This window comes from Amblyomma americanum, chromosome 3 (assembly GCF_052857255.1).
Source record: "Amblyomma americanum isolate KBUSLIRL-KWMA chromosome 3, ASM5285725v1, whole genome shotgun sequence".
NCBI classification, from domain to species: domain Eukaryota; kingdom Metazoa; phylum Arthropoda; class Arachnida; order Ixodida; family Ixodidae; genus Amblyomma; species Amblyomma americanum.
Window position 1 is genome coordinate 52,781,828 of NC_135499.1, and position 72,089 is coordinate 52,853,916.

The 72,089-nt window shown below is 47.7% G+C and overlaps 1 protein-coding gene across 1 annotated transcript; it reads left to right on the forward strand.

The window, feature by feature from the left end:
* The first annotated feature begins 1,329 nt into the window (after nt 1-1,329).
* On the forward strand, nt 1,330-58,853 carry eIF2Bepsilon (eukaryotic translation initiation factor 2B subunit epsilon). The gene is made up of 15 exons (XM_077657380.1): nt 1,330-1,485; nt 2,602-2,726; nt 7,887-8,072; nt 13,396-13,570; nt 18,057-18,212; nt 20,662-20,747; nt 23,617-23,754; nt 30,896-30,996; nt 33,140-33,285; nt 41,036-41,132; nt 41,413-41,616; nt 43,853-43,943; nt 44,952-45,183; nt 55,765-55,920; nt 58,758-58,853. The coding sequence occupies exons 1-15, from the start codon at nt 1,360-1,362 to the stop codon at nt 58,821-58,823; spliced, it is 2,085 nt and encodes a 694-aa protein (XP_077513506.1). The 5' UTR covers nt 1,330-1,359; the 3' UTR covers nt 58,824-58,853.
* The last annotated feature ends 13,236 nt before the right edge of the window (nt 58,854-72,089 follow it).

Here is a 72,089-nt window from a genome sequence, read left to right on the forward strand (position 1 = left end):
CGTGTACTGTAATGCGAAAGCTCTTACCAGTATAAATTGATCGCCAACGTTTTAAATCTCGCCTGAATTCTCCTTTTACTGCGCATGCAACAATTAATTGGCTGCAGCGCGAACCCCGGATTCACCGATAGCCTCACAGATGTGCAGCTGCTGTAAGTTGAGAACGAGTATGTACTGTATATAGTAGTCAATCGGAAGAGCATTGAAAACACAGAGGTGACACATGGGGTACGTCGAAGCGAGGATATACAGTATTGTGCGTTTTTATCGTGAAGACTTTCAAAAGTTTCCCCGCCTCAACCGCTGGCTCATTTGCGATGAACCTGCACACAGAGCTTGCGTATTATGGTAACTTTTGTATCGTAGGAAGTTTGACAACGGTACTTGCTTAGTTGAGCCGTGCACGATGCGAAAACATAATCGTCTACGTAGAGATCGGCAACCAAAACCCGCAGACGACGCTTTTTCGCTGAAGGGCGGCAGTGGCGCCATCTGTTTGCGGTAGAGCAAAGCGTCACGACAAGGCCATGGAGGAGAGCGTTGCAACGAGCGCGGGCCGTTTGAATATGCCGTTCCTGTCGTTTCGTCTGCTTCTACTAAAGCGCTTACAACATTTTCGACTAATTAAGCGAAAAAATATCAGAACAAATGATTAACGAGGCTTTACCTTTTAAAAAATATTGTTTGCAATGCTCGCCTCGGCGGCCTTGTCGGGACGGTTTCCACTGCCCAAAACAGATGGCGCCACTGCCGCCCTTCAGGGAAAAAGCGTCGTCTGCGGGTTTTGGTTGCCGATCTCTACGTAGACGATTACGTTTTCGCATCATGCACGGCTCAAGTAAGTAAGCACCGTTGTGAAACTTGCTACGATACAAAAGTTACCACAATACGCATGCTCTGTGTGCAGTTTCACGGCAAATGAGCCAGCGGTTGAGGCGGGGAAATTTTTTAACGTGTTCACGATAAAAACGCACAACAACACTATACGTGCACAGAATGGGCGATCAGGGAGTGATATTGGTCGTTGAAGCACTCCCAATGGTACGAAATTCTACAAGGTAATAAAGCATCCAGATTACAGCTGTGAAAAGTGTGCTCTCAGCTGGTACGCACAAACAAATGCGACGTTGGGGCTGGTAAGAAGAATTGAAAAATAAAATGCACGTAGAGGAATTCTTCTAGTTTTTTTTTTGCTCTCTGACCCTGCATGAATGTTTTCACTTCATCAAAACATAACAAAAATGCTGGGCAGCTTACTGCTATTCCAAAAACCGCACCCGAAACAGGAACAGAACTCCTGGTTCCGTCTACCTTAGGTCACCATCGTGTGCTCGATTGTCATTGACACCAATTACTAAAATGGTGGCCGCCACGGGCAAGAAACTTGGCAAGAGTGATTTGAAGCAGGAAGAAATACTTCAGGCAGTAGTAACTGCCGACAATTTCAATGACAGGTTCTCACCTATCACAAAGGACCATCCATGGGTAAAGTGTAACCTTTTTACACTCTGCGTATCCGTTTGGAGTTCTCCTCCAAGTTGCGTGTTATTCGTTCTCTGCCTGGACCTGGCCTTGAGAGACAGCGTTTTCAACCGTATTCTTTAATTTGCGGCAGTGACCACGCCCGAGCTGCCCGGTTCTCACACGTTTCCAGCCTTTTTTTTCTATCTTGTTTATGCTGACACGAATTGTGAGAAGTTCGTTGCCGAGTCGCCCTGCGCTTGCTTGAAAGCGGCAGGGCCATATGCTTTAGGCTGAGCGTGCTGAACACGTTAGGTTTCGCTATTTTGAAGTTCTGGAGAGCCGAATTCAGCATCAAGAGCTGTCTTTTGTGCACTTGTCCAATTTCGCACTTGTCCCCGACACGCTGAGGCGTGCCTCGAGCATAGCCGGCACTGGCGCCTTGGATCGCGGTGTTCCATCAACCATTCGCGGCTCATGTTTTGATCGAGATTTTTCGTATGTCGCAACGGGGAACTGAGCGTAACTAGCGTCAGCACCGTCATTAGAGTTCAGCTGCCGCGCTCGAGCTCGCAGGATGGAATCCTCTCCGCAGCTGTCTCATTTCGATGCAAGCAAAATGGTAAAGCGCCTGTGTACTGTGCGATGTCAGTGCACGTTAAGGAACCCCATGTCGAAATCAATCCCAAGCCCCCCTCCCACTCTACGGCCTCTCTCATGGCCTATGTACAACTTGGCGACGTTAAACCCCGCACACCCACCGTGATCATTCACATGAACCACAGAGAGCACACTAAACTTAACATGAGAGAATTTAAAGAACTTTTTGCTTTTTCGAATTTGGTGCAGATACTGAAATTTAGTTCTTAAATAGCTTACTCCAGCACAGGTTCGTTGTGAACTGGGGTCAACTGATTTCACTGAGTCACCAGTGGCCCATTGCAGTGGCGGTGCGTTAATAGACATCGCCAGAAGATACTAGGTCTGTCTATGGCCTGCATAATTGCGCCCAGCAACTGTAAAGCATTGCTGCATGAATAAGGCTTGGTCTGAAACTCTGTGTCATTTACTGCTCGTCTTTCTTCAGTTTCTCATGTTTTGCACCATTTTACCTCTGCTTATTTTTGATCTTCTTACCAGGTCCTTATGCCTCTGGTCAACCGTCCACTCATTGACTACGCGCTGCAGTACCTGTGTAATGAGGGTGTACAAGAGACCTTCGTTTTCTGTGGCTCACATGCGGACAAAATCAGAGACTACATCAAGTAGGTGCTCCAGTTTTTTCCAAACTCTGGGAAACTTGTTCATTCCTGACTCAAGGCTCATGCAAGCACAGTGCCTGATAAAAATCACACTTGGTGATAAGATTTTGCTGTCAAATACTGTTGTCGATACAGGTTGTCAGTTTGTATGTGAATACTAAGAGAAAATTCCGCATTGAATGCTGGCAATGATGAAAAAATTCAGATGCTCTTTCTGGGTGCGTTTGTTCACTCCTTCCTAAAGTGTGGTGCAAATAAATACGGTCGCATGGCGGCAGTCACACGTGAGTGCTAACAACTGATTTATTGTCTGAAAAAGTGCACACTGTATACCTTATACACTTGATTAAGGACCGCACATTTTTTATGATTTTGATGGAGTTGGGCTTTATTGTAGCATAGCACTACTTTATTGTAGAATAGTCTCATGCTCTTCCTGGTGTCTAGTTTTAGACAGCGTATAGGTTCGTTATAGCTATTGCTCTCATCGACGCTTGAGCCTGGCACCTCATCAGCCTCGTAAATGAAGTTATCTTCAGTTCTATCCATTGCATTCAAAATTCCTGAAACATAAAAGATGTTAGGTACCTCAACCAGCATACTGCACATCGCAATTCAAAATACGCGAGCAGGGGAACTGAATAGTTGCAGATTTTAGCCGTCCTACTGGCCTCGTTCGGTTAACAGCAATTCCAGCGCCCTCATAGTACAAGTGTCTGAATTCTGCTTTAAGTCACACACGGCTTCTTGGCAGTGCATGCTGAAGATGATGATAATGATAGTAGGAGGCAACTGTCATCATCTGGCAACTCCCTGCGGTGTGTGCTGCACGAGGAACCTAATTGCCACGTAAAAAGTAGTTGCGCTTTGTGGATATTTTTTTCTATATTTCTGCCTCCCAAGTAGGGTGGAGCAGCCCATACATGAGCGTGGTCCTTAATCAAGTGTATACGCTTAAATAGCCAAGAATGCATGTGTCATTTGGTTGAAATAACATTTCTGTTAGTGCACCATTAAGCACAGTTTCACTTTCTTTTGAGAAGTTACCCTGGCTAAACTAGTGAGCAGTGACGAACTTCAGTACTCTAAAAGAAGATGGCAGTTTACTCTTGTTGATGCGGTGCAGTTGAGAAATTCTGTAGTGCAAAAAGCAAGGACGCAGGAAGCGAATGAATGCTTTTGTATCTCTTTTCTTTTATGTGTCATTGTCTTTCATTTCACTGCATAACTTCACATTCAGTTTCAATGCCGTAGCGCCAGAGGTATTCTGAAAGGTACTTGTTAGCTGCATTACAGTTCATATTACTACTTGGCGTTTGCATATACCATCAGCTTTGTAAAAGTCAGAAATGTTGCACAGTCTATCGTTCGCTTACCCAGTCAGCTAAAGAAGTCGTTGAGGTTTGTTCGAGGTGTTGTGAACTTTGTAAAGTTGACCTTTCTTTAAATCCTGGCAATTTTACAAGGGTTGTCCGCAAAACAAGGTTCTAGTGATTTTTCACAATGAAGAACATGTTTATTGGCATTGAATAATACATTTTTGGAGACTTTAGACTTTCCCCTATTTTTTTACCTAATCAGTGTTGTGATTAAAGCATTTTTGCATGCGGTGTACCATCTTCTTTATACCTGAATCGTAGAACTCTCTCGTCGTGCCGTGAAGTTAGCTTAAAACCTCTTTTTTCAGCTCCTCTCCGGTTCTGAAATGCGTCCCACCCAGGGGTTGCTTCAATTCAGGGAAGAGATGGTAGTCACTTGGGGCTTTGTCTGGGCCGTAGGGCAGGTGTGTGACAGTATCCCATCTAGATTTGTTCATGAGATCGTTTGTTACACGGGCAACGTGCAGACTAGCGTTGTCCTGATGGACACACATTCTCTTCGTGAGCATGCCTCTCATGTTTTGCATCGCACGTTAAGGGTTCTCCAATGTCTCACAGTAGCGGTCCACATTGATTGTTGTACCGACAGGCATGAATTCGCACAACGATAACCCCTTCCTGTCCCAAAAGACGCTCGCCATCACTTTGCTGGCAGACAGTGCTTGTTTGAACTGCTGCGGCTTCGGTGACTCTGGATGTTTCCATTGACGGGACTGCTGTTTCATTTCCGGCTTAGTTTCGTGTTGTGGGCACAGGTCTCGTCCCCAGTGACAATAGAGTCCAAGAATTCTTCGCTATCAGTTTCATAGGCCTGAAGAAATTCGCGTGCCCCTTCAACACATTTCAGTTTGTCGTCTTCCGCAAGCATTCTCGGGACCCACCTTGCACAAACCTTAGCATGCCCTAAATGGTCTGTCCAAATTGTGGAAAAAGCAGGTCTTGCTGACATCAGGGATCATCTCGCAGAGCTCCCAAACCATCACCCTTCGATCTTTCAGCATTGTTTCTTCCATTTTCGTAATTGTTTCGTCCGAAACCAATGGGCATCCAGGAAGCTGTCCGTCATGGACATCTGTACGTCCGTTTTAGTATTCTCTCCACCATTTGCGCACATGTTGTACGCTTATACACTTTTCTCTGTAGCCTTCACTCAGTTGGGAATGAATGCCCACCGGCGCAGTGTTTTTTTCATTGAAAAAACGAATCACAGAGCGTGGTTTGCACCTGATGGGAGAAGCGAGTGAAAGCGCCATTTCTAACAGCTGCCAAGCCAAGACTGAGCATTGCAGACAGCTCGCCGGGGTGGCGACTGGGAGAGGGAGAACCAAGCTGCATGCCAGTGTTGCCGGATCCTGTGTAATAGCGTTTCTCATGACTACAGCTTCTTGGGAACCTTACACGGACAACCCTCGTGCTTTGGTTTTCTATGTTTTCCCTGTCCTTTCCAGAATATTAGCTTGAAGAACGGCTCCAGGACCATTTTGTCTGCACGATGGTTCATTCCATGTTCATCCAGCCTTACCTCGTTGCTAAGTTGGGCGAGTTTAAGAATAGCGTTACGTTGAAGTATCCACATGAGGTGTTATGTGGATATTTTCTTATTCAAAAGAACTTTGAAACAGTGGTGGCTAAGTGGGCTAAATTTCCTGTCAGGTGCACAGCTTGAGTTTAGAAAATGAGCTCCTCTTTCCACGCACACAAAAATGCAGGCTGCATCCTTCGCGACTTCCTGTTTGCGCACCCTGTACTCATCACTACTTGGAGCTTGCATACAAAGTTAGATATTATTACAAGTTCTGAGTTGCCAGCACTGTCCACTCAAGATATTTCGCAACACTGCAACCACGTAGCGTAATGAAAAAGGCAGTTCAGAAGGGTAACTTCAAGTATGTGTCCAACAGTTCCTCATCGCTCATTTTCTCACTTGTGTTGCGGTGAGAATAGGAGGGCATTTGCTGGATAAAAAATTGTTTTACTCTCTCCAAGTGCTTCAATTGGTTCGAGGCCTTCTTTTTGGTCTTTCACAGAAATCGAACTAGAGCTGCGAGAAATGGGCCAAATGCTAATGATTAGGTAATTCTCGACACGGCGATATCTGAAAGTTTAGCAGTGCTAACAAATTTTGATGTTAGCTTTTGAATATGGGTACATAAGCTAGCATAATGTGGAGGTAATGAATTTTTTATTTCATCCCTTCAGTCGCCGTGATGGCTCATTGGTTATATTGATTAGCTGCTGATCTGAAAGATGTGGGTTTGATCCTGACCTCTGCGGTGGCATTTCAATTGAGGTGAAATGTTAGACCTCTGTGCTGTGTAATGTCGATGCACATTAAGGAACTCCAGGTGGTTGAAATTATCTGGGGCCCTCCCCTACAGCTTCCCTCATAGCTTGAGTTGCTTTGGGTCGTTAAACGCCATTGATAAGTAACATTTAATTTCTTAATAACTTGGACATTAAAGGGTTAACTCTTTCCTTACTGCAGTAAAACGGGCAATTTCAGGTTGGTGTATATAACATTTTTTTTTCATCCGTTAATTTCAAAACTTTTCTTTATTGAAGTACATTGTAGTGTAATGAGTAAAATTCTCTTTTCTGTGATACAAAGAAATAAAACATTATAACAGGTTGCACACGGAAAAAAAAAAAAAAGTCTGCCAAAATTTGAGAGACTTGCACAAACACTTAAAAATACATATAACATACATTTTGTGTATTTATATGCCAAAAATGAGTATTAAAAGTTACAGAACTCTTCATGCTAAATTTTCTGGTCAGAAATAAAGAACAGTTGCTTGTGCACAGCATTTCGGGCTACTCTGCAGTGCAGTGCCAAGGTGGACCCTGGGCCGTCTCGCAGATATCTGTGTCTGCTATATTGCTGGCAGCACAGAATCGTTCAGAACATGCCCGGTACCTTCAAAGAGGCCCCGAATGCAGTGAATCTCCTCGGGAATGGTGGAAACAAAAGTTATAGATGCGTATCTGTTGATAGTCTGGGCTGGGAGGAGCAATCAGCTCTATCCAAACTAAAATAATACGAATGGACGTCAGCTTTTTGCACGAAGCTGTCACTTGCACCTAGAGAGTCAAGAGTCGATGCTGTGAAAGCACAAGAGCACCATGACTGCTGAGCAGGGTCAGTGCAAGAAGAGGACGCCACCTTGTGTGCCATGTTTGCGTGCTCGCTCCGTGTTGACAGGTATCACACGAAGTTTAAAAATATTCCCTCATCTGACTGACGGAAAAGCTTAGTCTGAAACTGAACTACAGTCCTTTTGTATCGTACAGAATGACGTTACTTATCCAAAAATGGCCCGGATAGCTTAGAACAGGGAATCTTGCGCCATCGCTCCGATTGAATGACTTGAGGGGACATGATAAGGAAAGAGTTAGGCAATTGTTGTGTGCGTACGTTGGCTGCTGGGGAAGTCAGCCTTTCATGCCAGTCTCTAGTACTTGAAAAGTAGTCTGGTTGTGTGCGCTAGTGTGTAATGTGTTAGCTACCCACTGTGCAGTTTTTTCACAAATGTTCGCAATCTATTATGACTGCAGCAATTGCTGTGTCATACTGCTGCGTTGTTTCCGGCACTGCTCAGAAGCCATCAACAGTGAGGACAATGGTGCCTACACGGGAGATATTCAGAGTGCAAGGAGTGTTGCAGAAGTTGCCCCTTTAAAAAATGGTGGCCACTGTTGCAGTGTGTGAAATGGCAGCCCACTTACATTTGATAGTAACTGTTTAGCTCATTCCTGCCCTGTTCCACCTTGCTTCTCCCACCAGGGAGTCCAAGTGGTCGGATGCCGAGAGCAAGATGAGCGTGATTGTGCTCTCCTCGGAGGACTACCTGTCGGTGGGCGACATGATCCGTGACCTGGATGCCAAGGCCCTCATCCGTTCGGACTTTGTGCTGCTGGACGGGGCCACAGTAGCCAACATGCCGCTGAGGCCCATCATTGAGGAGCACAGGTGCCTGTCCAGAGCTGAGCCGTGCTCTAAGGCTCAACTGTAGCTCACAGAGTAGCCTAGCTTAGTGGCTTGTTGTTATGCTATCATGGGGGTTTGTTGGCATATTGAGGTTTGCGGGTAACGCTAAGAGAGCATGATGATTGAGCACAAAAATTTGCTGCCTGCAGGTTCTGGGATAGACTACTGGAGAAACGGCTGCATGTTTCCCCTCCTCCACCCTGTTGCATCCCTAAGCCTAAATATCTCCTCCTTCACACAAATATCCCTGTCTCCATGGACTCTGCCAAAATATTTCCTTATTTGGCCACTCCTCAGCCCAAATATCCCGTGTGTCGGACCTATTTTGAAAACAACATTTTGTTTTGGCAACAGGTGAGTGTGGGAGCTTTGGTTACAACACGCTGTGATGACAACACCGTTTACCTTGGCGGAACACCCTTTTTCTGCCAACACTGTGAGATGTGATCCACACAAATGCACAAATGGCTGATCATGTCGACATGTTCAGCACACCCATTTCATCTGTTCAAAACGCATTTGAGAGCACTACAGTACAGCAGCATAAGAATGCAATCTTTTTTTTATATACATATAATATTTCTCAGGCTTTCTTTAAGTGCCAGAGATAAAAGACCAGGCAGGAAGTTCATTTCTACAAAAACACTGAATTGACTGTTTCTCTACTCCTGTCAACAACTTAGCAAAGCACACTTGAGCGTAAAAGGAGCATTACAGAATCTGCATAATTAAACATAGCTGATTTGGCATAAGTTTAAAACATTATCTGAGTCGCACCAAATGACAAATAGTTTGCCTTTTGTTTCACATATCTACGGCATACCAACTCAACCTGTGCTCAGCTTACGCAAAACAGCCTTTATATAGCTGGTATGGCTTACTTGCAAAAATAACATTGTCAACATACCGCAAAGACAGATGCTTTCCTTGGCCTTTCTTCTTCGTCCTGTCTTGCTGCTGTTACTTGTTTTCAATTTGATTGTGTGTATGCGCGCCAGCTGACACAAATGCACTTTGGTATACAATTGAACCCCGCTACAACGAAATTCACATGGTGCGCAAAAAAATTCGTTAAAGCGGAAATTTTGCTGTGGCAAAATCAAACCAAAAATACTGTCAGGTTAGCCAACATGGTCCTAAAACATCATTTATTTCCAAAGAAGTCGGTCAGCTTCTGCTGCTTCTTCTTTTGCCACAAGGCCCGGGGCGTGACTTTCGGTGAGCAGTTGCACCGCGACGTCATCGTGAGCACCAAATAATGTGCGGAGCACGTCAAATGCTTCCATCACTTATAGTGCACATGGTGGTGCTAAATCCTCTGCATCGCTGTCATCATCCGATCATGCATCGCTGTGGCGAACGCCCTCAATTGACCATTTGCGGAGAAGTTTCTGCGCATGCGTGGTGAAGGCGCAGGCAGCGCCCTCTCTGGGCGGTTTGGTTTTTGGTTGGAAAACATGAGCCAGCCGTGCATTCCTGCGCTGTAGTGCGACGACTGATGTGAGCTGTAACTTCCACGTAACTGACATGTAACTGCAACGCGATTTATCTAAGCTAACCAAGTGTTTTGCAACAGCGAGACTTATACGTAATAAAGGCCGCGACGACATACAAGGTGCAAAAGACGAACCCGTTGATGGGGCCAGTAATGCGCACATCCAGCACGTTTCGAAGCGGATGTTGCTGCTTTATTTCGCGCTTACTGCCAAGTATACACTGCTCGGTCGTTCTAGAAGAGTTTTGCCACCGACGCAGGAAAACCGAATGATATATACTAGTATGAACATTCACCATTAATGCTACAATGTGCTTCCTGAACAGCGGGAGCACGGCCGAGCGCAGCCTCGCGTATATCCGCGCATTCTAACGCTCCCGCGGCCCGTTAGCACGCAAAGCAACGCTCTGCCGTATCAGCACGAGCCGGGATTGAGATAGTACAACGGGTCCTTTAATAATCAGCTAAGTGTGCCCTGAGGCAAAAGGTGTTGTGTTAAGTTAGCACATACTCCGGCCCTATCAAGGAAGCGCAAACGTAAACGTCAGTGTGGATTAGGAAAGTGCATCCCATTATACTGTCACACTCGCCCGCGCATAGGCACACATTCACGCACATTTTCACTTGGTCATTCGGCGCTCCGTTGAGGTAGCAGAGTGCAGGTATTGCCACACATGGTCGTTTTTCAGGCTACAACGCGAAAATAATTCGCTACACCCTGTTTCTAAAAACGGAAATGGGGTGTTCTCCTCTTCCATCATACTCTTTCGTTAGCTGGCACACGTTTCCGGCCAATAAACAACACTAAGACAACAAAACAAGCGCACGTGAGCTGCTGAACGCTGCCTTGCACATGCTTGCTCGACAGCCCCTTTCCAACCAAAGGTACCGGCGGAGCTTCTCTGTTTGCACGACAGGTGGTGCTCGCTTTTCCGCAAATGGTCAATTATGGCTTCATCACTCATCTCTTCGGAAGAAAGGAACTTCCGCTTCCTAGACAAAGTTGCCATGCTCGTGTCGATTGCAGCGCACAAGCACGAGCGAAAAAAACTAGGGCAAACGCTCCGCTGCTGTCGCCAGGCTGCTGCATCCTGTGGCGACGGATTGGTTGCGGCTCTGGCTTGGAAGAAAATGAGAGCTTGCACCCGCGCCTTGTCGCAAGGCAGCCAGCCCGATTGTCATCATCACCAAGCAATGGCAGTCTTCATGTGCGTTTTCAATGAGTGGGTCAATTGGTTCCAGCGAAAGTTTAGTAAAACAAAGCAGCGTGGACCTACAGAAGTACACAGATGGGCGGCGATATGCTTGTTTTATCTAAGATAGATTTTTAAACTAAGCTTCGCATAGCAAAAATTTTGTTGAAGCGGAAACACCTCCCAAAAATGGTTCGTTGTGGTGAGAAATTTGTTCCATTACTTTCATTGGCGAGCTGACGGGGAATTGGAAATATTTCATTAAAGCGAAAATTTCGTTGAAGCGATGTTCGTTGTAGCGGGGTTCGACTGTAAACAGAATGCTTTTACAGGTGTAAAATCAGAAAGAAAACACTTTAGACATAAGGGGGCAAAGAAGTGACAAATATAACTGTTTTTCTCTCCACCTGATGAGAGTGCCCTTGAGCGCCTTCAGCCCTTGAGAGTGCCCAGCTTATCAGTTTACCTCCTGGATAACAGTCTCAGTGGCCAGTGAATGAACATGGGAATTAATGCTTGGGACATGCAGCACTGATGTTAAGGCCGTCAACCCCTCAGAGTGTGCTCTATACTTAGGGCCCTTCGTTTTTGGGAGGTCAAAATGCGGTGATATTTCATGAGCTGGAATTAAGGTTCAAATTGGATGCTTTAGCCAAAAAAGTTCTATAATTCAGGTTGTATCGGGCCATATTTTGTAGCAAAAGACAATTTGCTGTAAGTGCTCGTTTTCATGTGTGTCATATATGCTGTATTTTTTGCACATTGCTTTGTACACCATATGAAGATAGCAGGTTGTACTGGAAATCCTGTTTAAAGACGGATATTTTTTTTTTCTCATTTATTGTAGTTATTTTGCCATGCTCATTAGCATTTACTGTGCAGCACTTCTGCATCCATGAAACACCTATCTGCTGTCGTTTGTACACTGCGATAACATTAATTCGACATCAGCGTGACCATTTTTAATGCAGAAGAGTTTTGGATCAGGACGCTGTCAGAGTGGGCAGCACTTGATGCAGTGATACCAATAAAGGCATCTGGTCAGTACCCTCACTTTTGCTTGTCATTTCCGAAATGTACTGTTCAAATTGGGCCTAAAATTAAGCACTGTCATGAATAAAAAGCCTTAAAACTTGCAGGGGTGTGCGAATGTTGAAATTTTTGAATGCGATTGAATACGAATTTGAAGAAAAAATGGCTTTGAATATCATATCAAATATCTGTTCTCTAGAAAAAAATATTTCAGAAAATGATATACAGACAAATGCTGGGGCACTTCTATTTTCCAAAACGGTGCATGTTCTTTGCAACTGAACTAAACAAAACCAGACTGACTTCTCACCATATAAAAACATGGTGTGCACAGAAATGTATGCTACTTGATTAGACATCATAACAGTATCCAACCTGTATGTGGCTATGTAAACTGAAATCCATAAAATGACACATGACTAGCAACTGTAAATAACATGACGGCTAGTAAAACCTTATTAATCCAGAGTTCAAGGGACTAGAAGAAATTCCCGAATTACCTGAATGTCAATTTATATATTGCCCCCCCCCCACTGAAGAAGAAGAATGCCAAAAGTAAGGTGATGCCTTTGAGGAAGTTCCATTGCACTAACACCAAAAAGCTCGTGTTGAACGCTGTCCGAAACCGGCACGGAGCGTCGTTTGGACGATGGGCGAATGCGTGGGCCAACAGCTGCCATCGCTGCGAGCTAGTGGTGAAGCTCAGAGACCGGACCTACGCGGCCAGGCTATTTTTTAGCCTGGCGACAGGGGCCCTGTGATCATTGTCACACTTGCCGTTATGCCCACTTATAGAGGTGTGCAGGTCGTAATGCACTATGCAGTAAGCGGGATTTTTACACGATCGCTTGCCCTATTGTGACACCCGACTCACTACTAGCCTCATGCAGAGTTCCGCAAGTGGGCTTTTTTGCATATCATTACTGACCAAAATAAGATGGCGGAAGTCGCGCTCAGAGTGTATGAAGGCATAGAGGACACGTGTATTTTCCTGGCACTTCAAACTCGATCGCTTAATAATTTACCCAGATATTGCGGTTTTGCCCTGGTGGAATTTATGGAAGTCGACGCGGTATGGGATCTCTGGCATATATTTAAAAATATTCAAATATTCAGGAATTCTTGAATATCAATTTCTCGAATACGACTTTGAACCAAATATCAAACATATTCGGTTCGTATTCGAAATTTTGGAGATTCGCACACCCCTACTTAAAAGAAGCTTAAACTAATCACTTGACTGAAAACACTCCTCTGGATGTCTGCACAAGGTGTCCACTAATTTTCTTGCAGTGTCTTCAGCTTTGTACTTACAGACACGGAAGTTTCCTAGGAGGCTTCTTTTCGGGTAAAGATCGGGTTTAAACCAATTTTTTTTTTATTTTTTTGGGTGCAAAAATCTGGTATAATTGGGTTTTACCTGAAAACAAAGAGCCCAATGTATCCAGCTGTAAGATGACCACATGCACTGACTAAAATCCATTACAAATTTTGGCATCTTTTTTTATGAGTACCTAAGTTAGAGCACATTTAAAAGTAAGTCTTTTCTTAAACAATAAAATGTGCCCTGTTGTCGTCCCTACAGAAAGACTGTGGCGAAGGACAAGGGTGCCCTGATGACACTGGTGTACCGGCGGCTACCCCCGTGGCACCGCCGCCGCTGTCGCGAGGATGACAGCGTGGTGGCCGTCAATCCAGAGACGGGAAAGCTGCTGCATCACATCAAGAGCAGCACCACCAGCAAGTGTGACTTCCCTCTGGTCAGTGTCCACAGGAGGATGGAAAGATGTTGGCTCGGGGTATGGGAATAGCAGGCTGGTTAAGAAGAAAATAGGAATATTCATTTAGTATTGAGCTGCAAACAAGACCTGGAAATAAGGTTGATTGAAAACAGATTTTGGAGAGAAGGATTGCATGTAATGTAAAATTAAATAGTGACTACTTTTCTTTTTTTTTTAAGTCCAAAATGAACATGAAGAAATGCCGTATGTACTTAGATTTAATGCAAGTGCTTTTTTACTGAGAGTAGAAGTGAAAAGTCACTTCATTCATTTTAACCAAGTACTATTCGTGTAATGGTGTAATATTATGTGGTTACTGTCACCTTTTCGTGCACTTTAGCGTGCACTCCCAGACACCCTGAGCAGGAGGGGGGGGGGTTGCGGTCTCGGTCACAAAGGAGATGCCCTCGACTCAGCGTGGCAAGCTCAGCCTGAGACCAGCCACCAAGTGACAAGGAGGGTGGTCGTTTGGTGCACATCTTTCGCCAGTCGCAAGCCAGAGAATGGGTCGGAGCCAAAGGTTCATTAACAAAACAAAGCTTATACAGCGAAGAGACGATACAAAGGATTTCGCATTCACTCATACGAGCACATACAAAGTGATTTACAAAACAATGCAACTCATGCAAAGTAACACTTGAGAGAGATTGCAATACAACAAAAGCTTTGCACCTAGAGTGCTTTAACACAAGAGAGAGACAAACAAAGAAAACACAATTTGTTCACCAGGCACTGCGACAGGCCCGATGACCTGAGGAACACGACGGAGCTATGCCGCAGGTTGGTGCACGCTGCCCCACTGGTCCATGGCTGGGCTAGTGGTGTTGTCCCGGGAGGCGAGCGGGTGCGCTTCTCTGAGGCAATAACGGTGGCTCAGGCTCACAGGCATCGGTCAACACCCTTCATTTACAGGTGCACTCTGCGTCTGTTCATTCTTCGTGCCAAGGCAGGCGCGCACATACACACAGTATCAACTGTACAGTTTCCTTCTCCTTCTCGCACCAGGCGCGCGACTCCATTGGTCAAGCGCAAAACCGGATTCGAAAACTTTCCAGGTCCTTCTCGCGGTACACCATCGTTGACAGGAGAGAAAAGGGGAGAGGGTATCACTTAATGCGGTCAAGGCTGCGCCCTCTCCATCGACAATGGGTCGAATGTACTCCAACCTTCAGGAATAATCAACGGCTGGCACGGCTATGTTCCCTTTGGCGCCGCACTGGCAGCAGAAAGGGCAGCAGCACACACAATAATACGTGCTCTCCGGTGTACCTTCTCTGCTGTTCGTTTTCTCTGCAATGCGTGCGGGCGCGATTGCTTCCGCGCTGCGACTTTTTTTTCGAATACGTGCCGAATTTTGTTACAGTGACAAAGGCACACTACCCTGTATTCACTCGCATATTGGTTGATGCTGCATGCCAGTTGGCCCCCAACTTCAGGAAACAGAAAAAGAAACAAAAAAAATAAAGTGGCTGTTGCTCAACTCAGCTGAGCCAGAATATACAGAGCGAAAGCTTTGTTGATCATGGTTAGACACAGTTTAGCTTTGTTTCAACTTTATTGTTTCAAGACTTCAGTGAGAGCAGATTTGTTCAGCCAGAGCAAATCACGTGATGCATCGCGTGCCACAAGTGCAAGAGCGAGCGCTCTGGAGAGCGGCGGCCGGTGCAGCGGCGGATGTGACTGCCAAGCGCAATAGCGAATCACGTGACACACCACATGCCACAACTGTGGAGGAGGAGCAACCGAGCAGCAGCAAGCGCAGCGGTTGACGTGACTGGCAAGCGTGAAACTGTGGTGACGAAGGTGGAGATGAAGATGAAGATCGAGGCACTTGCCACGTGCAATTTTGCACATGCAGCGCGCCTCCCTTTAGGGGTCAAATCTAAGAGGCAGATGACCTTCAGGCTCAGCATGGGAGGAGTAGAGCTCTTCACTCTAAAGGTATGGGAGGATCAGACATCTGATACGACACTTCTGTGAAAGCAGTTGGATTAGCCCTTGATTATTAATTTGATGCTTGTACCCGAATTTTACTCATTTGCCGTGCTACATGGTTGTCGCCATCCAAAGGAACCGAAGCCTTGCAGTGGCCCTCGCCTCGCAGGCTTCGTTTGCTTTGCTGCCAAAGGCATTACAGAGACCAACTGCATGTTAATTTTAATGAGCGATTATTCTATTTATGGTGGACTGGTAACAGGAGTAGACATTTTGTAAAAGATAGCCGCTGGTTCTAAAGATCCGTCCGCTGCAGCTTTGATGTGAAGCAGGTTAAGCTTATCAACCACCTGGCCACCAGTTCACTACCAGCAGAGCACTGGCAGATGGCATGTCAAGTCAAGAAGTGCATCACTAACATGGGCGAAATGTATTCTTGCTTTTAGGATGAAGATAAGATTACCTTTTGTTATTTTTTATATATCTAACTACTTCGCTATCACCTTTGAGTTCAGTATATCTGGGTTCGACTTATTCTTCCCTGCGAAATAGTATTTACTGAAAGAAAACTAAGATTGCATTCTGAAGTAAACACCAATTACCATTTATGCTCATGTAAGGGCCACACTTTTTTCCTAAATTTTGACTGGGTGCGGCTCTTACACGAGTCAGGCCTATATCTATCAGCAGAAATGTCACACTGTTGCTGTGAGTGTTCTAAATAATAAAGTAAACACTGCTAAATGACCGCACATCTTTAATTCAAGGAAATTCCTCATCGCTTTTGCTCTGGCAGCTACTTGAAGAGCTCATCTCATGGGCGCCTTCCCAGTGGTGGTTGTCTTTGGTGCCGTCCATCTCGTTCGATATTCCAGTCACCTCGAAGCTTTTCACAATGGTGTCGCACGGCACCGAACGCCATGCACTTAAAATCCACTAACAAACTTGCTGCAACGAATCTCTTTTCAACCGTCCAGCAGGAGTCTTCTCGTGAACGTCAGCTGCCATGCACTAGAAGTAACAACACCGGAACTCAGCTTTAAATGGCCAATTGATTGAAACATCCAGCAGCTGCAGGATGCTTGTCATTCGTCCAGGAATGACAGCTAAATTCGTTCGAGTTTCGGCGAGCCGGACCTTGACACGGTCTGTGAGATGGCCTCAAAAACTGTTAAGGACGAGCAAAGCCCTCCGTTGCAACAGGCTGCCCGGTCAGTTCGCCCACATCGTTTTTACCCAGTCCAAAGCAGGTTCATCATGCATCCAACTTTTTTTTTTGGACACGAACGATAATGCCATCTGGAAACTTTTCTTTTGGCAGCGAAACCACATATGGTGGCAGCTTTCTGCCATCGGCGGTGACGGGCAGCATCACCGTGCACCGTTCCCATTGTTGTATGCACAGAGGTGCTTTTTGCACTTTTAAAATCAACTGTGCTATTTTCTGGTCTATCGAACCAGACGGACGTCTGATCCGTGTTCCCCATCTGAGACAGGTCATAGCCGTGCTCCCTTCGAAGGCTGTTAACGAAACAGTGGAACTTCAGCTGTTGGTCCTCGTACTCATTGGGCAGCTTTTGGCACAATGTCATTCAGCATCGAATGGAGAGCGCATTCCGGTTCATAAAGCGTTGAAGCCATCCCCTACTTGCTTTAATATTCGCAAGTGGAATGCCCGTGTGATGAGCGATGGCAACAGCTTTCATGCGGATCATCTCCGTCAACACTGCATAGCCGTTTTTTTCTTGTCGTCGTGACGTACTCCACAAGTTCCTTTTCAAGGTCTGGAAACTTGCACTGCTTCCTGCGGAATTCTTTCCGGTTGTGGTTCATACTAGTGAGCTGTTCTTTGTGGTTGCACCACCGATGAACTCATTTCTCGTTGACGTCGAACTTGCATCCAGCCGCCCGCTTGCTGTATTCTTTGGTGTAAGTAACAACTTTAAGCTTGAAGGCCACAATGTATGAAATCAAATCTCTCCCCATCGTCACCTAGTGGTAAAATAGACCGCGATCCTCTGAACAACACTGCACACAGCAGCCATAACCACACCAACACACTGCCCCAGACTGCAGCACCACACAAAGAAAAAATGGCTCGCAGATCGATATGGTTGCAAAAACAAGATCGTGTCCCCACGTGACCTCAAAGCACTGATGATGACAGGGAGGTTGAAAGCAGCTAGCGCCATCTAGTAGCGACTTGTGAAACTTAACTTTTGCTGGTGCACGAATTTTAGCATTTCGCTACGAAAATATGTATATATATATATATATATATATATATATATATATATATATATATATTTCAAAATTTCAACTTTGAAGTTAGGGGTGCGGCCCTTACACGGGGGCTACCCTTACACGAATATATATGGTAAAGTCCACTAAATCTCTAAACAGTGAAAACTGCAAAGGTCACCCCTAGAAAGAGGTATACACTAGCACTCTTTTCTTGTACTGTTTGAAGAGGTGAAGCTCCAGCCCTCTGCTTCACCTTTCTTTCTTCCATTTTACGCTTTTTGTGCAGAGCATCTTCCAAGGTCAGTCACGTGTCTCCCTGCACCATGACCTCCAGGACTGCCGCATTGCTGTCTGCTCACCACACGTGCCACCCATCTTTGCTGACAACTTTGACTACCAGACGCGTCTAGACTTTGTGCGCGGCATCCTAGAACACGAAGAGGTCAGTGGCAGGGCCCTAACAGTGTTTCTTATAGCTGTGCATGAAATGCCTCGACTAGTCTGCACTGAGAGTGGTAAGGTAGCTTGGGCATGTTGAAGAAAACACCAGAAAGATCCCTTACAGGCTGTGCCATCCTTAGGAACTTTCGCTGAAATGCATTGAAGGACCAGAGATTTGGGTGCAGTACTTAACGTGTGCAGTTTCCCTTGACTTAAATTCTCTGTTCCAATTGATTTGTTTTGCATACCTTTGAAGTGATGCCCTTTTTTTCAAGGTGGAATACCTACTATATTTACACGATTGTAAGTAGACCTTTTTTTATTTGAAAATCCAAAGTTGGGAGAGTCGATTTACAACCAAACCAAAGAATGGCACCATCGATAAAGCTGAGACAAATGAGACATCAGGGATGCTACGGCGTTTTTGCAATTTTATATTTCCTGTGCAGCTGTACCCAGTAGCATTCGGCTATTCTGCGTGCTTGTTTGGAAGAATTTTCAATTTTTTTGTTTACATTTACCTGCGTACTTGGCGCTCAAGGGTGTGTCGATAGTTGATGGAAGGGCCGCTGTTCCAATCGTTGCAGCACTGCCACTCGGAATGGCAACGCACACGGGAAGTGTCGGTAGCTGATGGAAGAGCCTCATGCTCATGCAGTTTCTCTTTGGCTCTGTTTGGCACATCTGACTTGTCTGCCGGTCATGTATTACGAATTTTAACTGTTGTGCTTCGTCATTAGTGCTCCAGGTCCAATAAGCATTCGACGCTCGTTCATGGCTACTATCAAGATGGCTGTCATTCTTTTGCGCTGAAGAAACGAACTGCGCGCCGGGCTGTAAGTTCAATGTTTCAGGACGGGTGATGCAAATGTAGTGGCTGCAGCAAGTCCAAATTTTGACCTCTTTCATGCGATGTCATGGTGCGGTTGTCTACGAAGTGCGCGATTTCGCGGGACAACGATGTACTATGTTTGTTAGCGAAGTGCGAGATTTCACTGGACGATGACATTAAAACGATGAGCTGTGGGACCACAGCAGCGGTGACAACGGCAGCACTAATGAGGATGATGGCACAGGTGTGAACGAGTAGTCCAGTGACTAATACAGTTTTGTTGCAAAATGAGCCCACGCACCCCCCCCCCCCCCTCCCCCCCCCCTTTTTTTTTTCTGTAATGCGATGTCAGGGGTCGACTTACGTTCAAGTCGACTTACAATCGTGTAAATACATACTATTGCATTGGGATTACTGGTCCTGGCACTGTGCATCTGTCTGCTTAGCATGCATGTTTGTCTTGCCTCCACATTATCTTGAGAAGAGTTCAGAGGTGCCGGAAGTGGCCTCTGACTTTCAGCTGGTAGTGATAATAGTGTTTTCAGTGTGCGCACTCGTGTGCATTATGCAACAATTATCTTTCCAGTATGTACCACCCTGTAACAGGAAGCCAGTTCAAGGTTAGGAGATAGCTACAAATTTTTTTAGTTAAGAATACTGTATAAATGCCTGTAAGGACTGCACCCTGTTTTCTTAAAGGAAATATTTTAAAAAATGATCCGTGTAAGGGCCGCATCCTTCGAAATGCGCATGCACAGGAGCTTCCAGGTGCCGCCCACAAATGGTGCTCTAGGCCATGGGTTGTCATCATCATCACCACCATCGTCAACTTTTTCCTCCGCCGCGAGCTCCCGCTATCCACATGAGCATCTATATCACCAGCTCCAGCCACTTCAGCATTTTGTGGTTGCCAGAGTTGTAGTAGCATGATAGTTGACTGTAGTTGTGGCTGTCGTGTGCTGCCGCCGAGTGTTGCAATTTTAGCACGATGGGCAAGCACCTTAATAGCTACACAGCTGGGAGTTTGCTCTCGAACACTGCAAGCGTGCCGCGGGCAGGGAATTCAGCGTGGACACTAAGTGCATCCGACGATAGTGCAACCAAAAGGATGCAATGAGGATCACAAGCTGCAGAAATCGCACTTTCCAGGCAAGCCGTGCAAGTTTTCTGAACTGGAAGAAGAGTTGCTCTGCTATGCAATGGAAGTGCCGAACAATGGCGACGCATTGAAAACAGACGTGCTTGCACTACTTCTGGTGGTATGAGCATGCACCAGAGCACAGCACCAGCTCGGAGTCGGAAGACTCTGCGAGGAATAATGGAATGTAGAATAAGTACCTCTCATTCTCTAATTGATGTGTGTTTACTTTGAAAAAAAAAAAAAATTTGTTCGCACCTTACGTATATGGGCTGCACCCCGAAAATTGGCCCTCGAATCTGGAAAATAAAGTGCAGTCCTTTATACGGTAATCACATAGCAGCTGCAGGAAGAGTTGAGTGGCTCACATGCTACTCTTTCTCAAGAAACACTTCCTCCACCCACTTACTAATTTGGGCTTTTATGCTGTGGCTTATATCCTTACTCTCTCATTCCCTTCCCCACCCCATGCTGCTCCAGATTATGGGCAACTCAATGTACATGCACATCAGCGACAGCCACTACGCAGCTTCGGCGTGCAACCTGGTCATGTATGACGCTGTGAGGTGAGCCGCTGTGCCATCAGCACGCATTGGCTGGCCTTGCTTGCTGCAACTTGCAGTAGGAAACTTCAAAAATTTGTGGATTTTATTAAAGCCAAGGTTTCTGTTCAGCACTATCAGTGACTGCACATAGCGTGAAAACCTTTCCAGAATATGGTGTTTTGTCATCAATCATTTGAGATCGAAATCGCAAAAGAAAGGATTGTGTGACCAAGAGCACAATTGGCACATTCTGTGTTATGTGCTTTGTACGCAATAGTGTGTAGGAACATTTTGTAAAGAGTGAAGTCGAGATATTGGCTTCACCGTCCAGGAAGCCATTCTACAAAGGCTGACAGATTGTTATCAGCACTGACTAGCTTATACTCAATTTTGGTTGGCCTTCGGTTGGTTATAGAAACATGCTCATAGAAAGGCTGTAAGCAGGACTCGCAAATGTTTTATTTCTTCAGTGCACTTGAATAAATTCAGCCCCCTGTTAGGGTTTCAGATGCATTTAACATGGAGAGCTGGTTTTGCTGCTAAGAAACTCGTATTTAGACAAACTAGTGAATCTTTTGGAGCAGAGCTGTAGAACTTGCAATGCCAGAATACTGCATGCTATTATTTCTTGCCTGCTTTTGTTGGCACCTCTGTAGCCATTTCTTTTTTGTCATTTAGATGTGTTCTGGGGTTTACAATCCAGTTCACACTGGAGTCTAAAAAAGCTGCTTCTGACCATGAAGTATCCTGTGTCGTGCTGTGAACATTGCAGTTCTGTAGGAACAGTTTAGAATCCCTGGCATTCACAGTGATAGGAATGCTGTCCCAGTTGCTCCAACCTGTTTACATGCTGATACAATTTGATCGTTTTTAATGAAACTGTGCCATTGCTGCGCCAAAATGCTGTTTCAACAACCGATAGCTGCAATAGTACTGAATTTTAGGCCTGTGAGATTTAACGGGCATTTGTGCGGCACAAGCACGCTTCCCATATGGTCATTATAAACCGGAAATAAGGTTTCAGAGGTGTTACAGCTGAATACTTGATTTCACGGACCTCAATTGCGCACGGCGTGAATATTCGAGCTTTTGGTTTGTTTGCACAGTAGAACCACGTAAATTCGCACTTTCAGGTTGGAAATTTGGTTGTCGTAAATAGGAGTTCTAATTTTAGACACTTCCAATGATGGGGTGGCATTCTCCATGGATTGCCGTACGGTGAACTCTTTCTGCACACGTGATATCGAGCTTGTGTCATTGGTGGATGTCTTCAGCTGCATGAGCTTGAATTATAGTTAAGTGCAGGGAAATCGTCTGAACCAAGTCTCTTGTGATTTTGAAATCACACAGCTGCACCTCTCGCGATGAAGCGTTTTGTCACCTTGCTTCCTATTCTGAACCAAGACACTTGGTTCAGAAGAGGAAGCAAGGAAAGCGTGACATGCACACTGGAACTCCGATACCATGAGCGGAGGAAAATGATGATGCTCCTTGAGGCAAAGACCACACATGGTGACAAAACGCTTCACCGCAAGAGGCGCAGCTGTGTCGGATTGTAACAAAGTTGTGTTATGCCATGAAACAGGGATGCCATGGTTGTGCTCCTGCTCGACATCATAATTATAACAAAGCAGAGTGTCCACACTCATCCTGGAGCGATCGCTGTTCCTAGTGGCCTCTATAGTTAACGGCTTTCAGTAACTAAGTTCCTTCAATCTGAGTGCGTTTGACGGTGCAGACATCGTGATGCTAGAGCACATATTGTATTTACTTACGTAGTGAGCCCACTTTTTTTTTCGAGGGTTCATGATGCAGAGAAAAAAGTTTCAGCAGTCTTTTTTGTGAGTTGAAATTTCACATCATATGTGCCCGCCCACCGGCTCGTCCGACTCGTCTATCCGTCCATATTAACAAAAGCACATGGTCAGCTGCGTTCGCGTCTTGTGTTTAGCATCGTTCGCTTCAAAAAGCGTTTGGTGCATCACATCTTGATCTGACAATTTTGTGATAGTCGAAGGCGCCGGCCAACCACGGCGAGATAAAACGAACATGCTGAGCACCAGCCCTGAAAGTCAGGTGTGCAAAGTTAAAAAAACATGAATGTTTAAGTGTTACCTGCATTGCTCAGGCATTTTCGCTCCCCATCTTGAGCTCGCCAAATCGCTTGGGGGCCTGAAGGTTCGGCTTCCTCCATAGCATTCAGTGTAGAGGATGTTGTGTAGTGTTCTGGTTCAAACTGCTATGCTTCTCTCCAATGCTCAAGCGCTGGCAGAATTTCAAAGCATGCAGTGGCACAGCTGGGTGCACAGCAGTGTGCCGAGCAAACCACTGTCGCCACCAGTCCTGTTGAGGACGAACAGCGTCTTGGTGCCTTGCCAAGTTCCAAGCACAGCACCCCTCCCACAGAAGTTTTAATCAAAAAACAAGCACACCGTGACATTACAGACACGCTGCCAAGGTTTGCACTGCGGACGGGGAAAAATTCAGGAATGACAAAGGACAAAAATGGGGGTTGAGCTCATTATACGAGCGTGTTCATTACATGGGCAAATGCGCTACTTACTTGACATTTTCTAAATCTTGCGAACTTTCTTTTTAGGCCTAAAAATGAAACCAACACCAAAGTCACATTGAAGAAAACAACTGAAATGGGCATTTCTCAATATTCTCTGCAACTTTGCCATAGAGCATTGTACATTAAAGTTTATATTTTTACCTTATTTCTGTGTGGGGAAGCTGCTCCAAGTTGAATTTTCACCTGCTACAAAGCCTGCTCCAAAATGCTCAACAGACTGCATTAACCCTCTGTATTGGTGTTTATGTAGTCTGTTAGAATGTGTCTGTGCAATGGTGATGAAAGTGTGCATTGTTTCCTCTGCGTGCGCCACAGCCAGGATGTGCTGCAGAGGTGGACCCACCCGCTGGTGCCCGACCTGTTTGTGAAAGAGGAGGAGGGAGAGGGCAGCCCTGTGTGTGTTTACCACCGGCACAACATCTACAAGCCCGTGTCGGGACTGCAGCTGTCACGGTAATGTCGCTGCACGTTATGCAAAGTCGCGGCATGTGGGCGCTCGAAGTTTTAGTTACTATCAAAAGCAGTTGCAGCCAGAGACCCGTGTGTTCACCTGCTGGGCATAGAAAATGCTATATGCGGGGTTTGGGGCTGTCGTTGGCCGTGTGGACGTGCGGGTGTTCCACTCTGGAGAATGTACCACTTGGGGTCATATTGCCAGCTAATGCTGCAAACTCCAACGTCTGTCATATTCATTTTGCCCAAGGCAGAGAAGTGAACATCCGGTTCTTGTGCTCGTGCTGTCCTTTTTGTGCTGTGACTGCTGTTACCATGAACAACCAGCTTGCCTAAGCTTCTACCTTTGGACAATGAAAGGTATTTTTTTTTATTACAGAACAGCCCTTTTATAGTAAACTCGCATGTAGCAAGAACACGTGTGTAATAGAGTGAAACTTTGTTCCCATTTCGCCTTCCATAGACTATATTTTAACGCGACAGCGTTAAGGGCCCCGTGTTGCAGAAAAGCCAGTGTCATCGGCGGCGTTGGCCGTGAGCGAAAAATCTCTCCTCGTCCTCGCAAGTACTCCACTGCCACAACAGATAGCGCGTGACGGCAGTGCCTTCCACTCTTCTCGTTCGGGCGCAGTGGGGCCATGCGGGCGGTCAGCGGCGAACAACGCAGTGCACATTCAAAGCACATTCACCATGAAGCTTGCGGCTTGCTACCCGTTCATTCGGCGCGGAAGCTGTGCTGGCGTTCATGGCATCGGGTTTGTCGAGAACGATGTGCCGACGAACTACGACAGCAACCTGGGTCCTGCGCGTTTCGGCAAGGCGCCTGGCAGCGCTTCTACGTGGTTTGCCGCTCCGTGCGTCCGTTTCACCGTGCGTAGCAGAGCGATTTGTCTAACAGGCAAGACGTCGCATCGAACGGGCGATGGCGTTCCGTGAACTTCCTGGAAGTGCTGCAACACGCTTTCGCGTTCCACTCTTAAAGGCGAAGCTTAAGGGTCCTCCAATTTTTTTTGTTTATAGTACAGACATCGTTAATAAAGAAGCAGTTATAGTAAAGAGCATTTGGCCATGGCAAAGTGCTTCCCGCAGAATGATTGCATCACGGCACACGTGCGGTTTAAGACATCTCAGAGGCGCACACCGAAATGGTGTAATAGCAAGGCAGACGGGTATTAAAGGCATTAAAATGGTGCTCTTTGAGATGGCTCAGCCTCTTGACTAGGGAGCGGCGAAGGGAAGCCACCTTTCTGAAGTGAGGCAAAGCGTGCGCTGTGCGTGGACAAACAGAAAGAAAAGCTATGAAAGTGGAAAGAAGGTGCGAGAGGGAAGGCAGTAAAAGAGTTGTGAGGAGTAGAGGGAAAAAGGCGTACAGTCACAGCACTGAGCAGCGCAAAGCATGAAGCGGCGACTGCAACAATCGAAAACGCGGCGGTACTGCATGAGGGAAAGTTTCACATCACTTGATTGTGTCACGCACGCTTTTTAACCATTGTCTTTTAAATAACACTGAGGGCACAGAAGACAATGCCGTGTTCATGAAATGCTTTCGTTCTCACGTGGACTCATTATAATTGTGGCCACATTATACTTTTCCTACTAAGGTATTTTCACAAGACTTGGACAAAATCGAAAACGTGATAACATAAAATGTGGTAACTGAAAATAAATTAGTAGGACATAATAGGATGATTAGAGGAGCATTCAAGTTATTTGTAAACAAAATATGTTTACAAAGTAGCCAAATTACCAGATAGCATCCTCAGAGCATCATCAACAACTGATATGCTAGTAATGACACTGATATACCGTATAAACGCACTTTATTTTCCAGATTCGAGGGCCACTTTTCGTGGTGCAGCCCATACACGTGATGTGCGAAAAAAAATTCTAAGTAGGTAAAACAGACCAATCAGGGAATGAGCGACATTTATTCTACGTTCAATCGAAACTCGCAAAGTCTTCCGACTCTGAGCTGATGCTGTACTCTGGTGCATGCTCATCCCTCAAGAAGCCGCTCAGCACGTCCGTTGTCAACACACAGCTGTTGTTCCGCACTTCCATCACATAGCAAAGCAGCTCTTCTTCCAGTTTGGGAAACTTCCGCGGCTTGCCTCGGAAAGCATGCTTTTTTGAGCTTCTGTTCCTTGGTGCATCCTTTTTGGCTGCGCCATCGTCGGGCGCACTTCTCGGCCACGTCAAATTTCCTGTCCGCCGCTCGCTTGCCGTGTTCGAGAGCAGACACCCAGCCTTGTAGCTGTTAAGGTGCTTGCCCATCTTGCTAAAATCGCAACGCTCGGTGGCAGCACACGAAAAGCCACAACTACAGTGAACTATCATGCTATCACAACTCCCATGTCTTTGACAGCCACAAAAGGCTGGAGCTGGTGATACTAATGCGAATATAGATAGCAGGAGCTCGAGGAGTAGGAAAAAATTGACGGTGTTGATGATGACCTGCGGCTTCGGGCGCCATCCGTGGGTGGCACCTGGAAGCTCCTGTGCACGTGCATTTCAAAGCTATTCCTGCATGGGTCATTGAAAGTTTGCATGCAGCCCTTACACATACTTTTTTTTTACTATTTCTTCTGGGAAAACAGGGTGCAGCCCTTATACGTGTTTATACGGCATTCATGTTGGCTATATCTGCACCAGAAAGGTACCGTATTTATACGCATAATTTGCGCCCTCGCATAATTTGCGCACCCTTAACTTATCACCCGGGTTTACAAAATTTTTTTACTCACATATTTTACGCACCGCACTGCGCTAGACCACCACCATGCACACGGGCTCTACCCTATGGCTCTACCCAGTAGCATTCGGCTATTCCGCGTGTTTGTTCGGAAGGCTTTTTGAATCTTTTGTGCACTGGACGTTCATGGTGGTGTCAGGGGCCCCTGTTACAATCGCGGCGGCACCAGCAGCATCGCCACTCGGAACAGCCAGCAGCGCTTCCGGGGAGGATCGGCAGCTGATAGAAGAGCCAACACCGATGTTTGTTTGGCTGATGCACGTGACTCGACTGCCGACTATGCTTCTCTTGGTGGCTCTGACGGCTTGTGTTCGGTTGTTCGGTCGTGTCTTGAGATGGGATGGATATCACAACTATAATACGGCAAGTTTCAAAGTGCTTGTCAGCGCCTTATCACGGCGCGGAGCAGCAAAGCCAGCGAGAATAACTGCATGCGCACAAGTTTGTCCATAGACGACAATCGTTGTGTCGGCAAAATTGTGCACACGTGGCTATTCTTGCCGGCTTCTCAGCTCCGCGCCGTGATAAGGCGCCGACAAGCAGTTTGGTCGACGCTCGAGCGGTACTGTTAAAGAATTGTGTGGTGTGATAATTGATTTCTTGATTCGCGGTTGCTTTTCCGGACGAAGCTGCGAAAGCAAAGTTACAGAATCCGGAACTACCGAACAATTGGCTGGGCCGGAAGCGATGACGCTGTTTTAGTGTCTTATTCAGCTCCGTGTATGCACCTTCATGCCATCCCGCAAGGAGGGGGGGGGGGGTGCACGGCCTTTCATTTAGAGTGAACTTTTTTTTAGGGGGCTGCCAGCGTGGGGTGCAGGTCCGGGTGCTGACGTATACGCAGCAACATACACTATACCTATATTGCGCATTATGACCTTTGTGGAGTTTTTTAAGTCGCGCTCGCGAAATCCCCGCGTAATTTGCACACCCTCTTCTTGGAGCCCTAAATCCCTAATAAAAAGTGCACAAATTATGCGCGTAAACACGGTAGTTCGCCATACATCCAAACTAGGGACAAGTCTCTTATGTTGTGACAGAGCTCAAGTGTCATGACTGGCAACATCCTGTGCTTTTTTTTTACGTAAACCCTTACTGTGATTTCATTCCTTATCAAGACCTCTAGAAGTAAGAGTGACGTGTGACAGAATGATAGATGGTTGTCATGCCTATTTTGCTCTGGTTCCATTCGTGCCAAAAAAGGTGTCTTAAGTGAACGCTAAGATCAGCGGGTTCAAGGTTCAAATAACTTAAGACATCACTGTCGTGACAGCGATTAGCACCGCGTAGCACGTCTTTTTATACTGCTCCATGTTTTCGTCCAAAATCTTACCTAGGCTTTAGGACGTTCGAGTGACGTGGTGAAGTGCTTTTGTGGGCATGCTACTTGAACAGCTTCCACAGAGTTACACACTAAGTGTAAAATGCAGCCCATACTAGTGCATCCATTGTCTCCAGAACAGAACTTTAAACTGGTCAGGACTGGAGTTTTCTCCGGCAACATGTAGTGTCATTAACCTGAAATTATGCTTTTTTCGCTGCATGGGTTTGTCAATGTTGAGTTGCTTTTAGGCTTTGGTTACATTTCCCCACTACAGTGGCCTGAGGAGCCATGCAGAATGTGAGATAAAAGATTAAATTAGCATACAAGCACCGGTGATAATGGCATGTTGCTTATTATGCATCCTTTATATATATTTCTCACATGAAGTATAGCTCAAAGGCAGGGAAGAACGACATCTGGTGCTTATTGTCACAACCAACATCTGTGTTAGTTCTACCTAAGTACAACTTACATGAAGTTTGGTAAATGTGTTCAAAGTTTCCGATTGTCTTAAGAAGACTCTCTCTATGGTGCACACATGCTGTAGTTATGGTGTACAGCATTACGCTCTAAGAGCAATGTTGCACGATTGTTATTCTCTGCGAAGCCCAGTCTATGTTGTATCCATGCGTGGAAAGTCACTTTGGGGAGTGTAGCTCATTAATTAGTTGATCATTAATCGGTTTTTCAATGAATAAAAGAAACTAAATTAAAGTGAGAGGGAGCCTATATTAATGGGGCTTTACTGGTGGCCTTAAAGGGAAGTTGAAATTCTTTTTTGAAAATTTGACCAAAATCAAGCATTAAAATGTATAAAGCCTGTAGGTAAAGTATGATAAGTAGTTTTGTGCTAGTATTTAAAATGGCAACATAATCGCCAACTTAAATTGTGGCAATGTGCAGGCTTTTTCTTATTGCAAGAAAGTGCGGTGGAGCTGCATGGTGGAGTGAATTTATGTGTAAATTTAAAGGAAAATGTGAATTTATTTGTACCTTAGTACTAGTGCATCTTGCAGGGGAGTTCATTCATGCTGCTAAGCAACAAAAGGCACAGACATAAAAGACATGCACAGAAGAAGAGGTTGGTGGGAGGAGAGCAGGTTTCCTACATTGTGCCTGTCCTGTCTACCTGGTTGCCCATGTTTAAGGTTAATTTTTAGGGGGAAAGGAACTGGCACAGTATCTGTCTCACATATCACCTGAACTGGGCAGTAAGGGAAGGGATAAAGGAGGGACTGAGAGGAGAAAGGAAGAAACAGGTGCGATAGTGGAGGGCTCAGGAATAACTTTGACCACCTGGGGTCTTTAGCCTACACTGACATTCGAACCTGGGTACTCTGAATCAGTAGCTGAGCGCCCTAACCACTGAACCACCACAGCAGCTTCGTTGCCTGTGTGTGTCTTATGTTTGCACATTTCATTGTTAATGTACAACCTTTGTCCATAAAGTTCGGAGACTGAGTCCATTAAAAAAAATGCGTTTAACATTGAAATCATTTGTGCAGCACAACTTCGAAATAGTCTCTTTTGCAGTCTATACACAGCTTCCAACACTTCTTGAGGTCTTGGAAACGGTTGAAAAACGCTTCTTTTGCCAGGGCTGTCAGCTTCTTTGTCATGGCGTCTTGAATGGCCTCCACGCTCTGCATCCAGGTAGCTTTTAGGGCTCTCTTCACATGAGGAAACAGGAAAAAATCGCATGGGGAGAGGTCATGCGAGTATGGCAGATGGGGAAGTACAGTAATGTGGTGCTTGGCGACAAATTTTGTCACACTGAGAGCAGTGTGCGGCCTTGGGTTATCGTAGAGAAGGCTCCATTGTCCAGATGCCCATAAGTCAGGGCAACGGCGTCATTGTCCATCACGCATGTTTTGGAGCACGCGGTTATAAAACTCCTGATTCACCACCTGCCCTTGTGGGACGAGCTCGTGGTATAGGATACCTCTGGCATCGAAAAAAGCTATCAGCATCGTCTTTGTTTTAGTCTTCTGTCGCCGCACCTTTCTCGACGCCGGAGAGCTTGTGGACCGCCATTCAGTGCTGTGCCTCTTTGTTTGAGGAACATAATGAAAACATCCTGTTTTGTCTTCAGCAATGATGCTGTCGACGAATGCAGCAGCCTTCTCTGCCTCGGAGAGCAAATCGGTGCTCACTGATGCCCTCGTGTCCTTCTGGTCCTGTGTGAGGGAGGGCGGCACAAGTGTGGCATTCAGCTTTCGTTTCCCCAAGTTCTGACGCAAAATTTGGTGGCATATTGTCTTACTAATGTCGAGAGCATCCAATAGCATGCGGACTGTAATGGTGCGGTCTTGCTGTACGATTTCCCTGATCCGAGCCACGTTGTTTTCATTCCGTGAGGTTGAAGGGCGGCCATCCCTTTTGTCGTCTTCCACCGACGTTCTCCCCGAAACGAACCTCTTGTGCCACTCGAAAACTCGCGCCCGCGATAATGTCTCGTTGCCGTAAGCATCATGAAGGAGGTCATACGTCTGTGTGGCTGTCTTGCAAAGCTTCACACAGAATTTTATGCTTACACGCTGTTCAAGGTGGACGTCCATCTCTTCACATTCACTCACAGTAGAATGTGCAGGCGACTAGTGACGTATTTTTCTACGTGTAGTGCCATCTAGTGGCTGCGACAGCAATTGACTTAAATAGCTCAGGTTAGCCCAAAAAGAGGGCGCTACACATACGCACCAACGTTTGTTTTGGGGAATCGTTTCTAGAGAAGAAAATAAATCGGTCTCGAAACTTTACGGACAAAGGTTGTAGAAAGGACTTGGATGTTACGGAAAGTCGATTTTGTGAGGACCTGCCGCTGGTATTCTCTGTGTGTGTTTTATGTTTGCGCATTTCATTGTTAGTATAGAAAGGACTTGGGTGTTACTTAAAGTCAATTTTGTCAGGCCCTGCCCCTGGTATTTTTTTTATGTGTGCGTGGGTACATGCCTTCTTGTGTGCAAAGCAGTGAAAGCACTGGATCGAGTCGCATTCGGTACAAACTGTGAATTTCCAAGGGATCATGTAGAGAGTAACACTGTTGCCCTTGAAACCTGCATTCACAGGAGCTGCATACTGGAGCCCAGCACGTTTGTCGGCTCCGGCACCAAAATTGGGGACAACACTGTCGTGGCAAACTCGGTGATTGGCAAGAACTGCACCATAGGTGAGTCAGATGGTGCCACTTATGTTAATTAGCGAGCCATACAGATCTGAGTGATTTTTTCTCATGTGCTGCTAATCGCTAAACGTGTTATGCAACCAGAATCTGAATGTAGCTCTGTGGGACATCTTTGTTGCCCGCAATTCTGAGCTTGAGAAACGCCAAATCATGTGAACAGAAAAAAAGACGAACTGCGCAACAAGAACACGGACGAAAGGGAGGCAGACACACACTAACGCGTTAGTGTGTGTCTGCCTCCCTTTCGTCCGTGTTCTTGTTGCGCAGTTTGTCTTTTTTGCATTATGATCAACCAACTAGCCCGACAAGTCCTGTTGAATCATGTGAACAGGGAATGCACCATTAAGGTTCTACTGTAATTGCATATGAAGAATTGGTTTTTGCCCCGACTTAGTGGACCATTAAATTGCTTTGAGACAGAGCAGCAGTTCAGGGCCTTTCCCTGGCATAACATTGAATTCCCTGCAGAATCTTTCATCAGTAGAGCCACTCATCGGTACAGGTAATCAGTAAATTTCATCTTCTCGAAGGTGCTAGCACGGTGTAACCTGGTTAATTCGAACTAAACATCTGGATCAAGTGCATTAAGAGTCTCTCCATGATGCGGAGTCTGCATAACTTCAACAAACTTTTGCTCCCCTCTCTTTTGAGCTTGAATAATCGAGAGTTGACTGTAACAACATTAAACTAATTAATGTTTATTGGGTGGTTTATTTTTTGCTTTTTGAGTAATGGGCCCCTTTTTACGTTATCCTGTTGGAAGTGATTGATACGCGTCCATTCCCCACGTTTTCCTTGGCTGCTATGTATTACATTCACACTTGATGTTGCAGTTTGATTGTGGAGACCATATGGAACATTGATGCTGTTCCAATAGCAGGCAGAAAAATAATGCAGGTTGCATAGTCTGGTGCTGTGGCATACTTCACTGCTGGTGTGAGTGCATAGAAGCTTCGGATGTAATAAGAGAACAGGGCATTTTGCATCATCATCAACACCATCAAGTTTGTTATTTTCGTCTTTGCTTTTACATCTTGTAAATGACTTTTTTGGTCAGTGATAACCTACCGCGATTTTTAAGTTATTTGTATAAAAGCCGCCTTTTGTGGAATGCCCCTTTACAGGGTACAGTTAAGGTATTAAACTGCAGTGCTCTGTTTTCATGGGGATTGCGGTGGCCCAAAGTGACATGGCTGTTCTTTGTCCCACAGCACTTTGCGCTTCAAATACTAAGTGACTGTGCTTAGACACGCTGTATGCGCTTTCATTTCAACGGCCACAGTTATTAGTGTTCCGAGGACATGGAACCAAGGGGCCATGATATACAACCCATAAACAGCCAAGGATGCTTGTTCAAGGCTTGGCGAGTCATTTGTCTGTTTGGCAGTGCACTTCTGATGACAGAGCCAAGAAGAAAGAGGAAAAGCCAGTAATGGACAGTGGCATGAGAGCTCTAGTGTTTGGTATGTGTAGTGTCTAATGCACATTGCTGCGCTAGATGATCGAAAGAAGAGCTGAAGCTAACTTTTTTGTGATTTGAAGGCACTGCGGATGACTATTCTTTGAGAAATCCAAAGTATGGCTGCTGTCAGCTGTAATGTATTTAATGTTCAGTACTTTGCTTTGTTGCTTCCTTGCGTGTGTGTTTGCTTGGCTTGTATGTTTCTGTTTTCCATAGTGTGATAAAAAATCATGTCATTGTACTTCTTTTTTAGATTATTAATGCACATATATAACAAACTACTTTGATCCAGTGACTGTTAGGATTACGCATCACTTGTGTTGCATTTAAGTCACATAAAAAGTGCATTGTGAATATTTCCACCCTTTTATTTTTTATCGTGTTCTAGCAGGAAAAATGGAATGGAATTGAATGGTTGTAGAATGGAATTTCATTTGGAGGTAAGTGAGGCGCAGAAAAAAATAAGCTGTAGAAGAAGTACAGTGCAGCAATAATTTTTGTTACAAAGATAATGCCTTCTGTATGATATGCAGTGCATCGTAGTCACACCTGGCACAGTTTCCTTTTTTTTTTCTGCAACTTAAGGTTACTCTTAAGTACAGTGTCCTTTGTTGTGGCTGCTGTGCACCTGTCACATGTCGGTGTGTTGTGGTATGTGGTGATCAGGGCAGAACGTGGAGCTCCGCAATGCCTACCTGTGGGACAACGTGGTCGTTGAGGACGGCTGCCGCCTGCAGCGGTGCTTGTTGGCCAGCGGAGTGTTGGTGAAGAAGAATGTCACCGTTTCACCTGGATGCGTGCTGTCATTTGGGGTGGGTTCCGCTGCTACATTTTTTTATTTTCATGGGGGACGCGGCTTTCAACTCGCGGAAAATGGTCAAAAAAGCGATTTTTTTAAATATTTATTTTCTGCTTTTACAAGTCATATTTTCTGTGATTACAAATTTTCATCGTCGAAAACCATCAAGAAGTGCGCCAAATCATTGTTTTGATAATCAAGGGTGGCGGAAAATTTCTTCCAAGTAGCGAAAAAACGCCGCTTTTCAAGCCCCGATCTCTCGGCAACCGCCCAACGTAGCGCGGCCATCTTGGTCTCTATGGAAAGCGCGTTCCTCCGACTTCAAATTTCCTGCTTCAGCGGTCTCCTCAGAGAAACAAACGCATAAAAAGCAAAAGTTTCACGGTCGCGCGGTGATTTCCGATTGGCTCCGCACGTCACGTGACAGCAGCGCGCTGCGCAATTGGTCTCCTTGGCGGGTGCATCGTCTGCTACGCGTGCCTCTCGACTCTGCGGCTCCGCTGCTCATCGTGTATGATGGGGTTTAGTCATTTGAGCAGAGAACCTCGGCTCGCCGTGACTGTCTCTTGCGCAGAGCTTAGTTTCGAATACGGATTACGCGGCCGCCATGTTCGTCAGTACGCGCGGAGCATAGTTTCGGAAGCGGCTTTCACTGGCGGTCATGGGTCGGCGACCTCTGAAGTACAAGACGGCGCGTGCCTATGGCACCCGTAAGCGAAAATCGCCGATGGTGAAGAAGAAGAAGTCGTCTGCTTCAATTACTTCTGATGTGCAGCGCACTGACGAAGTTACGGGCTCGCAGGCGAGTACTTCGTGCGCGGCTACGACTGTTGGTGGCGCCGCTCCAAAGCTGCTGCCGAGCACTTCACACGCGGACGATACATCGTGTGCGAGCACGGGGGACTCTTCTGAACTTTCTACTTCGCGCTCTGCATCGCCGGAAGCATCAAGCGATGAAGGCACCGCGCGTGTCGCGGGTTCTCTTGGCACTTCACGCGACGACGCCACGCCGTCCACGAGCACCAGGCGCACCATTCAGGCGCACCTGGAGCCGCTTTTTGTGTCGGAAACATCAAGTGATGAAGGCACCGCGCATGTCGCGGGTCCTCTTGGCACTTCACGCGACGACGCCACGCCGTCCACGAGCTCCGGGCGCACCATTCAGGCGCACCTGGAGCCGCATTTTGTGTTGGAAACATCAAGTGATGAAGGCACCGCGCATGTCGCGGGTCCTCTTGGCACTTCACGCGACGACGCCACGCCGTCCACGAGCACCAGGCGCACCATTCAGGCGCACCTGGAGCCGCTTTTTGTGTCGGAAACATCAAGTGATGAAGGCACCGCGCATGTCGCGGGTCCTCTTGGCACTTCACGCGACAACGCCACGCCGTCCACGAGCACCAGGCGCACCATTCAGGCGCACCTGGAGCCGCTTTTTGTGTCGGAAACATCAAGTGATGAAGGCACCGCGCATGTCGCGGGTCCTCTTGGCACTTCACGCGACGACGCCACGCCGTCCACGAGCACCAGGCGCACCATTCAGGCGCACCTGGAGCCGCTTTTTGTGTCGGAAACATCAAGTGATGAAGGCACCGCGCATGTCGCGGGTCCTCTTGGCACTTCACGCGACGACGCCACGCCGTCCACGAGCACCAGGCGCACCATTCAGGCGCACCTGGAGCCGCTTTTTGTGTCGGAAACATCAAGTGATGAAGGCACCGCGCATGTCGCGGGTCCTCTTGGCACTTCACGCGACGACGCCACGCCGTCCACGAGCTCCGGGCGCACCATTCAGGCGCACCAGGAGCCGCGTTTTGTGTTGGAAACATCAAGTGATGAAGGCACCGCGCATGTCGCGGGTCCTCTTGGCACTTCACGCGACGACGCCACGCCGTCCACGAGCACCAGGCGCACCATTCAGGCGCACCTGGAGCCGCTTTTTGTGTCGGAAACATCAAGTGATGAAGGCACCGCGCATGTCGCGGGTCCTCTTGGCACTTCACGCGACGATGCCACGCCGTCCACGAGCTCCGGGCGCACCATTCAGGCGCACCTGGAGCCGCGTTTTGTGTTGGAAACATCAAGTGATGAAGGCACCGCGCATGTCGCGGGTCCTCTTGGCACTTTACGGGACGACGCCACGCCGTCCACGAGCACCGGGCGCACCATTCAGGCGCACCTGGAGCCGCGTTTTGTGTCGGAAACATCAAGTGATGAAGGCACCGCACATGTCGCGGGTCCTCTTGGCACTTCACGCGACGACGCCACGCCGTCCACGAGCACCAGGCGCACCATTCAGGCGCACCTGGAGCCGCTTTTTGTGTCGGAAACATCAAGTGATGAAGGCACCGCGCTTGTCGCGGGTCCTCTTGGCACTTCACGCGACGACGCCACGCCGTCCACGAGCACCAGGCGCACCATTCAGGCGCACCTGGAGCCGCGTTTTGTGTCGGAAACATCAAGTGATGAAGGCACCGCGCATGTCGCGGGTCCTCTTGGCACTTTACGGGACGACGCCACGCCGTCCACGAGCACCGGGCGCACCATTCAGGCGCACCAGGAGCCGCGTTTTGTGTCGGAAACATCAAGTGATGAAGGCACCGCGCATGTCGCGGGTCCTCTTGGCACTTCACGCGACGACGCCACGCCGTCCACGAGCACCAGGCGCACCATTCAGGCGCACCTGGAGCCGCTTTTTGTGTCGGAAACATCAAGTGATGAAGGCACCGCGCTCTCGCGGGTCCTCTTGGCACTTCACGCGACGACGCCACGCCGTCCACGAGCTACGGGCGCACCATTCAGGCGCACCTGGAGCCGCGTTTTGTGTTGGAAACATCAAGTGATGAAGGCACCGCGCATGTCGCGGGTCCTCTTGGCACTTCACGCGACGACGCCACGCCGTCCACGAGCACCGGGCGCACCATTCAGGCGCACCTGGAGCCGCGTTTTGTGTTGGAAACATCAAGTGATGAAGGCACCGCGCATGTCGCGGGTCCTCTTGGCACTTTACGCTACGACGCCACGCCGTCCACGAGCACCAGGCGCACCTGGAGCCACGTTTTGTGTCGGAAACATCAAGTGATGAAGGCACCGCGCATGTCGCGGGTCCTCTTGGCACTTTACGCTACGACGCCACGCCGTCCACGAGCACCAGGCGCACCTGGAGCCACGTTTTGTGTCGGAAACATCAAGTGATGAAGGCACCGCGCATGTCGCGGGTCCTCTTGGCACTTTACGCTACGACGCCACGCCGTCCACGAGCACCAGGCGCACCTGGAGCCGCGTTTTGTGTCGGAAACATCAAGTGATGAAGGCACCGCACATGTCGCGGGTCCTCTTGGCACTTCACGCGACAACGCCACGCCGTCCACGAGCACCAGGCGCACCTGGAGCCACGTTTTGTGTCGGAAACATCAAGTGATGAAGGCACCGCGCATGTCGCGGGTCCTCTTGGCACTTTACGCTACGACGCCACGCCGTCCACGAGCACCAGGCGCACCTGGAGCCGCGTTTTGTGTCGGAAACATCAAGTGATGAAGGCACCGCGCATGTCGCGGGTCCTCTTGGCACTTTACGCTACGACGCCACGCCGTCCACGAGCACCAGGCGCACCTGGAGCCACGTTTTGTGTCGGAAACATCAAGTGATGAAGGCACCGCACATGTCGCGGGTCCTCTTGGCACTTTACGCTACGACGCCACGCCGTCCACGAGCACCAGGCGCACCTGGAGCCACGTTTTGTGTCGGAAACATCAAGTGATGAAGGCACCGCGCATGTCGCGGGTCCTCTTGGCACTTTACGCTACGACGCCACGCCGTCCACGAGCACCAGGCGCACCTGGAGCCGCGTTTTGTGTCGGAAACATCAAGTGATGAAGGCACCGCACATGTCGCGGGTCCTCTTGGCACTTCACGCGACAACGCCACGCCGTTCACGAGCACCAGGCGCACCTGGAGCCACGTTTTGTGTCGCCAGAAGCATCGCAGGAAGCTGCCACAAAAGTGCAAGCAAAGCTGAGTGCCGTGCCCGCGACCGCGCGGAAAATGAAACTGACGGGTGACGGCGAGGCGCTTGCTACTACAGAAAAAATGGATGAGTTTGTTGTTGTGCAAGTCACGGCCCTAAACGCGCTTCTCGAGAATGCCAAGTGCCAGCAGTGCTCTCAGACAGAACTTTCGGTTCAGCTCATCAGCCGTTGTCTGGGGAAAAAAAACCAGAATGCGGCTGAAAGCCTTCATTCAGTAATTTTGTCGCTGCTGCCAAAAGATAAAAACACATCTTTGACTGCAACAGAGACAGCTCTCAAGAAAGCGGTTTGCAAGTTCAATGCAGGGACCCGCCGTGCTTACACAGAGTACTGTTCGACACTTGGGCTGCAAACTGGCCAACATGCTCTTCGCAGAGCAGCGGAAAAAGACGCCTTGCGGAAAAGAAAGGCAGCGAAAGCACTTCAATCTCGAGGCAAGGCATCCAAGAAGCCCCGTGTTAAAAAGGACACAAACGACTACAACCCCGGTGCCTTTTGATGAGTGAAATACAAGGTGCAACTTCGGAAGCCGTTTTCTCAAAACTGTTTTTTTTTTTTGTCATTTGCTCTGATTGTTCCGCTGATTTTGATACGGTTTTTTTCGCTGCATTCCTTGAGAAATGTTTCAGGTTGTGACATTCTTGGTTTTTTGGCATCCCGTTTGCTGACTTACTGATTCGACTAGTTGTTCACTGTTTAGGTGCCCATTGTAATGTCTGCTCATAAAATATTCAAACTAAAAACTTTTACATTGTAAATAAAAAAATCTAAGAATGTCACGACCTCATCCATTCATTTTGGAATGCAACACACTTTGAAAAAGTCTTCTATCTTATTTTGTAAGTCGCTCAAGCCTGGTACAAGATGAAAAGGAGGAAAATTTTTTAAATAAAAAAGTTGTTGAGATATCAGTTTGAAATTTTTATGGTGATATCACAGAAACATTACCAGTAACCCTGCCAATTTTTATCAGAATCCATAAAGAAATAGGAAAGTTGATCCCGAATGCCACGTCCCCCCTTAAAAACTATGAGAGATAGGTTGCTGTGATCTGTGCAGATGGATTATAGAGCAAAACGGACATTATGTATCTGATAGGGCTTAATGATTAGGTGATTAATCAACTAAAATTACTAATCAACCTTGAAAACCGTCAGCGCCGAAGGCGAGCTTTCTTTCTAAATTTTCCTAACCAACAATGTGGCTAGAAATGTCGAGCATTAAAGATACACATTGCAAAGCTCGTTAAGTTGTTTTTCTCGCATCGCATATGTATAAAAAAGCGTTGCTCGCATTTTTTTATGGCAGGTGTGATCAGCAGGATTGGTATCAGGACTCCCAGGGATTTATAAATATAAAGTAGAGAATGGCCAATTCGGCACATATGGGCATTTAACCATTAACAATACCGTGTCATAATCTTAGGGGGGAGTTTATTTCTTATTTTTAGGAATTGTGAGGTGCAAGTGTAAATGCCGTAACAATACTCACTGCATGTCACTTGATAAACAGTTTCAGTGCATATAATACCGTATTTACGCGCATAATTTGCGCACTTTTTATTCAGAAATTAGGGCCCCGAAGATGAGGATGCGCAAATTACGCAAGGATTTCGCGAGTGCGACTTAAAAAACTCCACAAAAGTCACAACGCGCAATATAGGTATAGTGTATGTTGCTGCGTATACGTCAGCAACCGGACCCGCACCCCACCCTGGCCGCCCCCCGAAAATAAGTTCGCTCTAAATGAAAAGCTGAGCACCCCCACCCCTTGCGGGATGGCATGAAGGTGCGTGCATGAAGCTGAATAAGACGTTAAAACAGCGTCATCGCTTGCGGCCCAGCAAATTGTTTGGTAGTTCCGGATTCCGTAAGTTTGCTTTCGCAACTTCGTCCGAGATAGCAAGCACGAATCAATAAATCAATTATTACACCCCACAATTCTTTAACAGTACCGCGCGAGCGTCGACCAAACTGCTTGTCGGCGCCTTATCACGCCATGGAGCTGCGAAGCCAGCGAGAATAGCCACGTGCGCATAAGTTTTCTGACACAACGATTGTCGTCTATGGGTAAACTTAAGCGCACGTGGTTATTCTCGCCGGCTTCGCCGCTCCGCGCCGTGATAAGGCACTGACAAGCAGTTTGAAACTTGCCATAGAGTTGGGATATCCCATCGCAAGACACGACCAAACAACCAAACACAAGCCGTCAGAGCCACCATGAAATGCGTAACCGGCAGTCGAGTCACATGCATCAGCCAAACAAACAGCGGTGTTGGCTCTTCTATCAGCTGCCGATCCTCCCTGGAAGCGCTGCTGGCCGTTCCGAGTGGCGATGTCGTTGGTGCCGCCGCGATTGTAACAACGGCCTCTGACACCACCATGAACGCCCAGTGCACAAAAGATTCAAAAAGCCTTCCGAACAAACACGTGGAATAGCCGAATGCTACTGGGTAGAGCCATAGGGTAGAGCCCGTGTGCATGGTGGTGGTCTAGCGCAGTGCGGTGCGTAAAATATGCGAGTAAAAAATATTTTTTGTAAACCCGGGTGATAAGTTAAGGGTGCGCAAATTATGCGCGTAAATACTAGTAATCAATTGGTTATGAGGGGAGGGATGAAGAAGGGAGTGAAAGGAGGAAGAGAGAAAAAGGCCACATAGTTGAGGACTCTGGAAAAATTTAGACCGCCAAGGTTCTCTAACGTGCACTCGCATAGCACAGTGCACGAGCAAGTGCACCATCAAAACCCAACCTCTGTGGCTGGAATCCGAACCCTTGTCGTTGAGCTCGACAGCCGGATGCCATAATCACGGAGTCACTGTAGCAGGCTGTTAGTATTCAGTGAAGCTTCAAAGTTGTGCAGAATTGTGATGTTGATATCCGAGTAAATTTTATTTCTGTATGTCACCAACTTACTGCAGTAGGCTAGTGTATGGTGGAGGTAGACAAAAATGAGGTCATCAGCATATAAATTCTCATGCTAATGGATTGGAACACATACTGACATAGCAGAGCAAGCTATAATACTGCCCATTATGGAAACCTATGCACCATTTCATACCAAAGCAGAAGACAGCTATCAATTGGTACACATACAGTAGCATGAAAACTAGCCATGGAACAAATTTTGATGGCACATCAACTAGTAGTGAGAGTGAAATGATTAGATACCTAAACAGCGGCATCAAACAAATTTTCGAAGTTATCTACCTATACAAAGAACTCCATTAAGTTTTGAAATGTAGTCCTTGGTAGTGTCATTAAAAATGAAATTTCTGGGTTGGCTTTGCATTGGTTGGCATGCGCTTTATGCTGTCCTTTGATGCTTTCTTTGCTCTTACATGATGCATGCATGGTTTCACCGACTGTTGTGTGATTATGGTGTACTTGATGCAGGAAGTTTTCCCGGATCATGGCTTTCTCAGAGCTCAAACAAAAAAAAAGTGAGGGGAAATGGGAAACAGGAAAGCAAGTGTGGTTGTGCATTTACTCACAACTCACCCAGAAGTCAAATTTTTCTATAATTATTCACAGCAGCTATGTGTCAGAATTTGTTGATGTTGATCAGAAAGCAAAGAACTGTAATACATAAGTAAGTAACAAAGTTGCAGTGTGAATGCTGTTCACCAAGAGGGGCGTGAGCGTTTGAACAAGTGTCCACAGCTTATCTGTTTCCTGCTTATCCTTAGTATCTGTGCATTGTCTCCGCTCATTTCTTCCGCTGTGTGCTCTGCAGGTGGTGGTGGGGCCCGACATCCACCTCAAGGAAGGCACCCTGCTCCAGCCGGCACCTGACACGGATGGCTTTGAAGATGAGCCTGGAAATGCCGAAGGCAAGTCTGTATTTTTTAAAGGTGCAGGTGGCACCAGTGATGATCTTGTACACTGCTGTCTTTGGTTAGATGGGCTGTCTGTTGTCTCCATATGTACAGTTTACGATGCAAGTAGTATAGTCGATTTAATACAGAATGAACCAAATCGCCCAGATGAAAGTACTTATCGAATAATTAATACTAATTGTTAATTTTTCTTACAAAAAGAGGCCTTTGGCCTGCTGCGGAGTTGGCTCTGGAGTTGGTGCTTATGATGGCAATGGTGACGGCGTCTCTGTAGAGTGTGACACATCTCTGGTGGGCAAGGAAGGACGTGGCTTCCTGTGCCGCCTGGACCAGGGTGATGATGATGAGGACGACGAAGAAGTCGTGATCGAGGACCTCTGGGGACGGCCACCTCCCCCCTCGGAGGACGAGGACAGTGCACCGGAGGAGGACGACCTCTCCTCTGATGGCACAGCATCACCTGTCGATGACACAAAGCGTTAGTGTCTTTTTTTTTTTCTTTCTGGCCTGGCTTATTGAACACGGGAGCGCAGTGGAGAGCTAGCTTACTGACCAGCGTACACTGATATGTCAGACACGAATGTAAAGAATTCTTGGCTCTATTGAACTCCTCCATAGTAATATTTTTGATGAACACATGCAATTTTTACTTATACCAAACAAAGTTGAACATAAAACCGATACGTCGAGCTCTTCAATGCCAAACAGTGCGCACGCTGATAGCGGGTGGTAGGCTTCACTGCACTACGCAGTAGCTGGTACAGCAAGCGTTTGCGCCTTTACCTCTCGTGCACCAACAGCACCAGGTAAGACATAGTGGTGTGGGGGGTTGGTAACTAGGCGGTTGGCAAGTGTTCGTGCCTCTCGGTCCCGATGACAACGCCTGGGTGGCTACTGGAAGGCTGCAACTCTCCACGCCGTAGCTTCCCAGGCATTGTCATCTGGACCGAGAGGCACGAACACTTGCCAACCGCCTAGTTACCAAGCTACGGAAGTTACGGAAAGCTACAGCGTGGACAGTTGCAGCCATCCAGTGCTGGTGTGGCCATAAAACTCAAGGCGGCGTCACGGAGGTAGTAAACACTGCTGTAGCTTTCATTTCTGGTGTACTCCTTTCCATGCAACACCACTGTAGTGTGGAGAAGCCACACTAGCTATCGTCTGGTCTGTCGCTGCTGCGTGCTGGAGGTGCTGTGCAGGGAAGCGCGTTTGACTTCTGTTTTTCGCGGCTTCCAGAATTGCTGTGAGCGCCTTCGAAACGGCGCTGAAACTTCAGAAATGGTTTTTAACTGCTCTCCAGTGGGATGAGGGTCGCCTGACTTACCGTCTCCTCGGTGACTAAATTTCGCCACTCTTTCTTGCATTTTTGATGAAATGTTGCATTACGAATTTCGGCTATATCAAACTATTTTACGACTTCTGGCTGTTTCTCTATAATGAGGTGTGACTGTATTCAGTCTTGTAATTACTGCTTTGAAAGTACTGCAAAAAAAAAAATCATAGGACGATCAGACATCTGAAGAGGAATTTAAACGAAAGCAGTTGGATTTACCCTCGATGGTTACTCTGATGCTTTTACTCTGAACCGAGGCTTCAGACACGACAGAATTTTTCTGGAGGGTGACTGTGAGCGTGGTAGGTCGAGGGTGGTGCTTCTTGGGGGGTGTAACTAGCTCACTGCTCTGCGCTCAATTTCTGCCTGGAAAGGTGGAGCTGGAAGATGGATCTCAATTTTTCTTAAGCTATGTCTGCCCCCTAACACGTGCCTATTTAGTCCAAAAATGAATGATATGCTTTGCTGCCTGTTGTTATTCTGGACTAGATGTGTGGCTTAACAAGCAGAAGGCCACCTGTGCAGAATACCCGTTGCTTTCGTCTAGTGGGCAGGGCACCATCCTTTTCTGAAAATGGGACCACTGCCCTTTGCTTTGAATAGCGTTGCACCTGTTAAAGTTGGCATTTTGTGCAGAAGAGAACGGCAGTGATATGCCACATGAAGCTAGACCCACCATGGAATGCCGCCAAGGTGTCAAATTAGAGTGAAGCAACCCTCCTGTGAGCAAGGCCTACCACCATCCACCTTTAGTCTGCAGTGTTTCCAGCACCCAGCAGAGTGATGTTGCAGGCATGCTGAAGATCGTGCAAAGCTGGTTGCTTGTACTAGAGGTGTGGGTGCTTAACTGCTGCTTTCTGGTTCACCTGATTTCAACCTATTTACCGTATTTATTCGCATACTGGATTCACTTGCATAGTGAACGCTCCTCCTACTTTTTATGTCAAAAAGTAGAATTTTTCTGAGTATTTTATCCCCACATGACGAACCCGCTGCCAAATTTTCAGAGATTTTTGGGAAGAAAAATGCGTTCATTATGTGAGTAAATATAATATTGAATTGAATAGAGTATGAGCTCTAAAATGCATGGAGTGTTTTTGGAAGAGGCAGTCTGCTCCTCTTACCTGACCTCTTACAGTTTTCTAAAGAAGGGTGTGGCAAGAGCACGGACAGGGTAACAGGCAAAGTAACACTGAAAATACAGAAGCAATAGAAGTAAAAATCAGTGGACAAAAAAAAAATGAAATTCAAGAGGCGAATTCAAGTGCTGCAAGTAGAGCGGGCAATGTGACCACAAAGTGGATTACCATTTGAAGTGAAAAGTTTAATGAAGAAGGCCATGCTGTGAGCTGAATGTCAAATCTCCTGGTTTCCTGTGCAGTTTTCTACAACGAGGTGGTGGAGAGCCTGCAGCGTGGGGTCGAGGAGAACGTCAAATGCGACAATCTCATCCTCGAAATCAACTCTTCAAGGCAAGTGCACTCACATGTATTCATTTATTTGTACATACTGCAAACCATAGCTTTGGCTTAACAGAAAGAGCTTTGTAATTAAATGAGAGAAAGGAATTAAACAGGCCAGTGGAGCTACCATATTTACTCGCAATAGGTCGAAATAATATCTTTTTTGCATTGCACAGCACAAAGTTTAAAGTGAACCAAAGTGTGAATCATGGTGCAATAAAAGCAAAGACCTGGCTTCAGATGCTAAAACGGTAAGAGAGAATGATGCCAGCAGCCTTGCTTGCAAGGTTTCTCAGTACATATATGGCAGTTTATACAAGCTTTACTGCATAGTGTCATTGTGTGCTGCCCCCTCCTCAAGAGATCTGCGCAAAATATTTTGAGATGAGGCCATTGCGGAGGTAAGAACAGAGCCCCACAGAGCCAGCCGCATGTTTGGTACTTTAAACTCAGTTGTCGATCCTTCTAACTCTAACTTAACTTCAACGGGCTGATGTCATAATGCATGAACATTGAAAACTTTGCCAGAATTGGCTGCAAGACCAGCCGAATTGTGCTTCTGTCTGGGGTCCAAAAAATCTAAACTGTAAATAATACATGTCGGAAGAGTCCTTGGCTAATGGTGTATTGTGTTCAACAAGAAAAAAAAAAGGTCTCTAGTTGAGCTTGCTCAAAAGAGCTCCGCTGGCGCTACCCACCGTGTAACCGGAACAGCCGATCTGTTATGCGAATTTGGACTATGCCAATAGCAAGAAGAAAGGGTTAATGTTTCTAGGCAGCCTTTGGTCTGCAAAACCTGCCAGCCTACCAGCAGTCCTCAAACATAGCACTGGCGCAGGGATTGTGTATGCCAACAAGAGACCCAAGGACTGCATCATTGTCAATGGAAACTAGAAACTGCTGCTACACTTGGCCTCACTTCAGGTCAAATGGCTTTGAAGCCTTGCCGTGAAGTGGCTTGGCTTGAATGTGTCATCCCAGGCCTAAATTTAGTGTTAAGCGTCATGGGCTCTGCAGGTATGCATACAACATTGCCATGCATGGAGTGATAGCGGTGGTGACTCGGGTGGTGCTCGAGATGCCACTGCTGCTGGGCACCAACAGCGGGGGCAGTGGTGAGGCAGCGGCGCAGCCCAGTGCCGCAGAGTACAGCACCAAATTGCGCAAGTGCCTTGCCCAGTTCCGTGCGCTGCTGCGCAACTACGTTCGAGACACCGAATCCATGGCCGACTGCCTCCTGGGGATCGAGGTGAGCTCACTGTTTTTCTGTTGACACCACGTCACAATTGGCACACCTTTGACAAATGTTAAGCGTGCGTGCCAGCATGCCTGCTTCTGATACACAGACCAGTTCATTTTGTCGGCCTCAAGGAAAATCCCTAAGGTAGTAGAGATTTGATGGAGAACAGTTAATATGTACTGTAATTAACTGGACAGTCGACTCCTGTTAATACGAAGTTCACGGGAAACTTCGAATTAAACAAACTTCCAATTAAGCACAAAACACAAAAACAGCACTTTATTAGTAAGTAGCGAAATCGAGTATTTTCTCTAAGAAAAATAGTCAGTCATCTTCTTCTGCTTCTTCTTGCCGAATCGCGATGCTGAAAGCAGGTTCTGCAGGCTGTAGATGTGGCGGAACGCTTCTTCCGCGTCGCCTTCAGCGGCAAAGAAGCGCTCCACGAGAGCAAGGCCCGCAGCTGCATCAGCAGCCTTAGGTTGTGGCTCGTCTTCAACGTCATCGTCACTTTCCTGGGTCGCTTCCTGGGGCCGAATAATCTCCGCAATCTCGTTATCCGTCAGTGCACCGCACGTTTCGACCACCTTCTCTACGTAATCTTCAAAATTGACGTCCCCGAGAGCATCACCAAAATCAGTGCCGTCAAGCTCGCTTGTTGATGCTTCCTCCGATGAAATTGCAGAGGCATCGTCCGAAGAAGCCGCCACAAAACCGCAAGCCCTGAAGCAGTTTGCGATTGTTTCTTGCTTAACATGATCCCATGCTCGCGCTAACATGTGCACGGCACTGAGCAGGCTCACCTTGTATTTTGTGGAGTTATACATACACAAAATCATGCACTCGAGGAGGTGCCGCCTGTACAGGACCTTAACCTTTTTGGTGATGCCATGGTCCATTGGCTGCAAAACAGATGTTGTGTTTGCAGGCAAAAATGCGAGGCTTATTGCACTCAAGGCTGGCACATCCACGTGAGCACTGCAGTGATCCACAAGGAACAACACCTTGCGGTTCGAAGAAGCAAACTTGCGGTCCAATTTGGTTATCCAGCTCTTGAAAATTTCGGCCGTCATCCACGCTTTCTTGTTCGACTCATAGTCTACAGGCAGCGTCTTTACGCCTTTAAAACATCTCGGCTTGGTGGCTTTCCCGATCACTAGTAAGCGACATCGTTCAATGCCAGTCATGTTAGCTGCGATCAGCATCGACACCCTCTCCTTGCTGCGTTTGCCCCCCAGCACAGTCGTCGTCCTTGAATGTCAGGGTCTTCTCTAGTAGAAGCCGATAGGAGAGTGCAGTCTCATCTGCATTGTGATGTCTTCTGGCTTGTATTCGCTGAGATATTCACGCAGCTTTTTGTCCTTCGACATGGCGCATGTTTCTTGGTTAACGGACGCTTCTTCACCACACATGCTCTTAAATTTAAAACGAGGTCATGGCGATGTTTGAAGCGCGTCAGCAATCTGACGAAACGAAGTCATCAATTCCCAACATTGCTGCAAGCGTTCGGGCTTTCATCGCAACAATCTCTCCACTGAGAGGAACTTTGTTGCTCCGGGCCTCCCTAATCCAAACCAGCAGAGCCCTCTCCAACTCTGGGTAAGCGCCGGCGCGCATTCACTTGTGAGACGTCTTGAACTTGTTGTTCTCAAATGCATCCATTATTGTGCGCTTGAAGTTTGAGTGTGTGTTCAGCTTGATTGCGTTCTTCCACGCAATGTCTTGTTTGGCAGCACGTCCCTTCTCAACTTCCTTCAAAACCTCGACTTTTGTTGCCAGGTCGAGCGTGCGATAAGAACCGCGGTTAGCATGGCTATCAACGGTGCGACTAGTACAGTCAATTCCGAAGCGTAGGATCACCCGAGGAACAACCTAGCCAACGAGCTGCCCGCACAATGCAACAGAGGCGCTTTACCGTATTTACACGATTGTAAGTCGATCCTTTTTTTGAAATTTAAAATTCCAAAGTGGAGGGGTCGACTTACAATTGAAACGAAACCTTGAACTGCCAATAAAAGCAAGAAAAACAATCTATCAGGGACGCTACTGCGATGTTAGAAGTTTTTGTTTGCTCTACGGCTCCAAGCGTAGCATTCAGGTTTTCCGCGGGCTTTTTGGCCAGGATTTTTTATTTTTTATTTTTACTGCGCACACCGTTACCCACCGCGATGGTTCAGTGCTACTGAACAGGATACCCGGGTTAGAACCCAACTGCGGCGGCAGCGTTTCGATGGAAGCGAAACGCAAAGGCGCCCGTGTGCTGTGTGATGTCAGTACACCAGGTTAAAGATCCCCAGGTGGTCGAAATTATTCGGGAGTCCTTCACTATGGCACCTCGTTCTTCCTTTCTTCTTTCACTCCCTCCTTTATCTCTTCCCTTACAACTGGGTTTCCACCAATATTTGAGACAAATACACTTCCTTTCCCCCAAAACCAATTTCATTTCATTTCACTCGTGGGAAGGGCCGCTGTCCAGCTGTTCCAATCGCTGAGTCTGCGCCAGCGCCCGGGAGTGTCGCTAGCTGATGGAAGAGCCGCTATTTCAGTTGGTTGCGCAATACGTAACAGCGGCGCTTCTGGGGAATGCCGATGTTTGCTGGAAGAGCCGACGCCCCGACACCGATCACTCTTTGTTTGGTGGTGCTTGGAGTTGATGCTTTTGACTCGACTGCTGGCTGTGTGCTTCGCCATGAGCTCTCCAGGTTAGAAAAGCATTCGGCGCTCATTCACTGCAGCGTTCAAGAGGGAGGCCATCATCTACGCCAAAGAAACCAACAACTGCGCGGCGGGCCGCAAGTTCGACGTTTCTGAACAGTTAGTGCGGGAGTGGCGGAAGCAGCGAGACAAAATTTTCGATTGCGACTCCAAGCGAAGAGGTTTCCGCGGGCCGAAGTCGGGACGCTTTCTGGAGCTGGAGGTCAAGCTTGCAGTGTATGTCACCGAAATACGTGATCGGTCCCTTCCAGTGACATGCGAAATGATCACGCTACAAGGCCGGGTCTTTGCTGCGGAAGCTGGAATACTCCGAACAGACCTCAAAGCCAGCAGGGCTTGGGCTTCGAAATTTATGAAGAGGGCTAGCTTCTCTCTTCGTCAGCGTACTAGTGTATGCCAGAAGCTGCCTGCTGCTTACGAGGAGAAAGTTCTCGCCTTCCATAGGCACTACCTCAAGCTCCGCGACTCGCGGCGATACCTGCTCGGCCAAATCGGCAATGCGAACCAGACTCCCGTCTACTTCGACGTGATGAGAAACACAACAGTGAGCATGAGGGGAGCTCGCGAGGTTAAGCTTCTCACGACAGGAAACGAGAAACTTCGGTTCACTGTTATGCTATCATGCTTGGCAGATGGCACAAAGCTCCAACCGTACATTGTCTTCAAAAGAAAAACCATGCCAAAGGAAATGTTCCCGAAAGGTGTGATTTTGCGAGTGAACGAAAAAGGCTTTATGACAGACGACTTAATTATTGATTGGTACCGTTGGGTGTGGCTTTTGAGGCCAGGGGCATCCCTCAAAAATCGCAATCCGAACCTCCTCGTGCTGGACTCATTTCGCGGCCACCTTATTGCGAAAGTGGAGGCAGAGCTCCGAAAAGAACATACTGGTACAGATATGCTGGTGATTCCCGGTGGTCTGACGGGGCAGCTGCAGCCGCTAGACGTTGGCATTAACAAGCCATTCAAGGACTTGCGGCGTGAGTACAACGAGTGGCTGGCGGCAGAAGGGCGGGAACTTATGCCAACGGGGCGCGTGAAGAGAGCCTCCCTGGCGGCTGTGTGCGGGTGGGTGATTTCCGCTTGAGCGGCCGTTCCACGCGATGTCATGGTGTGGTCATTTAGGAAGTGCGGGCTTTCCATGGAGGACGATGTGCTGTGGGATCGCAGCGGCGACGACGACGACAACAGCAGTACCACTGAAGATGACTCAAGTGAGGATGAATAGCCCATCTATGCCCATCGTTTTTGAAGCGCTCCACCGGTGTTTTTTTTTTTTTCGGACATGCGATTGGGGGGGTCGACTTACATTCGAGTCGACTTACAATCGTGTAAATACGGTACGCTGCGCACGCTGCAAGACTAATCTCGCACAGTCTCGCCACTGCCAGTATTCAGTGCTGCGTGCGCCTATGACATCAGCGTGCCCTCCGCGGTCAGCTGCGGCCACGCGCGGCATCCGCTTCGCCTCCCGCCGGAGCTGATCACGGAGACCGCGGCAGCCGTAGCAATGAATAATCGCGCCACTCAAAGAATGGCTGCGCTGCGGACAGCTGCGATGGCAATGACACCAAAGCGGAGGATGGAGCTATTGTAGCACTTGAAAAATTGCACACTGTACCAAAGTATGACGGTCATCTCGAGGATCCCGGCTGAAAATTAACTTCCAATTAAACAATATTACTGATGAGGACTTCGAATTGTCAAGCGATTGCTTCCATAGGATTACATGCAAAACTGACGGGACCAGCTCTTCACTTCTAATTAACCGCAAATTCCAATTAAGCTGCTTCGAATTATCGGGAGTCAACTGCATACAGTTGATCCCGGACATATTGAACTCGAAGCAGACACGAAATAGTTCGATATATCGATAATTCGATATATAAACATGTCAACAGATGAGCCCACTTTTAACCCAGAAGCGTGAATTTGGTGCACCCACATTAGCGGTCAGCGTACTGCAGCGACGTGCTGCCCGCTGGCATACCGGCCGCACACTGCTCTTCGCGGGTGCGGGAACCCGCGAGGCACACGGACGCGCGCACTTGCATGCATGTGTTTAAGGAAATAAAAATGAAATGAGTGTTACTTCCTGTCAGAAGGTGTCGAATAGGAAAGCACACTAGGCGCATATTCATGTTCTGCTCCATGGGTATGAGCATGCACGCTCACCAGATATGCAACTGGGACAGACCGGAGCGTCGTCGAAGTTCTGCATTTCGCACAGCGCGGCACAAACATCATTGCAGTTGGGGCTCATTTCAGAGCTGCAGTGGGTGGTGCTTTGAGAGAAGCCATCGCAGATCATAAGAGGTTTAATTCTGGCCCTGGTGCCTATAAGCTCAGTAATAACTTCATTAAAATTACGGCACAGTTGATTTCCGCGTTGCCTTCAGCAGCGAAACAGGTCAAGCGAGAGCCGCCTCAAGCATTCAGTGAGCTAGGCTGGCTTCATTGTACGACATCTAGTGCACCGAACGCTGGGCTGTCTCCATGACAGCAGTGTTGTGATAGAAAAAAAAGCACGCCATGCCGAAGGCCACTTTCAAGCAGATATTCATCTCCTGATGCGTTTTTGCACCGTTAGTGTAGCCAGCAGGTCCTAGGGGCCGCATAGCTGACATGACTCCATGTTCAAAAAGTGATTGTGGGGGCGCCATTAGGAGAAGCGCCATTGCAGGGTCACGGCGCACAGTTCAATATATCGAATATCTGCTGAACAGGATTTCAATAAAAGCAAATGCTTCCTTTAATTTTGCATGGGATTTTTAAGGGGATATTCTGAGAGTTCAATATAAGCAATAATTCAATGTATCCGGGATTGACTGTATGCCGTATTTACTCTCGTAATGAACCCACCCTCCACTTTTGTCATAAATTAGTGTGCGTAGTTAAAAAAAAATAATAATAATGCCCAGTCTGCACCGGCTTTTGTCATTGAGAATTAACCTTTCTTTTTTTTATATCGGGTAAAAAACGTGCACCTGGCCACAAGGACCCTTGTTCAGCATGTTTGCTTTCTCTCTTCATTTTTGGCTGCCAGCAATGACTTTCGCAAAATTAAAGGATCGTGCCGTGATGCAGCAAACACCCTTTGAAGCAAACGATGCTAATAAACACTGGCCACACATGAACGCGAGTTACCCAGAGACCCAACTTGTCGACCTTGCACTCTTGTTGATGCTAGATAAGCGGGCGGGTGGGTGAACAGAAGGGCAGGCAAGTGGGTGGAAGGGCGGATGGTATGGTATGAAATGAAATTTGGACTCTTATAAAAAAATCTTTCCCTTGTAATGAACCCTCCGTCTCAAATTTATGTCAGCTTTTATGAAAAAATTCGGGGGGGCACTTTGTTCACTTAAAGTGCGGTGATGCGAAAGCCTTTAGCTCGATGTTGCAGCTTGTGTCGCTGATGTGTGGTGAAGATGCAGATTAAAGACTACACAATTGTTTGCTTCACGAAACTTTCGCTGTCGTTCATTGGCGCGCGCAGGCTTGGTTGCTGGAGACACAGGAGATCGTTTAGGCGGCATCCTTCCAGATCAACGTTCAGGAGGCGTGTGGCAAGATTGCCTGGGGAGCGCTCCTCTAGAACGTGGCACCATTCAATGCACAGTAGGCTGAAGCACAGGTGCATTGTCTGCTGGCGCCTTGCGCATGCGCAGCGCATTATCGTACCTGTACTGAGTTCCCAGTTACGACATACTACACCAACCACTAGTATTACTAATTAACCAGTTACCAATTAACTAATTGCTATTTAACTGTGAGGACACTTGTCTGCTTACATGAGGAATGCAAAAGCATGCGTTTTGAGGAAAGGACGCAGTATCTCTCAGATCTGGAAACCTCGATGGACACTTCAACCACAACAGCTATAATGACTTTTCTGGGAACATTCTGCTGGCCAGTCATGAGCCTATAGAGGCTTTCGCCTTAAAAAAGTAGGGTCATTACATAAGTAAATACGGTATATACTGTAATTTTGTAGACAGTAGTTCGGACCCGGTGTAAAAACTGCAGAGCTCAATCCCAGAAAGAAAAAAATTACAGATTGCTCGTACAGGGGCTAGGTGCACACAGCCTGCGCATCAAAAATCATGTACAGGCACTTATTACCGAAGATGCTGCGTTAACACAAAAAAAAAAAATCATGTCACTATCACTCATTGTAATTTGCCATTTGCAAAAATAGGTAGTTATCACAGTCTGAGCACTTGCCATGATCAGTGTCATCTGTACTGTTGGAACAAAAAAGGCATACTGTGAGTAAAGCTTAGATTTGGGAGAGTTGGTAAGCATTCGTGGTGGGTGAACGTTACTATATATTACCATTTTTCGTTCTTCAATAAACTCACTTGCTAGTCAGCGCTTGTCTTGCCTTTGTCCCGCCTTTGTTGCGCTGTTCACCCACCATGAAGGCATACTGCGTCTTAATCAGGAAAAGCCTTTCATTCATTGCCTTCTCACTGGCTTCACTATCTCGCTGTTTGCAGGGAAAAACATATAGCAGAACATTGCAGTACCCACTTGTCGTTTTAGCAGGGCTACACATACCAGTTATGTTGTGTAAAGTAAGGTGCCACTGATCAGACACGTGCTGGTCAAATTTCGCTAGTAATGTTCTTCAAAGTAGAGATAAGAGCTAGTGCTGCTAGGCACATGTACTGCCAGTACTCGCACAGTGACAACAGAAGCACAGCATAACCGTCATTAAAAAAATTTGTTGCAATGGAAATTGCTCTATGCGTTGCGTGTGCAGTTTTCAAAACAAAAATGCTGTGTAGTCTACACCTACATTCAGTATAGCTTATGCACAGCTGTGAACATTTGTACATGTATACTGTATTTACACGGATGCAATGTGACCACGATTGTAATGCAAGGGTCAACTTTGTGGGCACATAAAAGAAAAACATGGAAGAACACTAGGAACGCTGTCGCAGTATATACAGAAAGATGAGTAGAAGCTTACGAACAAAAGTACCTTAAGAAATGGCTTTCACATGCCCTTTTTGTTTCAAGAGCAGCAGCAAACATTATCAGATAAGGCCGATATAAGTACGAAGTCCCAGCACACTGTCAGCACGTCGACCGTGCCCTTTAGATGCCTCGTCATAAAAACGAAACTTCTTCCAGTTGGTAAACCGAGCGGCAGGTCATGCCTCCCAAACGTCGGTGGCCGTTCTTGGCAACATTTACACGAGTCGTTACCTTGTGCAAAGCCACTGAAAAATTACACAAGTTCGATATTGTTGAAAAGTGTCTCAGATAGTGATAAAGAGAAATTTTGTGCACCCGAAGCCGATCACTGCCAATAGCATGTGGCATCGGCGGCACTGCGAATTTTGAGGGAGTCTGCCGAACTTTCAGAGAATGAAACGAAGTCATTTATGATGCCTTCAAGTCGTGTGTATTCCATCACATTTCCTTGAGACGATGCATCGACTCTGCGCATGGTACGGAAATGCGCCGTCCCCCAGCAAGGAGTATCTGACTGCTCGGCTGCTGCTTTGATAAGTGTTGAGCGGTATTTGTCGCTCAGAGCCTCCATTGGTTAACCAATGTGGTATTCTAATTTTGCTTTTTTGTTTTTTCCGTTTCTCAATCAATCAATCAGTAATCAAAGTCAGGCACGTGTCCAAGGGGCATTCTTGTTAGGCACAAGCCCAGCCCCCCTCCAAGAAAAAATTTCTGGCTACGTGCCTGATCAGAGTAATCTGCAAAGACGGGAAGAGAACAGAACGGGTCAGGGAACAGATGCAATTTAACTTCTTACTGTGCTATAGGCCATCGGTCATATAGTTGAGCCTCGTTATGACGAACTTGAAGCGGCCCGATGATTACTTCATTATAGCCATGGCTTCGTTATAGCCCGTCTTGGCCAAACTTTCAAGGGAAATTGTCATTCTTTCGTTATATATAATATTTCGTTTAAAAAGTTGCATTATAGCAAGGTTCGACTGTATATGACCGTTGTGTTGAACTTGCCACCAAAAATTATTCAAGTTGGCGCTTCTGGACAAGCTACACCATTTAGTTTGCTTCTATAGCACAAACTCTTTGGTTTCAGTTTAGTTTTTCCATTTTCTAACACGAGGAGATGACGTGAAAATGAAACTTTGCGTTGTCCGGTGGCTAGCGATCCTGGCATCCGTTTCGCCATGCACTCCTCAAAAGCGAAAGGCTATACCGAGCACTTTAGTTAGTTTGGATGCAGTCTTTCTTTTTTTATGAGTAGCAGTGGCGAGTTAAACAACGATGTGGATTGCTTGGGTTTTAGTTCCGATAGCACATGTTTCGGTTTACCGTTCAAGTTGTATTTTATGTAATGCTTTTGAGTGATTTTATTTGATGCTGTGCAACGTGCTATAACGAAATGAGGCCACACCCCATTTTCATCCATAGAATCAATTCACTGCTAACTGAAATAACAAATGGAGAGAAGGAGGAACTGCAAGCTCTGCTGTAAAAAACCAAGAACAGAACTCAGAACAAGTGCAGTGTGCAGCATGCTCCAAATCTATCTCCACTTCACATCTTCACGTGACTGCTTTCTCTAGTGGCACAGCAATCATATTCCCCCAACTTGATGCAAGGCCACGGAAAGTGTTGTGCATTATGTATGCAGCTGACAATGACAAGTATGGTAGCTAAGAATATGTGCAACTTTTTGTATATTTAATTTTTTTGTGATCATCTTCTGGCTTAGCGCAGCATCTTATTTTTGTTTTGCTTGTATTGTTTTTGTTACCAGCGTATTTAACCTACAATTCGTTGAAAAGTTTTTTACACAACTGTGCCGGTTTTTTTCGTTCGGAAGTAGTATAACCAGTAAGCTATAGTGTGATGCCTTGCACTGCGCAGTGCATTTTTCGCTTGAAGAAGTAGGTTAGAATTTAGAGCACCCAAAATTGGTCATTTTTTGGGGGGTAAAAAAAACAGTTAAAGTGATATTTTAGTCAAAATCAAGAAGATGAAATGGCATGAGCAGGTCATGTACTACAAAGTCAAGATAACCGATGGTCCAGTGGGCAGCCGAGTCCGGTGCGCAGCTGGCGTAAAACAGGGTTAACTGGAGATGAACGGGAGAGGCCTGCAATAGCCATAAAGTCACACACAATTTGAAGGTTACAGCATCTGTTTCAGCCAAAACAGACCAGTAAAGTTTTCCCCACGCGAAGGTTGCCGAGTTTGCAAAAAAAAATGAGCGTGGAGGACAGAGGAGTACTTCGGCTAGCTAATCTCATGCATTTCTTTCTGCTTTCTTATGAAAATAAACCGAATCATAGTAGGTTGAGCCTGAAATGATCCACGTTCAAATCGTATCAGACCGTAGTATACTAGTTAGGCTGATATTGATGATTGTTGTTATTATGCTTTCTTCAGGGCACGGACTAGGAAAAACTTTTCTGTAACTATTAGGATTAGAAAATTGTGTGTAGCTTCCCTTTGAAGCTGTATAACTAGCTCAAATAGACCTGGTGGCAAATATTACCTCTTCAAAGGGCAGTTGAGTTAGTCTCCATACTTGCACCCCCCTTCCTTAGCGCACAAAAGAGCCACGTATCAGGCAAAGCAAGTTAATTTGCGGCATGATGCCCACTTGTTACTGCTTTTGGAGGTACAGTATTACTTGTTACAATTGAGCATGCTGCACCCAGAGACCTTTTGCCATGCTCCAGTATTTGTCATTCACGCACTGTGCACTTCAGGATACCAGCAGATTCCAGACAGTGCTCAAGTACTAATTGGTGGGACACTGTTCAGTGCCCAGTTCCATTTCTTTGTTGACATAACTGGGGACTTGCTATGTGAAGAGTCCTTTCTGTTTGCTTTTTATTTATTTTCTCATTGACTGCACGTCCACTTCAGGAGTTCGTGGCCCTGCATGAGCAGTACTCTGCTGCTGTGGGGAGCATTCTCAATTGGATGTACGACCAAGAACTGCTGTCCGAAGAGGCCATCACTGCATGGTTCCACGAGCATGACCCCAGCACGCCAGGACCAGCGGGGCTGGCTCGGAAGGCGGTAGGCACCTCTTTCATCCACACTTCATGGCTTTTTGGGAACCTTCATGCGGCACAGGGTCAGGAGCATTTGTGTTGCATAGCAAGAACCTTTACCTGAGTGTGTAGCTCTTTTCTAAGGAAACCGTGACGAGCAAAACCAATTTTTTTATTTTATTTGTTTTTTCCCTTGTGCTTTTTATTACTGATGTGTACCGAGTAGCCTTTCATGTGGTGTCCCAAGCTTCCTTTTTTTTCGTCATGCATGCACTGTGCATTTCTTGAAGGTTGTTCTTTGAAGAAAAAAAAATAACTCAAACTCAATTGCACTTGCTTGGGCAACACAACTGAAATGTGCAGGCTGTCACCATTACAAACCATGCTCATTGACCATGCACCACTTTCTTTTTAATTTGTTATTTTTCATTCTTGGCGTCTTCATTCTCATCATCTTCTCTTTACGCCACAACATCGGTCATTCTCAACTTTAGGTGCATAGATCCCTGGGAGTCCCCACTCCCCATACCACTCCTGGTGCTATTGTGCAACAGTTCAGCAATGTGCCACTGCCCTGCGACGGCAGGTGCTCCCAGCGATGGGGCTTGTGCAACCCGAGTTGCTCTTCCCAAGCAACCGCTCGAGACCAATCATTAATTTAACTGCCACGTGCCATGGCGGGCAGTTTGCTCACTATCCGGTCGGCAGGGCTTCACTCCGAGGGCTTCACCTTGGGATTCACCTCGGGCTTCACTTTCTTCGAGACATATCCCCTCCAATGCTCATACATTTAAAAAAAAAATCGAGGCAGGTGCAGTTTTACAATGCAAAATTTCTTGGATTTCGGTTGGCGGTTGCATTCCAAAAGTTTGTGTTAATTCTGGCACTTGTGGGAAAGGAAACGGAAGTCCTTGGATTGTTCAGCTTATCTGAGGTGGCTTGTTTGAGTTTGTCTCGCAGCAAGTTCTTTGTAGTATTTTCAAACGAGGAAAATGTGGCATGGCACATCTTGCAATCCTCAACTTTATCAGGGACACATGCTGCTGCTTGCAGTTTTCAGCGTGTGTACATAGTAGTTAGCAAACTTTTTGCGCTTCTCATTTGTTTCATTTCCTTATTAGATCCTTTCATTGCTAACAAGATTTCCAGCAGGATCTTGAGGTGCACCCCCGCCTGCTGTAAATTTCTTGTAATAAACTCTCTGACAGCTTTTATTTACATTGAACAATACAGCAAAATCTCTATAAATTGGAAACTTAGATGATTCGGACTGCTGGCATTGTTCCAGTGAACTTCTATTTGTGTTCATGGTGCTGTGTGCTCGTTAATTCTGATGCTGACAGTCTCGGACTGCTTGATTCAGACGAACTCTTGAAGGATGCTCATCACGGGGTACATTCAGCATGGCAAGCGATCATACAAATATCTCTCCTCCAGCCTGAATAGCGTGATGCACCGTCATTGCACACTAACGTGCACACAGCGGCAGGCCTCATCCTGAATCCATCCCGCTCTTCCTGGGTGGATGCTCTGCACGCCATTCACTCGATGAACTAGCAAAGACTGGTCACCTGAGCAGTGCGTGAAGCAGAGGCCGAGGGCTCCTGGATTTCTAAGAGCCCTGCCAAGGCACAAGAGCTACTCTTTTTTTTTCTTTCAGTAAATACAGTTTATTCCTTCACATCCTCCTCCGTGACAACTTTTCTTGACAGTGGAGCAAAAGCTACAGAGGTGAAACACACCTTCTTCCTATGCAGCATAATAAAGTCCCCAGTTGCAGGCAATACGTAGTCGTCGCTTAAAATATCGTATAACAAAACTGCCAACTTTCAACGCTGGAGAGTCAAGGCAAAAAAAGTTTCTTCGAATACGACGAATTTGCTAAACATGTCTTGGTACATGAAGCTTCCATAGATGGCGCCAGCTACACAAGCGATGGAGCAAAGCAACTGCTCAAAGAACAACGCACCAGGTGGCCAGGTGCAACGTCATTTGTCCGAACAGTTGGGGGAGTGGCACAGTTTCACATGCTCCACCCCTCTAGCCTTCCCTCAGCTACATGCTTCTTGAGGAGAGGCCCCCTTTACTGCATCACAGCATAAAAAAGGCTGTGAAAGCTTGTAGCATTTGGAACACTTCTGCTTTGTCATTCGTGACACTGTGCAAGCGGTAGAGCATAGCATTTGACACAGCTGCAAAAAATCGCTGTTGCCACGCTTTTCACCAGATAAATTTACTACGATTTCAATGGGTTTTCAAAACTTTTGGGGCTCTTCGAATAATTCTTCAAGTCCGAATTGATGAGGTTTTGATGTCAGTTGCACTGACTCAGCAGGAAAAGTCACAAAAGGCAGTGTCATTGTTCTACCTTCAACCACATAAACATTTGCTTTGTGTCAGTTTTTTTTAACGTGATAACGTTAAGACTTCTGTTTTGCTGAAAATCTGGATTTTTTTTTTTTTTGAGCAAAAAAGCAGTTGGCTTATCCTAGGTCACGTGTCCTTGCAGTGCCATCACAACCTGCCCACCATATTGTGAGCAAACTGCCCACCATGATAGGTGGCAGTTAAATTAACAAATGGTCACAAGAGGTTACTCAGAAAGAGCACCCTGGGTCTCACAAGCCCCACCGGTGGCTGTATTTGAAACAGCCACCGGCCAGTGCAGTGGTGCATTGCTCAACCGCTGCACCACTGCACCAGTAGGGGCATAAGGACTCTCGGGGATCTATGAAGGTAAAGTAGAGAATGACCAATTCTGCATATTATGGGCATTTACCCATTAACTCTATTGCATCATACCCTTAGGGCAGAGCTGAAGTGTCCCCTTGTTTTTTTTTTGCCCTTTCTATTGCTGTGCAGGCTGCCAAGTTTGTGCACTGGCTTGAGGAAGCCGAAGAAGAGAGTGAAGAAGAAGACAGCGACTAATGCAGAGAAATAAATTAATTAAACCACAAATTTGCTGTGCCTTGTATTTTATACCTGGAGCTCACTGCTTTGGACCAAAAGAATCACTCACGCGAGTTTTGCATGCCATACAAGGCTGAAAGCGCTGGATATTAAACAGACACCAAGGACAACCCTGTAAATTCTGCGTCTCTTTCTGTATACCATGATGTTTGTCTGGCAGGAAAAGTCACATTTGTGACCGTGAAAATTTGATTTGAAGATTCCCCCATGACTCAATTCAGCTCGAGAAAGGAAAACAGTAGCGCCGAAAAAAACACACACAGCAGAAGAATGGCGTAGGACAAGCGCTTGTCCTATGTCGTTCTTCTGCTGTGTGCGTGTTTTTTGGCGCTACTGTTTTCCTTTTTCTAGCAATATGAACCATCTAGACCAAATAGAAGTTCTTCTAAAATACACTCAATTCAAACTCCTGATATCGAGGCCTATAAGGTTTCTTAGATTCCCATTTCAACGTGAATGGCGGTGCAGTGTCTGGGATCAGCGTCAAAAATGTGTCGACACACCCCGGTTTACTTGCAAAATGAGCCAGTGATGACAAGAGCTGCATTTTTTTGTGTGTTTTGCTGGCCTACGAAGGCTCCATTTTTTTATGAGTGGTCTCTTTGTGATTAAAACATGGTAATCTATTGATAAAGGCCAACATCAATTTGTCCTCAATGTCAGTTTAATTGGAATTATTAAAACCATCGTCAATTCCATTTAATTACAATGATTAAGTCCGGCATGTACAGTCATGGACGAAAGATTGCAGATTCGTGGAAAAAAAATTTACTGCAGCATGGTTGGGCACAGCAGGTCAGTGAAATGCAATGAAGTGCGAGGAGACATAGTGCTCCATCTGCTAGAAGATTACCATCTGACTGGCTAGCAAGGCAACGTAAAAGTAAATTTTATCTGCCAATCCGCACCCCACAAACTTTTGTCCAAGACTGTACTAGGTTTACAGCTGCTTCTGTGCCATAAAAATACAAAACAACTATTCACAAGCTATGAACGAAAAAGGTGCCACGTATCAAGGAACATGCACTGCAGCAGGGGAACAGTGCCATGAACACTCCTTGTGAAACCAATTTTATTGCTGTCAGCCACACAACAGTTTTCCTTGGTAGCTCGCGCTGTGGGCCACAAGTGAAGAACAGTGGTTGAGTACCATACATAAATGGTGAGACACTAAAAGGTGTATCAGTAGTGGAGAGGAAGTCTAATCTCGGGCCACTGTGACTGCCAATCCCGACAGTCTATGACAGTGTCGCAGATGCCAATGTAACTGTCCTCAAGGCCAGTCATGCTCTCGCTCAAGGTCACTTCATTGCTCTGTAAAGAATTACAAAATTGTAAAAATGAACTACATTTCCGAAAATGGGGAATACAATCGAGATCTGCACGATTTTTATTTACATTCCTCTAATCTTACTGCTGAGGCAGCGAACACAGGCAAGAAGAAAAATGTTCTCTGCAGAAGCAAGTAATCTGTCACAGATGTTTTTTCTTCAATGTTAATGTAAAATTTGTTTTGAAAAACATCGAGGAAATAAAAACCTGTGGCCTTGAAACTCTCCATGACAGTGTGTATTTTTCATTTTATACGCTGTTTTTAATTATGTTAACTCTGTTTTAGAGGTTACTGCATATCTTGAACATAAATATGCTGTAATATATATATTGTAGCGGATGAAATGGCTTTAATACAGGTGAAAGCTCGGTGGATGAAAGCTGGTCGCCGACGGCCCAGATCAGACTGTCCGCGTCTCTCTCCTCTTCTTCCTCGAACTCCGCGGCGTAACAGTTTCCCCGGGTGCAGATGATTCTCGTCCCCGAGAAAGTTAGGTAGATCGGCGATGGCAGCGCTTCAAGCGAGCCACATGAACAACTTGTGTCTTGCGGGAACGGCGTTTATCCGTCGTCACTTTGGCGACGACGTAATTCACGTCAGTCAGTTGGTCCAACACGACGAAGGGGCCATCGTACTTGTACAGGAACTTCTCACACAATTCTCTTTTGCGGATTGGCATCTACAGCCAGACAAAGTCTCCTGGAGAGTAAGTCACGGCACGATGACGCAGGTCGTAATGTTCTTTCGAACGGCGTTGCGAGGCCAGGGTACGTAAACGGGCTATACGACGGGCTTCTTCGGCACGGCATAGTATCTGGCCAACCGACTCATTTTCGTTGGGGGAAAACGGGAAGATCGTGTCGAGAAAAACGCGGGGAATTCTGGCATAAAGCAAATAGAAGGGAGAATTTCCGGTGACCTCATCATTGGCAGTGTTGTAAGCGTACGTCACATATGGCAGCACTGCGTCCCAGTTTCGATGATCAGACGAGACCGAGACGTACATGGGCAACATTGTCGTCAGAGTGCGGTTGGTGCGTTCGGTAAGACCGTTGGTCTGCGGGTTACGGTAGGGTGTGGACTGTCTGTAGTCCGATCCCCAAAGCCGGAGCATTTCTTCCACATCAGCAGTAAATTGCTTTCCACGATCACTTATTATAACACGGGGTGCGCCATGGCGAAGAATAACAGTGTGTAGGAGAAACGTAGAAACAGCATCAGCATTTGCGGTAACGAGAGCAGCGGTTTCCACGTATCTGGTGAGATAGTCTACACACACAATCACCCAGCGGCGTCCCTCAAAAGACTTTGGGAAAGGACCTAGAAGGTCAATTCCAACTTTTTCAAAAGGGGAAGTGGGTGGTTTGACGGGCTGCAAAGGTCCGGCCGGCGGGATGGTTCGTGGCTTAAATCGTTGGCATTCTTCAGATGTTGCAACGTACTGCTTGGTGCTCTTATAAACTTGCAGCCAATAAAAACGCTGGCGAAGTCGGTGCAGAGTGCGAGAGAAACCTAGATGTCCAGATGTGATGTCATCGTGCATAGCGTGCAAAACTTGCCGACGGAGACTTTTCGGAACGACCAAAAGCAGGGCAGCACCATCAGCGGAGTAGTTCTTCTTGAACAAAATGCCATCTTTGACAGTAAAGGGCGTTGAATCTACTCCTTCTGCCGCTGCTATAAAGGGCTGCAGTGAGTGGTCGCGACGCTGCTCGCGCCGAAAGGTCGCCTCACTGGGGAAGGTCGGCGCGAGCGAGGCTAAACACCCGTCGAAACAGTCTTCATCGGCGACTGAAGTCGGCAATGGGTGACGGGACAAGCAGTCTGCATCAGCGTGACGGCGGCCACTTTTGTACGAGACAGCAAAGTTATATTCTTGCAAGCGCAGTGCCCAGCGCGCCAGACGACCAGATGGATCACGAAGTCCGATGAGCCAGCATAGAGAATGACGGTCTGTGACAATAGTGAAGTGGCGTCCATATAAGTAGGGTCGGAACTTGTGCACAGCGAACACAACTGCGAGACACTCCAATTCGGTGACAGTGTAGTTACGCTCACATTTTGTTAGCGTGCGGCTGGCGTAGGCAACACCACTATGCTGCTCGACAAGTACTGCCTGTTACGTCTCGCCTACGACGCGCGGTATAGCCGGCGCGGATGCAACGGATGCCGCGGCTTCGTTCATCGCTGCCGCAACGCCTCCCGCCAAGCGCGTCCAGGCAGGTTTCAGTGCCACGTGTCGTCGTGCGTGCGTGTGTGTGTGTGTGTGCATGCTGGTGCCCACGCTTGTCAAAGCGCGGCAGCCGGGGAGAGGAGCTCCCCAACTGGGAGGCGAGGAGGTCTGACCGGCGCCGGCCTGGCGGACGCGCCCGTCACGTCTGGACATGTTGAAGCGACGCCGTATCGGGCGCCTCTTCCCAAGCCGTTCCCTCTTGCCCTCGACTCCGAGGGTATAAAAAAGACAGCTGCGCCGGACGCGAGAGAGAGACTTCGATTTCTTCCTGCGAGTAACGTGGTCGCCCTGACCGGCTGCTCTTTTGCGATGCCAGAATAAACAAGTTGTTCTGTTGCCAGTCGACTCATCCTTTGCCGGGACCTTCGGATGTTTCCAGCTTTGCCCCAGGCCGCCAGGCCAACGCTACCCTTGGGGCTTGCAACCCTTTTGCAACAACTGGTTGCCAGCGGTGAGATCGCGACAACGGAGGCCAGCAGCGAAGATATGCGGTCAACTGTATGCTGAGCAGCACAACGACCATCCGGGAGCAGTGCAACGAGCCCTGTGTGATGACTGGTTGCCTGCAGCGGAACGACTGCGCTGAATTCTTGGCTGCGAGGTTTGGTGAGTGCGGGACTTTCTTCTTCTGAGTTTTGCCAGGCTTTTGTTAGTGTCAGAAACAGAGCTGGTAATTGTGGTTGTCGTTGCTGCCGGGTTAGTTTGCGGCAAGACAATAGTAGGCAGTAGCGAAAGCAGCATTCGGAGCAGCCATGGATTTGAAGTCGTTGCGCAAACCGAAATTGCTGGAGCTTGCAAGAGAGTTGGGTCTGGATGTCTCAGACAAACTCAGAAAACCAGAACTGCTAAGGGCTATTCTTGAGTTGGAGGCTGAGGATGACGAGCTGTCGGAATGCCTTGAGACCATTGAGGAGAGGGAGCAAAAAGAGAAAGACGAGCGCGAACGTAAAGAACAAAAAGAGAAAGACGAGCGCGAACGTAAAGAACAAAAAGAGAAAGACGAGCGCGAACGTAAAGAACAAAAAGAAAAAGAGGAGCGCGAACGTAAAGAGCAAAAAGAGAAAGAAGAGCGCGACCACGCTTTAGAAATGAAGCGTCTCGAGGTAGAGATGGAACGCGCTCGTAATGGAAGTCCGGCACACGGTGCAGGAGAACGGGTATCGTTCAAAATGACTGACCTGATGCGGCCGTTTAAGCTTGGAGAGGACATTGGTTTGTTCCTGGTTAACTTTGAGCGAACGTGCGAGAAGCAGGGGTTCTCTCGGGAAACGTGGCCACAGCGCTTGCTCACTTTGTTACCCGGCGAGGCGGCCGACGTAGTCGCTCGCTTGAAGAGAGAGGAGGCAGAGGATTTCGACCAAGTGAAATCGAGTCTGCTAAAAAAGTACAGGCTGTCAGCGGAGGCGTTCCGTCGGAAGTTTCGGGAAAATGAAAAAGGCAGAAGTGAGTCATATACAGAGTTTGCCTACAGGCTTATGTCAAACATGCAGGAGTGGCTCAAAGAAGAGAAAGCGTTTGGTGACCACGAGAAAATTCTGCAGTGTTTCGGGCTGGAACAGTTTTATAGTCGGTTACCTGAGAACGTGCGGTACTGGGTCTTGGATAGGCCAGACGTTAGTACAGTGGCTAAAGCCGCCGAGCTAGCCGAGGAGTTTGTGACGCGTCGGGCTCGCGGAGCTAAGGACGGTCAAAAGGGTGAATTTGGCTCCAAGTCTGAGAGGAAGAAAGACACCCATGAGAGCAAGGGGGGACACGCGTAGTGCGGATGCGAGTGAAAGCAGTCCGACCGAACGTAAGGAGACGGCGGCAGCCGAAGCCGAACGCAGAAAGCGGTTCGAGAGGAGGCAAGCGCGCGTGTGTTATACGTGCCAGAAGCCGGGTCACTTTTCGGCGCAGTGTCCAGAAACAAAAAGAGAAGTCGTGTGTTTGTCATTATGTAGCACTGACGAGAACATGAAGCTTCTCGAGCCTTACATGCGAGACTTCCTCGTGATTGGGAAAGAGTGCAGAGTGCTTCGTGATTCCGCAGCTACAATGGATGTAGTTCACCCCTCTTACGTAGAACCCGATATGTTCACGGGCGAGTGCGCATGGATCAAGCAAGCCGTGGAAGCTCACAGCGTGTGTCTGCCCGTAGCAAAAGTGCTTATTGAAGGACCTTTCGGAGCACTTGAGACGGAGGCCGTAGTGTCATCTAGGCTGCCCCCCCCAGTACCCGTACCTATTTTCGAACAGGTCCGATCACCTCCTGCGCGAGAAGGGGCTTTTGTTTGGTGAGGCTAGCGTTCAGGCCTTAACCAGATCGAGAGTTCGGGAGCTCGCTGCAAAGGCGGTAGTTGCGGGGCCGACGTTGTCGAACAATGAAAAAGGGTCAGAGGCGCAGCAAGCTGATATTCCGAGCACGTCCGAACTGGATAAAATTGAGCCTGTAGCGTTGAAGGCACCAGGTACTGGAGAGGAAATGCCCGACACGGGAAAGTTAGAAGAGCTTCCGGTCGAGCTTCCGGGACTAAGCTCAGTGACGAACAGGGAAGACACTGATCAGGTCATTAGTGACTTACTCAGTAAAGCACCGCTGTCGCCTGAGCAGAAAACAGAACTACACCAACTCTTACAAGAGTTTCAAGGTCAGTTCTCTGAGAGGCCTGGTAGGACTTCTGTCCTTACGCATGATATAGAACTTACCTCCCCAGAGCCAGTACGATCCAAGGCGTACCGGGTGTCACCCCGCCAGCGCGATATTATGGAGGCTGAGGTAAAGAAAATGCTACAGCTCGGTGTTATTGAGGCGGGTGAGAGTGATTATACCTCCCCCTTGATTTTAGTTGAGGTACCGGGCAAGGAACCTCGTCCTTGCGTCGACTACCGCAGGCTTAATTCCATCACTAAGGATCAAATTTATCCGATCCCTAACATCGAGGAGCGCCTTGAGAAAGTTAGTAGCGCTCAGTTTATTTCCACCCTAGATCTTGTCAGGGGTTATTGGCAGGTTCCACTTACAGAAGAGGCTAGTAGGTATGCGGCGTTCATTTCACCAATGGGAACATTCCGTCCTAAAGTTTTGAGTTTTGGTTTGAAGAACGCGCCATACTGCTTTTCAAGCCTCATGGACAAAGTGTTGCGGGGACAGGAAGAATTCGCTTTACCGTATTTAGACGACGTAGCGATATTCTCCGCATCCTGGTCTGAGCATATGGCACACTTGCGGGCAGTGCTAACCCGCCTGCGCGAAGCGGGCTTGACAATCAAGGCTCCCAAGTGCCAATTAGCACAGGCCGAGGTTGCCTACCTCGGTCACGTGATTGGGCAGGGTCGTCGCCGGCCCTCTGAAATAAAGGTGGCCGCTGTGCGAGACTTCCCGCAACCGCGTACGAAGACCGATATTCGGTCGTTCTTAGGTGTCGCCGGCTACTATCAGAGGTACATCCCCAGGTACTCCGATATCGCGGCTCCCCTGACGGATGCTCTAAGAAAAACAGAGCCCCAAACAGTCGTCTGGAGCGAGACCAAGGAAAGAGCTTTCAGCGCCCTAAAGAGCGCCCTAACAGGCCAGCCTGTGCTACGATCGCCAGACTACACAAAAGGGTTCGTTGTTCAGTGCGATGCTAGTGAGCGAGGCATGGGCGTTGTACTGTGCCAAAGGGACAATGGAGAAGTGGAACACCCCGTCCTGTATGCTAGTCGTAAGCTGACCTGTCGTGAGCAGGCGTACAGCGCCACTGAGAAAGAGTGTGCGTGTCTCGTGTGGGCCGTTCAGAAATTGTCATGCTACCTAGACGGCTCGAGGTTTATCATTGAGACGGATCACTGCCCTCTCCAATGGCTGCAGACCATATCTCCCAAAAATGGCCGCCTCCTGCGCTGGAGCCTCGCTTTGCAACAATATTCCTTTGAGGTGCGTTACAAAAAGGGGAGTCTCAACGGTAACGCCGATGGCTTAAGTCGAAGCCCCTAACGTAGGAATCCGCCTCAAAGTTGTTGGTTACTGATGTTTTCTTCCTGAGGCAGGATTTTTAACATATTGCTTTTGTTTAGTGTTTCAAAGTGATTATGTGCTTTCTAGTGCACTTTTCCAATTTGTGGACGCGTTCTGAGTGCTGCTTGACTACTGTAAGGAACTAGGCAGTAGTATAAAAGGGGAAAGAGCCTGGCAGAGCTTAGTGAGGGTTGTCTCGTGCTTGCTGACTGAGCGGTTGCGTTTCGGCGTAGTTCTAACGCTTGCTGGGAACGAGCACAAAAATGGCAACTCTCCCGAAGTGACTTTGCAGTGTCCTATGTGATCCTGAACCCGAGAACGAGGCCTTCTCTGTGCGCTGCGCTCAAGCAACGTCGAGGGACGACCGGTTTCGATTACGAGCATCATCGAGCGACATCCCTCTGGACAGCGGATGCAGTCCCCTGACCATCGGGATCTCCTTCTCCCGGCGGGGCGGTCTGTTACGTCTCGCCTACGACGCGCGGTATAGCCGGCGCGGATGCAACGGATGCCGCGGCTTCGTTCATCGCTGCCGCAACGCCTCCCGCCAAGCGCGTCCAGGCAGGTTTCAGTGCCACGTGTCGTCGTGCGTGCGTGTGTGTGTGTGTGCATGCTGGTGCCCACGCTTGTCAAAGCGCGGCAGCCGGGAGAGGAGCTCCCCAACTGGGAGGCGAGGAGGTCTGACCGGCGCCGGCCTGGCGGACGCGCCCGTCACGTTTGGACATGTTGAAGCGACGCCGTATCGGGCGCCTCTTCCCAAGCCGTTCCCTCTTGCCCTCGACTCCGAGGGTATAAAAAAGACAGCTGCGCCGGACGCGAGAGAGAGACTTCGATTTCTTCCTGCGAGTAACGTGGTCGCCCTGACCGGCTGCTCTTTTGCGATGCCAGAATAAACAAGTTGTTCTGTTGCCAGTCGACTCATCCTTTGCCGGGACCTTCGGATGTTTCCAGCTTTGCCCCAGGCCGCCAGGCCAACGCTACCCTTGGGGCTTGCAACCCTTTTGCAACATGCCTAAGACCGACGCCGCTGGCGTCAGTGTGAACCTCCGTCACAGCAGAAGGGTCGAAGTGCCGCAGGAGGGGTGCTGAAGTGAGAGAAGATTTGAGGAGATGGAACGAGGACTCGCACTCGGGGGTCCACACAAACTGTGAATCCTTGTGCAGAAGAGATGTGAGGGGGTGGGCAATTTGCGCAAAGCCAGCAATGAAACGACGAAAATAAGAAGAGAGTCCCAGGAAGCTCCGAAGGCTTTTCAGGGTGCGTGGAGTTTCGAAATCGCGGACTGCAGCGATCTTCTGCGGATCGGGCCTGATGCCATCCTTGTCGATGAGGAAGCCAAGAACTAGAGCTTGCCGGCCCCCAAAATGGCACTTCTTAGAGTTCAAAATGAGTCCCGCTTTGCCGATGCATTCGAGAACAACACGCAGTCTGGCATTGTGCTCCTGGAAGGTCTTGCCGAAAATGATGACATCATCCAGATAACACATGCATGTTTCCCATTTTAACCCGCGAAGGATAGAGTCCATAAAGCGCTCGAATGTCGGTGGGGCGTTGCACAAACCAAACGGCATCACATTAAATTCGTACAAGCCATCTGGGGTTACGAAAGCTGTCTTCTCACGGTCGGATGGATGCAGGGGAATTTGCCAATAGCCAGATCGCAAATTAACGGAAGAGAAATATGACGCGGAATGCAGACAGTCGACGGCGTCGTCAATGCGAGGTAGCGGGTATACGTCTTTCTTGGTCAACGCATTTAAACGACGGTAGTCAACGCAAAATCGCCAAGAATTGTCTTTTTTCCGGACTAGGATCACAGGTGCGGCCCACGGACTGGAACACTCACGGATAACTCCTTTCTGCAGCATGTCGTCCACCTGTTCTTGAATTAACTTGCGCTCATCCGGAGATACTCTATAAGGTTTCTGGAGAGTAGGGTGTGCGCTTCCAGTGTCAATTTTATGCTGCAGTCGAGAGGCAGGGAAATGGCTACCAGATCCGTTGGAGGCAAAGTCGAATACTTGGATATGAGCCGTCAAAATGTGTTTCAGGGTATGGCGTTCACCAGACGGGAGCGATTTGTTTACCATGCGCTCAAGCGCAGCACCATATTCAGACTTTGCTTGCGCGGCGCCGCTGCAATGAGAAATAGTTTCAATGGTGGGGGTCACATGGTTCTCAAATCTCGCGAGTACTAGACCAGAAGGAAGACGAGCAGGCTCTTCTGACACATTCACAGTCCAGAGGTGTGCATGACCACCCACTGCCTCCAGGATGGCACGTGGCACCAACACATTTTTCTTCGCCCCGTTCTGAACATCTGGCTCGACGACTATTGTCTTCCCAAGAAATGGTCCGATGATTTCACGGGCACAAATGTTGCCGTCATCGGAGGCAGCAGCACATCTGTCAGGGAGAGAACTCCTTCATGATAACGGGACAGGTTATCCACTAATGCCGGAATAGTGTTCGACTTCAAAGAAATCTCAGCGCTACCAAAGTCAAGCGTTGCATGCACCACACTCGCGCAAAAAGTCCACACCCAAAATAACGTCATGTGTGGTGCGTCTCAGCACAACGAATTCTGTTCTGTAACACTCGTCACCTAGTACAATGTAACACTCGTCACCTAGTACAACTGAAGCCGAGCACAGGCCAACCGGAACTAGATTTTCACCCCAAACTCCACAAAACGTACCAGTTCTGCCCCACACAAACATAACTTTGTGTCCAGGGCGGTTCGTAAACGAAAGACTCATAACTGACACAGCGGCACCAGTATCAACCAAAGCATCCGTCTCAACATTGTCAACACACACTGACACTTTGTTCTTTAACATGATGATAGGCAGAGGTATTCTCGAAATTGACCGTCCGGCGACCTTACCCCCATCGGTCGCACCACCTAGTTTCCCAGCGGTGGAGAAACGCAGCGGCGACGTGGGGATGGTGAACGGCCTTGCCGCTGCGGCAGCGGAGTGATACTGCGATCGGAGACAGGGGAGTCAATGCGTGCACCTCGGGGGGGGGGGGGGGGGGGGAAGGAGGCCGATAGAAGCTAGCGGGTGGCCGCTCCCACTGGGCGTCATTCCTGAAGCGTGGTGCGGGTTGTGCAGGGGGTCGAGAAAGTTGTCGACGCGGACAAAAGCGGGAGATGTGTCCGCTGCATCCACAGCCGTAACATATGGGCGGCTGGCGGCTCTGGTAGCTCATATCAGGATCCGTTGGAGGTTGAGGAGAGGCGACAGACACGCGACGGGGCGCACCACGAGGCACTTCACCAGGACGGGACGGACGCTGCTGGAAATAAGGGTGCGACGTCGATCGCCGGGTCCGCTCGGAGCCGGTGGTGTAACATGGTCCGTTGCCATTTGGGGCAGCAATCCATGGTGTAGGCTGTTCCCATGATGGCACGGACCTCGATGGCTCTTGGTAATGTACATCAAAATTTGTACGTGGCCGCTGAGCAGCCAACTCCTCGCGTACGATCCTCCTGACTATAGAAGCGATGTCTTCGGGGTCGGGGACGTCGATGCTGGCGACGGTTGTGACATTCAAGAGGCGGCCGAATTTGGGCGCTATCCGGCGTGCTTTAAGCGCCTCAAATGCACGACACTGCTTTGTGACATCTGCAACCGTATCAACGGTGTCGCGTGAAATAAGGAAGTGATACACGTCCTCAGCAATCCCCTTGAGAAGGTGTCCGACCTTATCATCTTCTAGCATTTGCCGGTTGACAGTGCGGCAAAGCTTCAAGACTTCTTCGATGTACCGCGTGCATGTTTCGCCGGGCAGCTGGGCTCTCTGGGAAAGTTGCTGCTCAGCGCGTTCCTTCTTCGCAAGAGTGTCTCCGAAGGACTTACTGATTTCTTCGACAAATCGGCTCCGGGTAGTGAGAATTTCCTCGTGGTTGTCAAACCAAGTCAGAGCCGTGCCAGCAAGGAAGAAAACGACATTGTGCAGGCGGGCGGTAGAGTCCCAACGGTTGTACTTGCTGCACCTTTCATAATGCCGAAGCCATTCTTCAACGTCCTCTTCGGTCTCGTCGTGGAACGTACGCGGCTCTCGCTGATGGAGCAAGGCCGTCTATTGGACAAGTCGCTGTACCCGAGTCTGCGTCGCTTGCGTGGTAGGCATTGGGAGGAACAGTTGAAGCGAGAAAGGTGGCAAATCTGCTACACGGCGGCTGCGACGAGGTACTGGCGAATCCAGGACGTATTTACCCAGCACCTCCACCAAATGTAGCGGATGAAATGGCTTTAATACAGGTGAAAGCTCGGTGGATGAAAGCTGGTCGCCGACGGCCCAGATCAGACTGTCCGCGTCTCTCTCCTCTTCTTCCTCGAACTCCGCGGCGTAACAATATATATACACACAGGATGTTTCGCCCTAGACTTTGCAAATTTTAAAAATAGGCTTTTTGAGTTAGAAGAGTGCTTTCTCTGGATAGCATTCTGGTGGCACGCATCGGAATACAGCTAAAGTGCGTTAACTAGCATGCTGGTTAACTAATACTAAATAGTTAACTATTACAGCTAGGCTCCGAGTTACTGAGGGGCTTTAAGCACACCGTAAGTAGCACTGATATCAATGTTTAGATTTTAGAAAATGGCATTCTCGTCACCGCTGCAGCGCAAGCTATCTTTGAGCCATGCACCGGCGAAATCGAAACTGCACGCCTACAAGCGTTGCACAGCAGCACGAGTGTCACATGCTCTGAGTGGGAGTGGCGAGCGGCAATATGATGTGTTTGAATGCAAACAAGCAATATTATTTGTTTCATGGGCGTAAGAAGATGCTTTATAGTAAGTTTCAGTCACAGGTGTTGAGTGGAACATGATTCAATGTGATTTTGATTGTTGTCCGAAGAGCCGCTCGGCATTTCCACAACCTGTGCTTGCTGGCGACACCGCAGGAATATGGTTGGCCAGTTGACCATGGCGTCAAGGTGCACTTCAGCTCTGGTGCCAACAGAGACTGAGACTACCCATACAAAATCGCCAGTAATTAATTATGAGCACTGTGTACTGGTGTTTTGAGCTCATATTCATAATTAATAGGCCGTAGGCCTCTTTCAAGGCAAAAATAGAGAGACCCAAAATCTTCCAGCCATAACTGCCATAAGCATAACTTTCTGCTTGTGTAAACATCTTTTCTCACCGTGTTTTGTGTAATCGTGCCATGTCGAAGTGAAATGCGATGCAATGGTAACTTGCTCACCTGCAATGTACAGCCGCCCACAGGCTTAACACGAATGACGGAACGCGTGGCCTGGACTGCCGCCAGCTCCACGAAGCAATAGCCATCGGGTGGGAGATAACGCCCTCAGTATGTTTAGGGTGGCTGACGATAGCTGGAGTGCAGCTCACTTTGACTGCTTATTCGCTTGTGCCTGATCGCCACGTAGACAATACGCTCGTCACGAAGGTGTTTCTGGGCTTTTTTCTCGCCGATGCGGCCTCCACTGCCCTGGCCCATGCCGGAATTGAAGCCGTGTTTTTCGATCAGTGGCGGAGCACCAACCAGATTAATCTCGAATAAGCGCAGCCGTGCGCAACTGCTTCCGCGCGGTTCCAGAGTGTTTTAGTTGTTTTTTGACAATTTATCTTGAAGATTTCGTGCCAGCTTTAAATGCAGGGCGGCTGAGAGCAGCTGGTTTTCTCTTCGACGATCGCCAAGCA

Coding starts and splice junctions, on each gene's coding strand:
- eIF2Bepsilon (XM_077657380.1), top strand. CDS start 1,360: ATGGTGGCCGCCACGGGCAAGAAACTTGGCAAGAGTGATTTGAAGCAG. Junction 13,571..18,056: donor GCAAGTGTGACTTCCCTCTG/GTCAGTGTCCAC, acceptor CTTTTTGTGCAG/AGCATCTTCCAAGGTCAGTC. Junction 33,286..41,035: donor GATGCGTGCTGTCATTTGGG/GTGGGTTCCGCT, acceptor TGTGCTCTGCAG/GTGGTGGTGGGGCCCGACAT.